The following is a 72,089-nucleotide window of genomic DNA, read 5'->3' on the forward strand; positions in this document are numbered from 1 at the left end:
GCTTTTCAAATTGTATTCGTTGCCACTACAGACGCTATTGCTGCATTCTCATGAGATAAACAACGAACACAAGATAACAGTTATAGGCTTTATGAAGATAATCCATTGGAAGTGGTTTCTCTTCCCTTTGTTTTCTTTTTCCCGATTTATCTTAAAATAATAATCCAAAATACTCAAACATTTCCATTGTATTGTTAAGGGTTAGGTGTGCTACATCACATGTAACAATTATTGTTTTAGTGTTTGTTTTTATTATAACGACGTAACATACCGTCCTGACACAAAGAACCCGAGTAGCCTTGCACACAAGCACACGCAAACTGCGCTACGCCCTCCAAACAGGTGCCCTCGTTCAAACATGGCTGTGAAGCACAGTCATCAATATCTGTTTAAAGGAAAATAAAAGATAACGCCCTAAATGAAGTCACTATTACCAGTCTAAAAAGCTGTTGATTGCACGTTCAACGTAACATTTGTATAGTTTATTCTATAGTCAGATAATTTTAATGATACAATTAATTGAATAGTGGTATTATGATTGCTCTTTTGTATGGTCAACCATTTATCTAAGCATGTTAATATTCAGAAACTTTCGTTCAAAATATTAAGGAAATCTGAATACAGATTTTACCTAATTCATTTACTTTGTATTGACTATTAAGCGCTTCGTTAGATCTTCCTATCAGATCGGTGCGGTGCTAAATTGCTTCTCCGCAGAGTAAAGTACTGCAATTTCGTTGGCAATTTTGTCATTCCGCATGTAGCTCAAGGTGTGTGAACGTCAATGAGACTTGGTACTATAAGCAGGACTTTTGAAGAACCAACAATTTCTATCCTTGTAAAGACTGGCTTTGATGGCAAGGTATGGCAACTAACAAACAAACGAACTGAGTTGTCTCAGAACCTTACTATAGTCGAGAGATAAGACAGAGGACGTTTTTTTTAACTAACTTATACATTTATGTTCTTGCAGAGTTATCTTATGACAGTAAGTATACAACTAAGTAAAGCAGAATAAGAAGGAGATGAAGAAGAAGAAGGAGAAGAAGAAGAAGAATAAATAAACAAGAAGAACAATATCAAATGGTATGTATCTGTTTGTTTCTAGATACTTTATTGCAAATATGATAAGTTTATTAGTTTTTTCCATTATAAATATTGGTTTATATTAAAAACATCTGGTATAAAATGTTCCTCCGTAAAAAGCCATCAACGTATCATTACACCGAATCAAGTTGAATGGTATGTACGTTTTACTTAAGCAAAAAAATATATTAAATAAGATTTTTGTTCTGTGCATTTTCCACCCACATTGTATTGTGGAAAGCTCTACAGGTTGACTGAAATAGTACATGTGCTAGTGATACTACTAAAAGGTTTTTTTAATACCTGTCTGACAATTCAGGCCGGTGTACCCAGCAACACAGTTGCATGTGTAGAAGTCAATACCATCACTGCAGCTTCCACCGTGTCCACAAGGTGAGCTTGCGCATTCATCAATGTCTGAAGAAAAAACACTGCCGGATTACACAACATTAAAATCATATGTTAGATTTTAACATGAAATAACAAACATTGATAAAAATGTTTGTAGATTAGTTCAAACGAATTTTAATGCAATTTACATTGATGGTAGGACTATTTAATCAATCGCTACATATATATTTTTATTTCAATTCTGAGTCAATTATGATTCACTGAAATTTAATCAAGACATATTCCACACATGTACAGCACTTAATTTTTTTAACAATATAAAAAAGAAAAAAAGGATAGAAACTAACTTATAGCACATGTGACACCTGTATAACCGCTTGCGCACGTGTACTTGAACTAGCTGATGAGATCGACACACGTCCCTCCGTTTAAACAAGGATTAGAAGCACATTCGTCTATGTTTGGCGAAAAACGTGAATTTTTTTAACTATGAATTAAGACTTATTCGGTATAAAGGTTCGGAAAATTTGGCATGTGACAGAGCGAAAAAACTTAGTTATAATCATTCGCAACAACGCATGATGTAATTTCGTATTATTTGTTTGGCTTCCGGTAGGCATGCGCAAAAGTCAATCAAGAGAAATGATACGGCTGTATTCCTAGAAATGCGTACTTATTTTCCTTTTCAAAACGCCCCGCATATAAACGGAATCTAAAACTAACAGTTGAGCATGGTTTCACTGAAGTAAATGTGTAAGTTCAAGGAAGGTTGAACCCAACTGTTTCAGTAGAGCTGTCGTAATATCATTATTTTGGGATTTTTGAGATCTTGCAAGTGTCGTTTGTATTTAGATGGTTCGTCAGTAACATTCAATCCGATTTTTTTTGTTTGCATTATCGCATTTGAAAAAAAACTGCATAACAATTATTTATATAGCAGTTTTACTGTTACCTTTGTCTTCCATAGTAAAACTATTCATATTTTAGAGTTTTAAGACTTAATTTAGTTTTCAGTAGTTCGTGATCTTTTGTATTATCAGTGCGAGGAAAAGGGTACGGTATTTGCCTCTGTAGCGTTGATATCGATAAGTATTACAGATCTGTATACTGGGACTGAAGCGAATGTGACAAGGTTCGTAAAAAAACGATGAACAAGAAATTAACTTATGTTTTAAAACGAACGGATTGAAGTCTCAACTGTTCTGCAATACCGTTGTTATCAGCTTAATTGTAAACAGTCAGCGTTTTAAAAGACAATGGCGTATTATATTGACATCTGGACAATGGCGTATTATAAAAATTATTGCATATAAAAATGGTGCAAGGTAAATAGTAGTATGATATTGCATCCAATTAAATCAAATTGTATGGTCATTGGAACATCATTGAAAACGAAACGAGCATCTGACTTGCATCTGTTAATAAACGGAACTTCGTTAGAAAATGTTAATGCCGAAAATCTTCTTTTACATTGATAATAATCTCAAGTGGCATTCACAGACAGAATTCGTCTGTAAAAAGGTAAACTCAAATATTTTGCTATTAAAAAACAGTTTTCTATTATCTGAGTGATGAAATGAAATATATGTTCTATAATTCATATATACTTCCGTTATTTGATTCCGTTGTCATACTTGGGGCAAAGGCAATGGTTCAAATGTCAATAAAATTAACATTCAACAAAGGAGACTAGCAAGAATAATATTAATATCTTATGGACTGTTGCACGAGTTAAAATGGTTTACTTTAACAGATAAATGTAACTATCATAATGCCGTACTGGTATTTAAAACCATACATGTTATGGTACCAACATACATGTCCGATCTTTTAACATTTTCAAATGATGTATACTATACTCTTTATTCAGTTTCAAAAAAGGACCTTATTTGCAATATGTTGCCTAGAACAAATGATCTCAAGGATTCCTTTCATATAACAGTATGCAAGTATGGAATGAAATACCTATAGAAGTAAATGTCAATAAATTGGCAACGTTCAAATATAAATATAACATTTTCCTTTTGATCAACCTTCTAGTTAAGACTTGAACTCCGACTGAATGTATTTAAACAATCTGTTTATACGTTATATTCATTATTATATTTCTCACTTATTGTAAAATAAATCGGGTGTTTGTCGGTAAGGGCTTGATATTTGGGTGTTTACAACGGTTTATGTTCCATAACTGCTTCATATGATCATTTATTTTTATCCTTCTTGCTATTTGAATGAAAGTATACATGTGTGAATTGTATACATGTGTTTGCCATGATTAACATGTTTAATTATGCATTAATGATTTATATGACTTGTTGTTTATTGTATTTGATGATACTTGAATAATAGTATGTATACATGAGTGAATTGTGTAAAGATGTCTTAATGTTTTGTTTTAGAAGGCCATATTGAAAATATGATGTTTTAGTTGATTCTGTAATTATGTCATAATGTGTAACCTTCTTAAAATAAATACCTCAAATGCAGGAGGAGGAATACGCCTATATGAAAATTCGCCACATGGTCGGGCGATGATGTTTCAAAAGCCTTAGGGAAAGTGTTTGCATTTCGTAATTCCGCTCAGCCGCATCACATACATTGTATTTTCACCCCGCCACTTGGCGTGTTTTGGTTTTGTCTCATTTTGCGTCGAAAATTTAAAAATCGGAAACGTATTGGACGTGAAAAGTTTCAAGGGGAAATCTTCAACACCTTATTTAACACTGAGATATTATATAATTTAAATAACTTAAACAGTAAGTTTATGTTCCAGTTCATTTTCTTTTAATTTTATGTTTAGTTCTATATAATGGTTTTCTGTCCTGAGTGTAGTTTTCAATGGTTATGTAGAGACTTTTCAACGCAAAGAGATACTGAATACGACAAGGCGTTGATGATGCCTAATTGCGGAAGATGCTTTGTTGAAAACGCAAAAGTCAAATTGTCTTAGTTTATAAATCGTATATCCTTTGTTTAAATAAGATTATCTGATTTTCAATTTTTGGGCAAATGGAACAGAATGACTTTGGATTGGACCTTAAAGTTATAACGGAAAAACAAAATTCATTAAAAAGAGCAATGTGCAAAGCATGTAATAATTGAGGAGGAACATACTTGAATGTGCTTAATTCTGGGTAACATCCGAAGAAGTTCAACATTCTGACCATGAGTACAATACATCTTAAAAGTAATTGCATAGGCCCTCTTCGCGTGCAAAACATCGAATACCTAATCGCTGAGAGAAATATTACACCTGGTGCGTGTTTAAAGAATATTCAATGGCTAAAATGTGAAAATGTGACTTCTGGCATTAAATGCGATGCCGAGAAATATACATTGATTATTCAACACGTTTATTTTTGGCTAATTCAGTCATTTGCGAGAGGACTACTTATCAAAAATAACTTTCATATATTGTCTTGTTCGCCCCAACGCTTTGTCTTTATACAAGGCATTGTGAGAATCTTTAACAAGTACGTTTTGGAAAATGTTTCAGATCACGTTCTAGTTAATGAAACATTTCGCGCACAGTTGACCTGTACATATACACTGAAGAGAAACGTATAATACATGTGAAAACACTACTCCCTTGAATGATTATAAATGTCTCCATTCGAATATATTTATAGATGGTCAATGTTCAAAATCCTTGACTACGAATGCATCCTTTTATATTTTATCATTTTTCCTTTGATTAAAGATGTATCCTGAAATGAAAAACCAACAATTCTGCACGTTATAATAGCCAGAGTTAGTTCACTAACTTATCTCACAGTTAATCCCCTCAAATCCGGCTGTGCAGGCGCAAGTGTATGTTGCCAGCCTGTCTGTACACGCGCCACCATTTTGACACGGCAGGGTATTGCAATCATCTGGATCAGTGTTAAGAAATGTTCAGAAAACAGTATGACCAATTACTTTTAATTGCAATAGTTTTATGTACCGGCAAGTGTCTCAACTTTGTGAATAAAGGACTCAAGTACAGTTTGTTTTTTTTCAAACTTAAAACTGGTGAACAATGGACTAAGTTACAATTTTTCTGTAGCATTGTACGTTCATCATCACATTTAATTATTCGACAATCTCTCTCCGCCTTTTTCACTAGTGACAATTTGCTTTTTAGTGTTTTATTGTTATAAGTTGCATGTCTGTGAAGCGGTGATGTATAAACTTCCTTATGCGTTGGACTAAATAACATTTCAATACAAATGAACTGTTAATACTAATACTTGATAAATAAACAAATATTTTAAAAATAAATATATGCATACTTGTTTGACACGTGATTCCCTTGAAACCAGTAGCGCACGTGCACGTGAACTCGTTGACAAGGTCATTACACGTGCCCCCGTTTATACAAGGGTTAGAAGCACACTCGTTGATTTCTGTAGAAGATTTAGAATCCTCACAACAAAATGGTTAAACTTTTGTTCGAACATTAATCGTGTAGCTGACACTGGTAATAAGTGCATACCGATATTATTTACATAACGCATTTTACCATTTAATTATCTCATTTTATCTGCATTACTCCGACAAATGACCGGGCGTGGCTTGGTCCAATCCGCGTCATTTAAAGTCATTTAAACTTTCTTGTTTTTTTTCTTCTTTACAAAACCTTACTCTATTCATAGTTAGGATTCCTATTATCTTAGTTGTGTCAGGCTCAAGCTATGATAAATAAGGCTTACCAACCTTGGCATGCAAAAAAACTGACAGCCTCATACCCAGCTAGACAGCTACAGATACCTAGGACGCTACATTCACCGTTGATGATGTTATCACACAAGTCTGTGATGGTGTTACACAAGTCACCAAGTTGACCTGAAGAAGAACTCAAATAATGTCGGATGGTTATTTACATAACGATTATATAGACAAGTACACTTAAAACATATACCGGAAATAGTTATAAAGGTTAAAATAAACATATGTCAGCAATTATAACTGGGGGAAACAAAGAAAATACTATGTTACTTAAGAACACTGTATTTCGTGTTCTCAATGATAGAATTGACCATCTGACATTCTTCCCCTGTTTACGGATACTGAAGTAAGTTGACGGGCGAATATCTTTAATCCTTTTTATGATACATTTCTAAGTTTAATGTATTACTACATGTACATGGAATAATTATATAGATTAATGTACTGCATGATTCTGAATAGAGCCACGAACTCTATCTAGTCACTATTATTAACTTTTCAGTGATGGTAGCAGTCACTGCGCATGGACTTGAGAAGGAAGATGTGAGAGTCTAATGAACGAATTTGGTCAAAAGTCGGTAGGTTCTGTTGTAAACTTGTACTTGTGATCGTAAATGTTTCAAATATGTAATGTTTCTAATGTGATTGTACTGTTGCCTGATATCAATATTTCACTAATTCTAGTATTGGTCTCTGGATTACTTGTTTAATGTGATGTTGACTAAATCATTGAGTCATGTATTTCAGGGTTCGCAGCCAATAAGGCGTCAACTATATATTGATTAACGCTAAAAGAGTACCCTATGGATTTCCTATCATTGAGATATTTGAATCTAAATTCGCAGAGACGAGGTACTTTTTAAAACGTACACTCGTAATAAGAATATACAATTTAAATACATATAAGTAAAAATGTTAATTGTGTCATGTTTATATCAATCAATTCATTCATTTTTCAGCGATTGCAAGGGAAGTTATATCAATTGTGTTTGAGGTTGTGGTCTTGATTTGAGAGGGAAAGGCTACACGTCCGGCTTGGAGACCGTCAACAAAACTTATATACGCCCGAGCCAGGAAACAAATTCGTGACGCCTGCACTTACCATACAACCGATTCCCTGCTGTTTTGGGCTGTATTCCGGATACCGAGGAAAGGAAGGACGACTTTTACTTACCGAGCAAACTGAATTTGATTCGATTCAACCGAGTAAATATATAATGGCAGTAATGTAATGACTTTCATTTACAGAAATCGTCATTTTCGATGAAAACATAAAATAATGTTCTCTTGCTTATACTTTGTATCGATTTGGATTTCTGTTTGGTTGAGACGATTAACAACAATTGGTTACTTCAAGATTACTTACTTATGTGGTTTGTAAAGAATAACCAACATTAGTCACTTGAGTAGTCTCCCAGGTTATTTAGTTCTCATACACCATACAATTTGTACAAAGAATGAGATCAATTGTTAATGTAAAACTCCTGATTGTTAAGTGAACATATCGACATTTCAAAACTTGAGTCTATATACTGCATTATATATAATTATTTGTATATTTAAATATACTGAATACATTTTCATAAAAATCCAACAACCTAAATATATTCTTAATTAATTGATACAGTATCCAATTATCAATCATAATTCTGTGAGGATTCATTGTTAATCAGTACTTACCTGCAATACAAGAGGGTGCTACACCAGACCATCCTTTGGGCTTCACTACAGAACAAGTTCTTCTTGTCACACCATCTATTTGGAATCCAGCGTGACAACCATACATAGCAACGGAGTCTTGTATCGTGGATTTGTATGAGACGGCACCATTATTCGGTTCGCTTAGCACCCCGCAATCTAAAAATAAGCAGAAAATAAGGGGTCAATTTCACGTTCAATCTACGACGGAAAAATGAACCACGGAATATTAAAAACTGTATTACGACTTGTGCGTCGTTTTTGAAATTGGTACTGTTTAATAAAATAGCTATTAAAATTTAATCAAAGTACACTATATGTATATTCATTGGCAAATGTATAATTTAAAGAAACAAGTAACTAAATAGGGCGGAAACATATCAAAAGATGACAACGATGCCTTTTCTTCTTATTATTTTAGGGGAAATTGAAATGTTTGCAATCGCAGACGTCCTACCCAATGCACATCTTACTCGGACTGAAACTATATTGTTTGCAACTGCAGATCACAATGACCAAGATAAATGTGTTCTCATGTTCGCTTCAATTGGCATGAAGTATTTTAAATGCAATGCCATTACATGGTGCTTTAAACGGACGAAGCTAAGAATACAAAAAACGGTTCCAATACTCCTTATAATAAGCACTTTTTTGTAATTCATATCCCAATAAAAATAAATTGTTTTGTCGAGCGTGTGAAAAATTTGAAGTAAAACACTCCACATAACAAACCGTAGTCGCATCCATCATCATTAGCATTCGTCGTGAATCCCTGTGAAGTGACGCACACGCATTTCTGAGTTATGATTGTGTCGCACACCGAATAGGCCAAGGTCGCGCACTCTGAAGAATCCGTACAGTCTGTTGAAAGCAGGAACAACAGTTTATGACATCATTTGTACGATTTACTTTACATTACTCCGTTAAGTGTGGGAGGCAACACAAGACTTCTGATGCCCCTATCGCGTCACTTACCGCGTTTGGTAGGAGTTTCACATATTCCAGAAAAATGCGATTAGTTCAACAAAGTTTTAATATAATCATTGACAAAAATAATGTGCGTGAGGCTCTTTAAAATGAAATTGCAATGGACTTAATCGGTAAGGCATTTCTGAGGTTAAGGATTCGAATGAATTGAGTATAATCCCTTCAGGGGTAAAAACGAGTGTGGTCAAGATTTGTTGGTTGATGATCTTAGTTTATTTAAAAGTACAGTTAACATTGACACACAAAAAAAAACTACGAAATTATCTACTGATAACCAAACCAATCATTGATAATGTCATTTGCATTTTATGAAGTCATCAAGAAATTTGAGCTATTGTGCAAATTTCAAGGCTAAGAAGGATATATTTAACAGACACGCACACACGCATACACACGCAAACGCGAACCCACGTACGCACGTGCACACACGCACGCACGCACCGCCCACGAGAACGCAAGCAAACACACATACACACGCACACGCATACACTCACACACACACACGCACACACACACACACACTTACCTGTTTGTCCGATTTGTGCCTTAGCCATATAAATGGACAAGAACATTATCGATATCAGTAAAACCATCCTTTTTATATATCATTTATACATTGATTTGAAATACCTTCAATTATTGTATTTGTTCACGACGAATGGTCACAAAAATGTTTTTTGTAAGTTTGGGCTTATATCCAGCTCTTCTGCAAACACATTGAATAGAAAAACTACCCAAAAGTACGAAAGCCCCAGCTCTTTAAATTTAAATTGAGAAGATAGTTGATCTGGGCATGTTCAAAACAAAGCGTCATCATAAACCGTAGTGCGAAAATTTTTATACTGCAATTTCACGAAGGCAAGATCTATCTTTTTGAACTGAAACGGTCGACAAACAATAAATAATTAACATTTTGGATAACATTGTGATATGAGATCTCATTTAACAAAGGCTTTTGTTACATTTATATTCCGCATATACAAGATCCTATCCGCAACATGCCATGGCTCATATTACATTACAATAGATAAACAAACCAGCCAATGTTACAAATAAATATATATCACATGCTAGTTATAGATTTATATTTATAATCCAACAGTTTGTACATTTCCTATAATCAAGTCATGTAGTTTAATGTGTTGTATGCATATGTAGTTTCCTGTGGTTTAACTAGTATGTTTAAGCCTAGTAGTGTATGTAGACTGTTTTTGATTAAGTAATCAATTCATTTCCACTCTTAGACTGGTTCTGTTAAAAAGCCATAACATTTCGTGCGTCTGCACTCCTACTATCTGAACAATTGCTTGAAAATTAGCTGAATTGCTTAGTTTGCATGCATATTGTTATAGTATGGTTTGTCATTTGTCCGAAATGCATGTCCGAAATTCATGTAACTCGTAAATCAATATACCTGTTTGAAGTAAGTAGTTGGAATTTCCACTGCTGAATCACATTAATATAATCCTAAGTAATTATATAAAATGTCTAGCAAATGCTTTCTCCATTTTGAGAGTCGAACGCTGTGCACTTGTCAAACTTGTCCGCCATTTGCATTTTGTAGGTTACAGCGTAGTTAATTATTCATATCAGTAAATCTAGTCATTTCTAACATTTTAATGTGATGTTATATTGTATTTATGTATGATTTATTGTATTGTGTTAAATTCATATTAATATGATGTTTGTTATTTAAGGTATCATCCTAGATCTCTAATGCTGGGGAGGACTATTCCACTATTATTCTTGCGGAATGCAAGTGTAATACTGGGCTCACTTATCTTATGAGCATCACTGTTTTACTTCAAAGAAGTTAATGCTGCATTGTATTGTTAAAGAGTATATGTTCATTTCTCTACTTCAAGACCTTATATTCACCTTTTAAGTGAATATTATTTATGTTTCATACAAAATATGAGCCGCATTACTCAGCCAGCTTGCTGGTGAAAATACCCAATTTTGATTGGTTGCCAGCAACGCCAGCACCAGAAACCCCTATATAAGGCGATGCATTTTTTGCAATGGAGTCAGTTGTCAGAAGTCACTCGTCTGCAGTCAGTCCTTAGAGTAACCTACACTTAACTAAACCAGCCATGAAAAGGTTCTTTGCTGGTTATTTCTACATTATATAAAAAAATCTAACTACATGTAATACCTTAATTAACTTCATATATACCTACAAAAATACTACTAGCATACTTTAGAATACAAAACTGACTACTGGTTCCATTGCTGACTCATGTAATAAGTAATTGACTAGAGAACGTGAATAAATTAATAGAAATCCTGACAAATCTTGAGTTTCAATCTAGAATGATTAGAAATTTGAACCGCCCGGCTTACATTTTTGGTGTCAGAAGTGCAGATAATCTTATCTGAGCGATACGAGCTTTTCCTAAGAATTATATACAAATATAACAAGTACGAACAAGTTTATTATGCACAAAAATCAACAATAATAACATTTAAATATATAACCCATTATGAAGGAAAAACATTTGCAATAGCAGTAAATAACAATGAGTCCCCAGACCCAGAGGTTTCTTTCAATTCCATTAATGATGACGATGACAATGAATCCCTCCACACTATTTACCAAGTAGATGCTGACCAGTCCAACACCAATTCTGATGACACACGAAACATCAGTGTAATTCATAATCCGCCCATACCATTAAGATCCCATAGTCAACAAAACAGAACAAATAACAACAACCCATTTTATAACTCCAGATCAACGAATCATCCCAGTCCATATAACCATGATGATCGTGACATTTCTCCACCCCCAACCCTGCGTTTGATTACAGGGTACCAGTCCAAACCTCTTTCATAAAACCAGATGCCTATGATGGGTCTGGTATGTCCGACCAGCATATGTCGTACTTCGAGGACTGTGCAGAGTTGTCCCGATGGGATGAAAAAACCAAAGTCCTTGTCCTTGCGTCCAGCCGTAAGGGTACTGCCAGAAGTTTTTATATGTCCTTGACTGAAGATGAAAGAAGAGACTATAGGCTCATCGTTTCTCGGTTTTCAGACCGGTTTGGTGGAAGTAGACACCAAAATCTTTGGCTAGCTTAGTTTGAGGGCCGACGTCGCACACGTGGTGAAAGTATTTCCACTTTTGGATATGACCTACGCCGCTTGGCTCAACTAGCTTACTCGGATCTTGATAGGTTTGCACAAAAACGCCTTGCCATTAACCAGCTGTATAAACACATTCCAGCAGATATGCAGTGCATGTGTATTGATAAGCAATGCAGAACTATTGTTCAAGCTAATCAGCTATCGAACAGTATGAGGCTGCTGTTCTTGGCTCCATGCCACCAGCAAACTTCAGGGCTGTTGATGTTGTATCGCCTCAGTCCTCTGCTACGTTGGATGATACTGTTAAGCAGGTCATGTCGCGCCTTGACAAGCTTGAGAAATCACACAGTATGACCCCTCGCCATTAAAAGGGCAACGCCCAAACGCCACGCTTATGTTTTGGCTGTAAATCCCCCGAACATTTCTGGGCAGAGTGTCCACAGAATGTTACCCGTTTGCCTTCTTTTATGCAACCCCATGAATACAATAGGTCTTTTAAGAGAGGTAGAAGTCCACAACCACCGCCACATCTACCTACAGTTCAACCAAATGCTCCTGTAAATTCCAGGTCAAGGCAGACCCAGGAAAACTAGTAAGCGCTGGCTCTGATGGCAAAGAGTCAGCAAGCTATGAAAGGCCTTCAAATCACAAGATGCTTATGTTCACTCAGCTCGGTCGGGTCATAGCTTAAATAAACTTGACAACGGCTTTTATGCCACTTGCAAGGTTGACTCCCAGTCCATTAACTTCCTTATAGACTGTGGTGCAATCACTTCACTTCTTTCAGACAAAATTTAATATCTTCATGAACTTGACCATAAATATCTGTTTCACCTACAACCTACTACAAAAATTCTCAAAACAGTCAACGGGGAACCTATCACCACCAATGGCAATGTTGATTTAGTTCTTGGAATGGGCCATGAGAAGTTTGATGTTCCATTTTTTGTTTGCGCTATGGTTAGTGATGGCATTTTGGGCCAAGACTTTTTACGCAAACATGTGGATAGCATAAACTATAAGCGCGCATGTCTCCTGATTGATTCAAATGAAGTTCCATTGTGGACTGGAGGAAAAGCAAATCAAATATGTCGGGTAGAGCTACACGAAACTGTTCGCCTTCCACCTAACACCAGAAAAATTGTTTCTGTCAAAATTCCCCAACGAGAAGATCTTGCACAATGTGGTTTCGTAGTGCCTTCAATTGAATTTGATGAACTACGGTAGCACTGAAAAATTCCTCTTCAAAAACACAAACATGGGTACATGTGATTCTTACTATGCAAATACCACAGAAATCAACCACATTGCAGCCGTTAAAGACGTTGAATCATCTTCTTCTCCAGATGAAATTGTCCTACCGGAACACCTCACTGATCTATACTCTCGTAGTTCAGAGCACTTAAATGACACTCAAAAATATGACTTAGCTAAACTCCTTTTCAAATACCAATCCACCCTTTCCAAAAGCGCTGAAGATTTCGGTTACACTGATATTGTGCAGCATTCAATAAATACAAGAGATGTAGAGCCAATACGCCAAATTCAACGTTGCCCTTCACAAAGCGACAAATTGAACGCGATGAAGTTGAGAAAATGTTGAAGCGAGGTGTTATCGAGCCGTCTGCTAGCGCCTGGTCTTCGCCGTTTGTCTTCGTCACAAAGAAGGATGGGACGCCAATGTTCTGCGTTTACTATCGAAAGCTGAACGATGTCACCGTAAAAGATGCTTACCCCCTCCCCAACATCAATGACTGCATCGACGCTTTGTCAGGTGCTAAGTTTAATTTTTTAGCTCCATGTACCTCAACTCTGGATTTTAGAGGTAAGCATGAAGCCTGAAGACAAGGAAAATACTGCTTTTGCAAAAACTATGGGATTGTACCATTTTACGGTTATGAGTTTCGGACTTTCAAATGCTCCTAGTATATTTGAACGGCTGGTTGAAAATGTTTTCCGTGGTCTCCAGTAGGTCGAGTGCTTAGCATCAGCGGTCTGATTCTTCACTTCAGATTATTGTTCAGTCACTTGAACGGTCAAGCACGAGACCCTCTTGGCAAGCCATATCTTCCTAATCAAATACTGTCAAAAGTCTATGGCGAATGTGTGAACGCCTTGTCTTAGAAGATGGCTGTCTAATGCGAACATGGTTTGACACTGAGAAAAAAAATCACAAACAAGTTATTGTACCACAGTAGCGACAAGCAGATCTTTTAAAGTACATGCATGAGATTCCCTCATCAGCACATTTAAGCACAGATAAAATGCTTGAAAAAATACGTCAGACGTTCTATTGGCCTGGTATGTCCAGTGATGTTGAAAAGTATTGTGCACAGTGCCACCAGTGTGGTGCTCAGAAACCTTCAAAGCCGAAGAAGTCTCCACTTCGTTCTGTTCCTGTAATTCAACCTATGGAACGTGTTGCCCTTGATATTATTGGACCGTTGCCACGAACTGGCCAGGGGAACCAATTTGTCCTAGTTATTAAAGACCAGTTCACTCATTGGACCGAGGTTATTCCGCTGCCAGACCAACAATCTCAAAAAGTAGCAAAGGCGTTTGTGAATTACTTTGTGTCTAGATTCGGTGTTCCATTACAAATACACTCAGACAGAGGTACACATTTTGTCTCTAAACTATTTAAAGACATGTGCAATTTATTACAAATTGATCATACCCGTTCGACACCATTACACCCTCAATCAAACGCTTCAGTTGAGCGGTTTAATAGAACCTTTCGTGCTATGTTGAGCATGTATTGCTCAGGAAATCAGAGAAAATGGGATCAGTTTCCCTCTCAAGTAATGATGGCATACATATCCTCCATTCACGCTAGTACAGGGCAAAGCCCAAACAAAATGGTATTTGGACATGAAATTGTTTTACCCCTGCGGGCTTTTGTTGGACTCCTACCATTGGGTGTGATCACACAGGATGCCTTGTCACCCAAGAAGTATGTGCAGGATCTCCGTAATGAGCTGGAAGCCATCCACGAAACAGCACGTGGGTTCCTGGAGAAAAAAAACAGAATATCAAAAGAGACACTATGACATTACAGCCAGAAAGAGATCTTTCAAAAGTGGTGATATTATCTGGGTGCACGACACTTCTCGTCGGCACGGTGTTTGCACCAAGCTTTCTGTAAACTGGAAAGGGCCATTCATTGTTACTAAAAGGCTAGATGATCTTGTTTATCTGGTGAAGGGATCGGAAACAAGCCCTGCAAAATCAATTCATATTGACCGCCTAACAGCATTCAAATGTTCATCCTTGCCAGCATGGCCGGTTACCATGAAAAGCAGTTTCAAATAATTAGTTCACCTAGTTCTTAAGTCCATGTGGAATAGTTATAGCCCACAAATATTCCTACCCATATACATCCATATACACATAATTACAGAGAACAGTCTGCACTATCAAGAATTTAATGTAAATATTGTTAAGCTGGATATTTTCATTGCGATATAGTTGTAGTTAGGTTAAACTTTAAATTCTTCATTTTGGAGTTAAAAGCGTGCACGTACTTGTTTTGGAGCGCTCCACCTCGGCAATGAGGGAGGATTGATCACCCACCCGCGATTTGTCGTTTAAGTTGTACCGTTGAAGCCCACTTGTGTTGTGACATAGTCCACAGTGCAGCAGTCTAAAATATTGCAATGTTATTATTCACCAAAACTCAGCAGTGTAACTATATTTATGTTATAATCACATATTGTTCATGTATGTTATAAGACACAAAATTTATTTGCAGGATATAAAGCCTGTCATCAATGCCTGTCATGCCCGGCCATTTACACCAATAGACGGGACTTTGTCCACCATATTATAAAGGAACACCAGTTTTGCCAACTTGTTTTGTGTACAAAACAAGAGAAATCCTACCGTTATACACAGGATCTTCATCGCCATGTCAGATCCCAGCAACCCACCATCTACATGACACTTCCTCCTAGAGCCCTTTCTACAACTGTTTCTTCTTTTCACGATGCCCGCAGCCTTTCATCAACATCCATGAAAATGTTTCAGATTTCAACTCTCCCGAGACCCAATTTGCGATGGACTGTATGGCACGTTGGTGCACAGGCCGTACCCCAGGGGTGACCCACTGGATAGAGGGTTGGAAGTAAAGCAAACCTACGGCTACCACCAAGTACAACCTCAAACGCCCAGCCCCTGACTTTACACTTAATTCGGTATAACTTTCTAGTGACGACGCTAGAATTAACCTTTCGTCCACAGATGACCTTTGCAAGGTCCGAATACTGCACAAATCCCGCTCCGACCCAAAAGTGATTTCTCGGCTCGCCATCCTCTCTGCAACCCTCCTTCAGATATTTATCTCCCCTCCTCCCGCGCAATTCCATCCCTGCTCCGACCCAGAGGAGATGAGAGAAAAGATAGGAACATTTTTGGACATACACCCCTGCCATCTGTCTGGCGTCTGGAGGCATCCATACCAGTTCAAGCGACTCCCACTGCCCCCTACAGTACCAGACTTCCGCGCCCAAAGGATTAATTTTCAATCAACGGCATCCATCGACCCATGCCCACTATCCACCATCTCTTCCACTACGTCATCTACATCTAGCAAACATCCTCCCTGCCTCAAACAGCCGCAAGTTCCATCAACCAGTCTCCCGCCACTGATCCATCCATATTGGAGAGCACTCTTCTAAAGAAGTCTAGATCGCCATCTCATAAGCATGTGCCATGTTCACCAGTTCCCTCATTTAATGACCTGAGGACACCTTCCCCACTGTCCATTGGGTCTCCTTCCAGACAAGATGATGAAGTTACCCATCTTTCATCATTAAACCTTCCAACAACAACAACAACAACTGCATCATCATCATCCGTATTGTCTAACCCAGTAGTAGAAGCAACAGCATGCGCTTTATCATCACCAACAACAACAGCATATGTCCCATCTACTATAGGATTCAGACCCATCTCAACACCCCTTCCAATGCCGCCAATAACCCCAGAGCCGCTCGTCAAAGTCCCATCCAGCATCTCATCAGCCCATCCAATTCAAGAATCTTCAAGCTTAACCAGGCAATGTGATGGAATACCGCAAATCGCCAAAAACCTACTCCTAATTATACACCATTACTACCTCCCGGCAGACGCGAATGCAGTCACGTCCCAGAAGAAAGTGTCATGCTAACTCCCTCCATTCATTGGCCTCCAAAAGGCTGGTAAGACTATAGTCCTGAAGAAAAGGCAGTGGCCATTGAGTATGCTGCAGCATCAATAGAAATGAAAGACGGGATTCACCCAATTAGCCGTCAAGTGCTTTTATATACATACAATCATCTTGTTCTCCCCGGAACTAACCTCCTTGCCGGGGACACTTCAACGAAAATGATGTATTATAACCTTGACACAGTCAGAAAGATTGCCCTAGGCATGAGCCCTTTCCCTTCAGCATTCCAGCGGAAAATCTTAACATCACTTTCACCCCCATCTCCAGTCGACATATCTGCCTTCTCTGCTATACTCCTCCCACTCAGGAGTTCTTCAACGTAGATGTTTCCTGATATTTGCCCCTTGGACCGATGTCCCTCTTCGCCTCCACGAATCCGTTCGCCTCCCCGAATCCGATGTCCCTCTATTCGCGTTCCCGAATCCCGATGGAACCCTCTTCCCTTTTGATTGGCCTCGCCACCGCTCCCCATGGACCTGAAAGAAAACCTTTTACTATAAGACTTTTAATAAGTGAATAATAGTAATAATAACATTGTTTAAAAACTATTAAAGTACCCAGGAAACTAAAAGGACTATTTGAACCTATTTAAGGTGTAAGAGTAAGTTATTTTCAAGAACTAGAATACTAATCAGTTCTAATTGTATTTTTAAATTGTATTATAATATTGAGTTTGCATAATATATGTATAATGAGCTAACAAATACTAAGGATGTGTGTAATTCTCCTCTTTTTATTAGGTGCTTTTTGGACTTTCGGAAAATCAAAGCACTGAATGTCTTTAAAAGATGTGTACCTGAAACAGATAAAAAGGTGCTAGTATGATAACCTGCATTGTATGAATGTGCATTGTTATTTGTTGTTAAAAATTAATTCATACTTGTTCATATTGAATGCACCCCTTTTTATAACTTCGGGAGAAGTTTAATCTTTTAAGGAGGGGGAAGTGTAATTGTATGGTGTGTCATTTGTCCGAAATGCATGTCCGAAATTGATGTAACTTGTAAATCAATATACCTATTTGAAGTAAGTAGTTGGAATTTCCACTGCTGAATCACATTTTTATAATCCTTAGTAATTTTATAAAATGTCTAGCTAATGCTTCCTCCATAACTCTACCAGATTAATTTGTATTCTTGAGTGCCGGCATTGAGTCGAACGCTGTGCAATTGTCAAGCTTGTCCGCCATTTGCTTTTTGTAGGTTACAGCGTAGTAAATTATTTATATCAGTAAATCTAGTCATTTCTAACATTTTAATGTGATGTTATATTGTATTTATGTATGATTTATTATGTTGTGTTAAATTCATATTAATATGTTGTTTGTTATTTAAGTTATCACCCCAGATCTCTAATGCTGGGGAGCACTATTTCACTATTGTTTTTGCGGAATGCTGCCGTGCGTCCAGTTACCGCAAACGTGAGCCGATAACAGCTCGCATCGCTAACTAGTGTATTGACTGCCTTGTTCGCCGCTAACAATTTTAATTTTGCGGACTGAGACAGCGTCCTTAGCATCCTGATAGAAAAAATAACTGACGATAGTATACTTTAGCATGTAGAGAGGAATATTACTGTCGCAACACAGTCAATGTCCGATTTTTCATGTAAGTTGATAGTTATGTTACGTGTGTACGTATGTTTGATGCGCATTTTCATGTTTTAGTATGAAAAATATACCCCATCCATCTTTTTGTAAATAATATTTTACCTATAAAAGTCCTATCGCCTGATTACGTAAAGATTCAAAAGAAATGCAATTGAATGTTTTTTAAATCTGAGATTATTTTTCAGTTAAATTCGACATTCATTTAATAATACATTTTATTGTAACGCTATACTGTAGTTTTGCTGAATTTGATTCCTCCAAAGATAATCCCCCTGAAATATATCTTTTTCCTCAGGTGTAATTAAAATTCTCTTAACCACAGATACTTCCTTGATGCTGACGTGTAGCAATCCTGCTCCGGTTCGAGTTGAAGGTTATGTTCCAGACGTAGTGTCAATGTATTCTGATGTGGAATTTCAGTCCCGCTTTCGAATGCATCGGTCAACTTTTGTGGTAAAAAAATAAAATGTAGAGACTTTACTTTTAAAAACGTTTTTTTCATATGTTTTCAATATGCCAGTATGTCACTGGATGTGATCAAAACAGTAGAGAACTGGTATTCCAAATCGCTTACAAATGTCACACATTTACAACTTTGGATTTGGTTGTCCGGTTAGCGCAGTGGTTTTGTAAACTTGCTTCTCACCAAGGCGACCCAAGGTTCATTTCCCGGCCTGGGTGCATGTGAGTTTGGTTAGTGGTCACCAAGCCGGGCAAATGGGTTTTCTCCGGGTACTTAGGTTTTCCCCACGACACAAGACTACACTCTCGCGTAACATCATGCCAATGAAAGTGAATGATATAAGTTGCAATAGCATGTTTCACAATCTTTGAAAAATTGAACTTACTTTGGACCTTTTCAATCAATGAAGATGCTAAATGCAATCTGTGCTTGGATACCTATACATGTGTGTATAACATACAGACACTAACTTCATTGTGTTTTAATTATGGTTAACACAGGAATTCCTGTGACTGTTATATTTTGAATAATGGTATTTTGTACAAAACCCATTTGTCTGTCTTTCCTAAAGTCCAACTCCACCAGCATCAGAATGGGAATCAAACATTAACATACATTTCGTTGTAGAATTGGGTGCATGTTATTAAAGCATATATCTGTATCTGTTTCTATTGACCTACATGTAAGTGTTTAATATACATATATATTTTCTGTACTTTATCAATATTTTAGGAGCTGTGTAAAATTGTTGCCCATATATGGCCAGGGAAAGATCCATTTCATTGGAGACGAGAATGCTGGCAACACTTTGGATGTTGGGCAATATGGAGTGTTATCGGAGCGTAGCAGACAGATTTGGCATAAGTAAAGGTATCTATTGAAACAGTTTTTGTACTTTAACATGGCATGTTATGTTTAACTGACTGACACATAATTTAAGTCCAATACAATTCCACAGCATATTTTTAAAGAAGCACTCTTACTTCCAAATAAGACTTACCATAATAAATAATACCCGATACTGTTCCAATTTTCAAAAAATGTAGAAATAATGTCAAAAACAAGGGTTCTTATGAAGGATACCGAGTTTGATTTGAATGAAATGAGCATGCAACATGATGTTTTTACCTTATGATACTAGACAGTATATTAGGGCTTTAAAATACATGTTCATGGTTACAACCTCTTTTATCCGAGTAATAAATTTTTCCATGAAAGCATTATTTAATAACAATTGAAGATTTATTAGTCAAATTTGATGTTTGTTATACATGTGTATGTTATGATTTTGTTGAAAAGTGTCACAAAAATCATTAAATGTTAATTTAATTTACTGGTACTATTTATTTAATTCACATTATCTTTCCATATATGGAAGTAACAATCATATTTTTTTACAAACTTGCAAACTTGCAATGTATACGTAATACTTTCAGTCATCTTTCACCGCCAAAAGATAGCTTTTTACATTCAATAAAAAGATTTGCAAATAACACATGTTATATAAAATTAGTTAGTCTATTGAACTTTATGTTTAAGGCACTCTCCATCTGACTGTGATGAGTTCTTCTAAGGCCCTTTGTCAACAGAAGAGCAAGTTTATTAATTTTCCCAGCACGAGAAGGGAGATGGATCAGGTCGCAGAGGGGTTCAGTGCAAGGTGTGGGGTTCCTGGAATTGTTGGAGCTGTAGATGGAACACACGTTCCAGTTCCTGGTCCACGATCACAGCACAGGGCTTCTTTCATAAATAGGAAGGGTTATCCTAGCATTCAGATGCAGGTTGTTTGCGACAGTAAACTCCGGCTGCTGGATACATACACCCGTTGGCCTGGCTCTGTGCATGATGGAAGGGTTTTCCGGAACAGCCCATTACAGGATGTATGCCAGCAGCTCCCTGCACCTAACCACTTGATTGGGGACTCAGCATATCCTCTATCCCGGTATATGCTAGAGACAATGGCCATCTTAATGCTCAACAGAAGAAGTTCAACAAGGCCCACTCGTCAACTAGTGTTGATGCTAAGCGTGCTATAGGGCTTTTTGAAAAGCAAGTTAAGGCTATTGAAAAATCTTGATGTGCTTCTGGCTGATCAAATACCAGAAGTTATAACGGCTTGCTGTGTCCTACATAACTTCATTTTGGACAGGGAGGGCGATGATGTTGTGGAAGATGTAGAATGTGATTCTTCAAGCGTAGAGGAGGAGGGATGTAGCGATTCACTAAATGCAGCGGGAAAGGAAAAGCGCAGGAACATTGCTAATATGTTGTAATATCTCTAGCTTAATATGTTTTCAATTCAGTGACACAAACATTATCTTATTTAAATGGATTAACGGAGCTTTTTCCAACATTATCCATGGAATTTGTGTATGTATATTCATTTCGAACCCATGCCTTCTGTTTGATTCGTATTACTCTAACAGCTGTAATTGAAAAATAAGTTGTAGTAATAAAGGTCAATATATGTTATAGCAGGAATATTTGACTTCATGATCGGTAGCCACATTCAGCAGTACATTTTAATTCAAATGTCCACAATTTAAAGGCATGAGTTGATTATGTTTTATGAACCTAACAATAATGTTATGAGATCTAAATAGGCTCAGGTTGATTAGTGCATTTTTTAAAACTTTTATTTTAAGTTCGTTCAACTAATGAGGCAGGGAAAATATTACATGTCGAAAATATTACTCTCATTATGTAACAATTGTATATGAAAACTACAGAAATAAGCTAAATAGCCAAAAGTTAACACATAAATAAACATAAAGTTTGTTCTAACAAACTTAATATTTAACCACAGTAAAATCATGGCCACTAAGACCAAGTGTAGATGTCTGAACTATCCACTCATGTTTTTTTAAATCCTTTATATGGACCTTCATTCTTGTTTCTAATACAAGATGGGTTACAATGAAAAAACAATAACAATAGTTACAATTTTAGAAATTTGTTTTATGTTACTTTCAATCATTTACTTATTAATAACTTGTGATTGATTGATCATGCCAAATAACCTTACTTGCTACATTTTAACATTTAGACCAAACCAGAGATCTTTAATTGTTAGAACACATTTAAGAATAACGGTAATAACCAAAGAGTCATCGTACAACCATTATCATCGAGCTCCTTTATGTAACAGGTGGACACAAGTTCAACAGCAGACATATTCAGTATTTAACAGTAACTATCAGCAATTAACACAAACATGCGAACAGTTCTTGCCTAAGGACACAAACTGAACTTATGTCTAAACTCAACCTCAGCATCAACCCATTTTACTTCAAAACGTCTTAAGAAAATATAAAAAATGCATGTATCAATAATTTGCCAGCCTTTTTAAAATCAATAAGAAAATATGTATTTAAAAATATTCATTAGCATTATAAATGAACTTGGTTCACGTACAGATACTGATCATAGGTAGTAACTATTTTAAAAGCATTGTATAATGCATTAATTATTTTAAAAGCATTGTATATCATAAGAGTTGACGTGGCTTTAGGATTTTGAGAATGGTTTCAGTTTATTTAACATAAAAGTTGAATTAGAGAATGACTGAATTATTTAAAATGATACTGGCGCATCAATGTTTTGTAAAAGAGAACATTTACAAAGAAAACATTTACAAAAATTTCTCAAGCATGAGACAAGATGGTAACAACACAATTTTCATAACTGTTAATATTTGTATTACATTTATAAAGCCAGAGCTGTCGTAAGACAGCGGGCTAGACTCTCCACTCACATTGAGATGTGAATACAATAATAATATATGTGCTTGTCATAAGCAATCAACAAAATCTCATAAAAGGTCACTATTAAATCTTAATGAATACTAAGTTGGCTTGCAATATGTTGACCGTTACTTAAGTTATTCAATACCAACCATTATTCTACAGATATAACCTTTGTCGTTGATCTCGATCCAAGGGGCCTCAGATGCAATCCCATGAAAAGTCTCATTAAACTCTTCCTATATACCAAGTTTGGTCACTACATGTGCAATCTAGCTAAATTTAATAGATGCATAAGGTCACGTTGACGCTGCCTTCATACCAGCCCGCCCAACCAATGATGCAAGACATTTTAACAGAAAAAGGGCCAAAGATGGTATTAAGGCTTAAAATGGCCCTTAATCTTCAACCTGCCATAAACTTGAACATAAGTTCCCAAGTCAATCAGGGGCCATAACTATTATTAAGTGCGATGGTCCTGAACAACTGTGTGAAGTTAACAAATAAATTGAATGAAGGGTATAGAAGTTATAAGTATCCCAGTCTGCCCTAAAACTTTCACTTCAGTTCCATAGTCAATCAGGGGCCACAACTTGTATAAAGGATAATATGGAGTTATCTTACCTCAATTTGTAATTGCCCTGAACATGTTTGTGAAGAGAATTGAATAAAGGGTACTAGACTTTAAGGGAAAATCCCAACTTTATATAACAATATCATCTAATTCAAACGACAGAGGGCAATATTATGACTTAAATGCATGATCGAGTTAGTTTACTTGCTTATTTCAGTTTGTATGATGGTTGGGAAGCATTGTTTACAGTTTCAATGCAATACATTAGGTAGTTTAAGCAAATGATAGAAATGGTAGTTGCAACAAAATAACCAGGTGAATAGTGTAGTATAGCTCTCCATATTCTTCAAACAATTGATTTTACTTTTATTACTTATTCTTCGTTAAATGATTTACAAGGGTTTTTAAAATGTCATTTCGTTCTTGTGCAATTTTTATAAGGGAGTTGTTGGCTGCTTCTAACCTGTCCATCTTTTCTGCTCAGCCCCAAAAGCCTGAAACCGTTCAGGTGGCTCCTCTTGAACACGTCGGCGTTTATTCGGCTGAGGTGTTTGGTCACCAGGAGTTGATTGCTCATTGTGTTCTTCAATTTGCGGCGTTATTGGTGTAGCTATAAATAGCTGCCTTTTTGGGGGACACCGTTCTGAATGAAACCATGTTCATATAAAGTTTTAATACACTTCTTTCGATGTTATGAATGAATAAGTTTTCATTAAAGCAATAATAATTCAAGGAGGATGCTACTTAAAATCCTATCACACTATTTGATCATATATGAAACATGTTCCGGGTGAATAAATTATTACATTCAAATAAGGTGTATGCTGAATATTATAAATAATATCAAATTAAAATAACTGAAAGACATTTCATAAGAACAACACAATTCAATTAACATAGGCCAAAAACAATAGCTGAGTGTCAGTACTTTGCACTCAGGTAAGGTAAAAGATATACCGTTATAAAAGTTCTATATCATCAGATTAGTCACATGTTTATCTTTGTTTTTTAAATAATTAAAAAAACTAAGTGAAAACTTAAGAATTAACATGTGTGTCAAAGGTATTTATAGTACAGTTTGAAAAAATGAATACACCTTGAGCAGTCAATGCTGATGCCACAACGTTGACGGGCCTAACAGTAGGATATCCAGCCATCACCTCTTCCATGGCCTCAAAGAACTGCCAACTTCGTCTCCCCCGCCCACTCTTGGCATTACTGTCAGTAATCACCTTATGTCTAAAATGTCTTAACAAAATTAAGAATAGAAATAAAGATTTAGAATGTGTTTTTAATGGAACATATATCAATGGTGTTATAAATATACATTAGCATATGCATTACTGCCATAGTATTTTTATGTCAGTATCAATCTATTCATTACAATTCAGTCAATCAAAGTGCAGGAAAACACACAGTTAAAAAGAAAGATATGTTTATTGTACACAAAATGTGTAATGTTTACAGCATACACAATAATCTAATTGAATAGTTGCGAAGTAGTGTTATAAATGAACAGAACTACATTAATGTATCTAGCATATGTTTATAAAAAATAAAAATTACCCGACGGACAATAAGTTTTTGATGTGAAAGTGAAGGTTTTTCTCAAGCATCACAATACATGGATAAATGCACAAAAACAAGATACATTTAACATATACAAAAAAATGTAGACATTGTTACCTATACTTCAGGGAATGAAATTTCTCGTTGCACTGGACGCCATCAACAGTGTGCCCCCTGTCTTTTATTTTTTGAGAAATGCTTTGCCAGACGTCCTTTTGTTGGAAGCAGGAAGACGCAAACCTATCTTTATTTTCGCCGTATAAAGCAATAAGTAATAGCACTGCTTCATTTGTCCAATTAAAACCTGAACAATGAAATCATCATGCAAGGTAAACTATTACTTTAAAATGTACTCCATTTGTTACATGCATATATTCGTCTTAAATAACATCCACAGCTGCTTTATGACATATTGGATAACCCTGTTGCATCAGACCTGCAGTTTATATGATAACAAATCTATTGAAAGTCCATGTTTCAAGTACACTGACCTATTTATGTCATACTGCTAAAGCAATAAGTTAAACAGTAAGTGATAACAAAGAAAAAACAACACACAAATTTAAATTTACTTGTTTCAAGATAACAGAAAATGTTATAATTTTATAAAAGTTGTGTTTTTGCTCTAGAATCTTAGCAAAATCATATTTTTAAAATGTAATTTTCGACAGTTCTACAAATTCTATAGAAAACACTTAATATATGGACAAGGAAAAGTAATACCTCCAGTACAATTCATGCTGTTGATCGGCTGACCATGGATTCCCAGCTCATCAACCATTTGGCTTTCTTAAAAATATCATATCTTACAATGAAATGCATTTCAACATAAAATAGTGGAAAGAACAGCATTATGATATATATGCAAGAAGAATTCAAAGATCTGGAGTTGAAAGGCTTTAAGCTATCAACTTTATTGAGCTTCAAATATTGGTGTTATTTGCTTAGGCAGTAGACAAAATAATGAACACAATATAAGTAAATAACACATCCATGTTTTATGAATGTGTGTATTTTTAGTTTTACTTCTCAGGTAACAAAACCCCAAATGTCCATATGTAATGGTACAGGTGAAACCAAGCACAAATAAGTATACACATTTTACTGTTAAATATTATTTACAGGCAAATTAGCAAAACAAACAACTTAAGATAATTACCTTCATCTACAACATCATCTACAACCTTATTGTTGCCATCAACGTCACCAATGACTTAAAGTGACACTATGGATTAATCTCTTCTTGTTAAAATCAAATATACTGAGAATGATAAGCAATTAACTAACTGGCTTAAAAGTAAACCAAAAATAAATAATAAAATCTTATAAAAGTACTACTATTTTTCTCTAAAGCAAAGGAGTTCGAATCCTGGCTTGAGCACATATCATTTGATTGGAGGTCGGAACTCACAAACATGGCCTAGTTCATTTCAACCGGGTTCTAAGCCTGACACGACATAAAATACCACATTATCATGTTAAATGTTGGCATTTAAATAATAGTACTTAATGCAATGTCCTAATAACTTGTTTTCAAGAGCTGGAAAATTTGAGGTTTTGGTATAAAAGTTATCTGTTTAAAATAGGCATTTTAGAATAACAATCATTTGAATGTAGTTTGCTTCATGTATATGCTTCATTCTAATAATGTGTTTAGTAATTCTATGCATTAAATCACTCACCATAGGCTTCCTTGTAACTGTCTGAAACCCTTTTTGCAGCCTCTTGATATATAAAAGAATATAAAATGAAGACTATATGCATGCTAAGAAAAAAATAATACAATAGTAAAATGAGGTATATTTATAATATTATCACTGCTATTATAAGTAAGACATGAGCACATGTATGTTTACAATTTCTCTGAAGAACTATATTGCTATATTCTATATACACATAGGCAAGTGGAATACATACGGTATAAATTAAGTAGTTATTAGTAGTCAATTTACCCCCCCCCCCTCCCCATGTCTGGGAAATGGGCCGTATTTTTACCTTCCACGTGGCTCAACAGTACTGCGTGAATGCGGTGATTTTATCTGCACATTAAATATAGCGGGATTGGGCCTTATCTTGGGCCCCTGGGGAGCAGGGGCATTTGGCGGGGATTTTACCTTCAGTTCGTCCCCGCAAAGCAAGGATTTTAGCCAGACCGAAATTAAAAGTCCCCGCTATACCCCGGACCTAGGGTGGGGGTGGGGTGTGGTAACAATTGAATGGTGAATTATCAAATATTATTTTGATTTTAATTAGGTTAATGTTAATCCTCACCTTGGTCATAAACTATACATCGGTATGCCTCAGCATCAACCTGAATGACATCTGTTGAGCCATCATCTAACACAACCCGCAGTTTCATCCAGCCACCAGCAAAAAAAGGTTTTCTGAAAAAAATAAACAGCAAAATGTCAAATAGCTTCCGGACAATCACAATATTTTAGAAAACATAACAATTTAAAAACATACCGTTTCTTTATATGTAAATATTTTGAATTTTACGATGCTTTATTTCAAGACGCCATAAGAAACTAATTAATGAAATTTAACTTTCAAAACAATAAATCATTTTCCATAGCTTCACTTTAAAATTGACAAATGAATATCATGATGAAAAAGTACTATAAAGAAAAACATGACTAATATCCCAAATGTCGCATTTAATGAAATAAACAAACTCGGAATAACGTTTGATGGCATTATATACTATTGTGTGAAGTTTACTAACAGAAATCGATATGTTTACTTACACAGCGGCCATTCTGTTTTCCTTCGCATACATTCCCCGATTGTAGGTAGCGACCGTTTGCGAACGTACACGGCTACCGGTGTGTTCAATACAACTTCTTGCAACCGTTTGCGAATGTTAGCGACTGTTTGCGGTAACTGAACGCACGGCTGGTGTAATGGCGCGAGACCACAGTTATTTTTACTATATGTTTCATATAGACACTAAACTGGCTTTTGACTTTATACACATCCCAATTGAAAAACAAGGACATGGCATCTCTAGAACAATTCAAGACACAAAATATAATCACAAGAAAACACCATGTTGACCATTGACCCGACTGTCAAAATTGAGTTCAAATACAGAACCCTTCCGCCAAGGAGTCAATCGGCTATAAACAACTAATTTTCAGACTTCCACAAGCTATGATTTTTCCAATATTTACACTGAAAACTATCAATTTCTGCAATAGAGTGTCAAATTCATCAATTCAATTCAAAACAATACATTTTTTGCTTCTTTTTCATTCAATTTTAATAAAATATTGATACTTGAACACAAGCACTCTTTTTTCTGTATTAACATCCGGATCTTGGTCAACGGGGGGCAGATAGCTGTGGTCTTGAGCCTAATGATGGGCTCACTTATCTTATGAGCATCACTGTTTTACTTCAAAGAAGTTAATGCTACATTGTATTGTTAAAGAGTATATGTTCATTTCTCTACTTCAAGACCGTGAATATTATATTTATGTTTCATACAAAATATGAGCCGCAATACTCAGCCAGCGATGCTGGTGAAAATACCAAATTTTGATTAGTTGCCAGCAACGCCAGCACCAGCAACCACTATATAAGGCGATGCATTTTTGCGATGGAGTCAGTTGTCAGAAGTCACTCGTCTGTAGTCAGTCCTCAGAGTAACCTACACTTAACTAAACCAGCCATGAAAAAGAGCGTAACTGGTAATTTCTACATTATTTAAAATTCTAACTACATTTAATACCTGAATTAACTACATACATACCTACAAAAATACTACTAGCACACTTAAACAATTATCATAGAATACAAAACTGACTATGTTTTCCAATCAATTCCATGAAGTTCATTAAATGAGGCTGAGGAAAAATTTACTCAAAGGTTTTCCGGTGAATCTACTCCATGGAACAAACGATTCGCGTTATTTTGGGTTGCTGTTTGTCAAAGTGACTTCTGCTGTTATGCGTTTATGCTCCGAATGCGGATTGGGCAATTAAAAGACTTCTAGCAAAACTTTTGTTGTCATTTAAAACCCGAGGTCACCTGATATGATGTGTGTTATGATAAACACCTTCGGTAACCGCATCTATTCCACAACCATTCATTTCAGTGTAATTTTCAAACCCATCGCAAAGATTTAGTTTCATAATTGTCGACCTGATTTTTAATGTAGATATAGCTTATAGTTATAATGTTCAAATTCCATAATCATTTTTTGGGCCGAGACACTTAAAAATATTATGTGCACCATTTATTATCAATATGCTACATGATCCTACAATCGAGCAAATACAGAGCGACTTAAGACAAAATAGAGATGAGGCAATGGATCCATTCGAAATTAACAAATATCTATCATTAACTATCACATTTTTACAACTGTTTCACGACAGTGTTAACAATTACATGACGATATTTTATGTTATCATTTAATATCAACTCTGGTATGAATGGATCTTTTGTTAGTTCTTGTTCATTCGTATTTGGAGAAAAAGATTTCTCGACTTGAACAATACAATGGGGAATTCTTACTGCTTGAAAGCTGCACTCTCACAGATTGAACATTTTGACAACTTTTATTTTTAGTCTTGGAACGAGCCAAATTTTGCGAAAATCAATGTAACCAGATATATAAGACTGCTGGCAAAAATTAGGTCGCAGATTTTTATACTTAAGTTCAAAAATTGATGTTTTATGCAATTTTTCTTAAACCGTGAGTAACGGTTTAAGTCAAAAACATTGATTTTCGAACGGAAATATGAAAATCTACGATCTGATTTTGTCAGCAATCTTATATCATTGGTTTGCAGATATATACGCAAATGTTTGCTCTTTCCAAGACAAAAAATAAAAAAGTTGTAAATATGTTGAAAATCTGTGAGAGTGCAGCTTTAAGTACCATTTGAAAGAAAACAAACTTTTAACATATGTGTTTTAAAGAATGGAAATCACAAGTAACAATTTGTAATATATTTAATGTAAACAAGAATAATGAATTTACAACACCAATATTAAATACATCAATAATTTAGATCAAGTGACGAATGATATTTACTAATTGTATTTACATTTATCGACATTTTAACTGCATAAAAGAACCCAACTCTATAACAAATGAAGCATATTACAACATGATGGAGCAACTCATTTGGTTCTTTTCATTACATGTTTATTTGTTGTAAGACCCAGTCGTTTTATGTTTTACCCTTCAGTATACTTTATGGTTTTGATGACGCAAATCGATATCAAAGTCAGTTTCAGGATTCAAAGACAGCTTATATCGGCAGGTTCGACATGTACGTCGTCGATAAATTGAAAAAAACTTTAGATGACGTTTCGACGAAGTCAGTCGATATCAGATACAGGATTCATTGACATCCTATGTCGACAAGTTGGACACGGGCGACGTCGCTGCATAGGAAGACTTGTAGATGATTTTGGTCGATATAAGTGCACGAGACACCTGAAGTCAAAAGTAGCTTTAATGTACCATGTACATAAATGTTTCTATGTATGTATGATAAGCTCTTAGGTTTTGACACACAAACAAAAATATAATGTATTTCAAACCAAACTACATGATAGAAATAGCAACGTCAGCTCGAAACGTCTAATTCGTTTGGTTCATACCGACTACTAGTATATTCCCAGGTAACCATACTATTACCAGATCAACCCTGCAAGAAGGGTTGTTTAACCAAATACAAACTGACACAAATTCTCACCTTTCGTGAATGATGTGGTAACATGGCAGTGGACGTACTTTCTCATCTTTTTCACCGATAATTTCTGCACACACGCCACAGTAGAGTTGTCGAACATGAAAACCGTGGACACAAGAGACCTCTGGCGAGTCGAGATACAAATAGAGATCACAAAGTCGTCTATGGCAGGTTAACATATCTAGCTGAAAGAAATCATGATAAACATGTAGAAATCACCAAGTCATTTATAAAATGTTAATATATCTCGCTTAAAATAACACGATTTACATTAATGGTCTATGGCAGATCACTTTTTCTAGCTAAATTTACACGTGAGATATATGTAGAGATAAAATAGTCATACATGCAAGCTTATATATCTACCTGAAATTAATATTAAATAGTACATGACATACAGAATAAAACGGCAGATTGACATGTATATAACTGAAATAGCACATGCTAAACATGTATTATTCTGCATGAATCATGTATAATAAACATGTTACAGGAAGTCGTCTATGACTGATTACTACAACAAGGCACACAAACGTTTTTTTAGCTTCAAAAAGTCTTATTTGCAGTTCAAGTATGTAGAAAATCAGGGTTATTAGTACTGCGTTTTGATATGGGAGGTTGTATTCGACTCGTGTGGATTGTTGCAGATTCAGATCTCACGAGGCGCATACCATTTTATTATATACTTTACTGGTGAAATTTAATACATATGCATTGATGATAAGTATCATTTAAATGACGCACTTTTTTGTTTCATGAGGTCATTTTAACATCGCAAAATGTTACATCTATGATGTGACGTCAGCAGAGTGGAGTACGGCCGTATAGCACAGGAGTGGAAAACGGACTACCGCAATAAGTATTGCCTGTGGATTTATGATGTGTATACAATAAACGTTAATATGTCCAGCTCAGATTAAACATGAGCTTCGTGGTAAAAATAAGTCGTACAGTTTTATGACGTGTTAAGACGTCTGGCGCTTAAAAACGATAAAATCTAGGCTTGTTGGTGAACATGACGTTATTTTTATAGCTTTTATTTTCACTTCAAAAGTCTTAATATTTTGGCTCTCGTATTGCTAATTAACAAACATGTAGCGTTCCATATATCCTTGGTTGAAATTGTTTTAAATGGCATAACCAAACTTTTTTAAAACCACTTCTCCGGACTTATGCTAAATATAGATCATCTTCAACAATAATAACAATACTTATTAGTATTTTAATGACATTTTTCTCTAAACTTTATCTCAGAAAGTGGCAATCGTATTTTTGCTTTCTATTGTTCAGGAAAATGTTTGAATGCTACAGTAAAATTTCCATGTTTAACTTAAATCAATAGACCTGTACCTTTGATTCTAGTTCTTTGGATAATGTCAGCACCTTTTCGTTGATTTCAACGGCCTGCACTATGTTGGAAGGATTTAATATTTTTGTGGTAACAATAATACAATTAAATGTATAAGTGTGATATTCATATAAAACGTATCATGACATATTATTAAATATCAAAGGAATTGATTATTTATGATTATGATAAATAAAATTAATTTTGATTAGAATCAATTTCAGTTGTAAGATCGAGACTTAGATATGCCAGTTCGCTATTCACTGTAGGATTCCCATTTAGATCAGGTATTACATGGACTTCTGACAATAATTTAGTTTCTAAGTTCTATCCAGTGGCGAATCTACCGGGGGGTACATAGGGCCCGTGCCCCCCACCCCAGCGGGTCGGCAAGTAATGTTTTTTGGGGGGCACATCTTTATTGATTTAACTGTACAAATAAGTTGTTTTGTAACAATTTAAATTTTATATATTAAGCATTTGAGCAAATAAACAACCTGATTATCGAGTATACGAAACGAAAAGGTCTTTTGAAAAATGACATCGGGGCCCAAACATTCGATAAAAAAAATCGGCGCCGCATTTCACACAGACAGCTGATCAAAAGTAGACAAATATGGCTGTAGTTATAAGCGTTAGTTTACTGTTTTCAGAATATATCATATACCAGAAATATAAGTTGTTTTAAACTGTTAACATGTGCACATTATATGTTCGTCATTGCATTTAATAATGTCATTGTGCGCCAACAAGATATGTGTGTGCATGACGTGCATTTAACATTTTTTTAAGTTTAAATTCAAAACGTTGCCGCTTTGAAACTTTCCATTTCGGCCTTTATTATCGTCTAGTTCTCGGAATCATGCTAGAGCCTTTGTAAATTAATACATAATAGTTTATTCGAAACCCTTTTTGGAATTTGTTGTCAAGTTGTTTTTTACTTTAGTTAACTTAAATTTATAACAATGACATCCGTACTTACAGTATCGTTGAGTGCAATCAATATACTGTAGCGTATGTTTACATAGCACTAATTTAAAAGCATTAATACAGGTGGACGAGTGGTTAACGACATAGCCTGTTAAACCGTCGACCCTGGTTCGATTCCCCAAAATGGCTAGATATCTTTGTTGTTTTTTTGAAAGGTTTATCTCAGTAAATGATATCTTTTTAATTCAATTGATCTGTCAAACTAATGACAGTGAAGACAAATGTTAATTCCATGTCATTATATGATCAAAATAATGCATTCATGAAAAGTTTGATATGTTTATAATTAGTTGTGCCCCCCCCCCCATTTAGATAGTCCTGGATCCGCCACCGCTATCACCCACTATTCTTCTACTACCTGTTCCAGATCCTGATCACCAAATGCATAAAGCGCCATACCGGAAAGAACGTCAAGCTGGCATTTCCGGTCACCGGTTTCCACGGCAATAGCATATGCAGACTGGTAGCGAGGATAGGCACTCTGAAGAAAGTTATTAAAATTAGAATATATTGTTCTCATGGAGCCTATAAAACACAGTACAGTATACAGTATGAACTTTCCTACAACCCCTACAGTTATTGATCAATGTTGTTCTTTTTTTCTGGAATCTTGGAAAGAACTTTATTTGTTTAAAGTGACACTCTGGTTAAAAATCAATACATACACATGCACATTTGTATAACAAACATAAATTTCGAGTCATAAACCTTTAACTACTCCCTTAATAATGCATTTTTGGAAAAATATTTACTGCGATCTACTAGGGTAGTAATACTGTCTTTTCAGCACCTTTCAAATTTAAATCGGTAACCTTAATAGAAACCATTGATTTCGACAAATATTCTTCCTTTTTGGTTAAAAAAACAATTGTATTAATTGTGGTAAATCTAATTTGTGAGTAAGAGTGCATCTTTAAATGATATTATAGAGATTTTTGGGATCCCGACAGCAACTATATTTCCTGACAAATGTGCTTTCTGGAATCATGGAAACTCATAAATTTACTGATAGATGAGCTTTTCACTTATTACCAGTTTTAGATAATTCTAAAACAAAGTAATTGTACGTGTGCCACAGTTTTTGTACATTTGAAACAACCCTCGAATGTCGTGTATCGAATCCGTACAAAATGGTTTGCATGTCAATTTCCTTTGAGCATTTGAAGTAATAATTTTATTTATACTTCATGTGAACTGCTACAACCGGGAATTAATTACCCAAGATGTTGCAATTTCATTTATGTTTGTCTAAAGTATTACGAGGATCTCTTATCTTAGAACGCTTTGTACTATACCTATTAAACTTTTCTCGAAACTACTCTTCATTTGTAACAAGAAACAGATGTTTCATATTGTTTATCGGAGCACAATTGTATGTTTTCAACTTTCAAACTTTTCTAACCCAGAATATCTTGAACTGCTTATATATTGATCTACTCAAACAACTGATTCCAAAGTTTGAAAGTCATGTTATCTCTGTAATATTATCTCTCCTTTATATCAAAAATACTAAATGTAGTGTTAAAGCCATGAATTCGACGTCGGCGTTGTACGAAGTTGGTTTGCAAAAACAAAATATTAAGGGCGATTGCTTATGTCATTCATTCTGTACATATTTTTGAGCGACAATCGTTGAATTAAGTAAAATCATACCAATAATTATACAGGAAAAGTATGTAAAGTGTTTCACTCGGAGCAAGCGTTTCTTTCGGTTAATACATTTTATGAACAAATACTGAATATATTATTGTTATGTTTTGTATGTTATGTTCAATAATAGTAAGAAATTAATGCATTATTTATCTACTGGCCTGGTAGTTTTGTCGATCTCTATGGAGATCTGGCTTGGACCAACCTGTCCCCGTGGGCAAGGGCTTGGTCCATAGCCTTCTGAAATAACTCAAGAGCGTAAACTATATCATATAAACTAATTTTAAACTTTTCCATCGACTTTGCATGGCGACAGTTTTTCCAAACGGAAATATGTTCAAATTAAATAATAAATTTATCAAACATATGGCATGGACGATGAATACCATTATGGATTCAAAAATATTTTGTTTAAATTTTCCAAGCATACAACATTCAGATTTCATATCAGTTAGTTACTTGTTTTGTGTTCAGATGAAGTAGTTCGGATGCATTTCCCAAACATTTCATTCACTTTACATTTCTTGTTATATTCCTATAAAATGTGAGAATGATAAACATAAGACATTAGGCAAGCCAAATCCGTTCGTCCTAATTAGAGGTACTAGCTGGAATACGTAAAAACATGTTGTTACAATTCTTAGAAATAAGGCCTTGGTTACGATAAGAAAATTGAAAAAGTATGTGAAGTCTCTAAATAAGAAATTACAAACAGAGTGCCTAAACCTCGGGAGGGCGGTGGTTTTAATACATAGTAGCTTGAAATATGTTCGTCAAAACGTATTTCTCTCAACAACCGTTTTGAATAAATTATTAAATATTATTTATTTCAGAATCTTTCAACTTTACCTGAAGTTTATATCTGTATTTCATATCACATAAATACGCGACTTAATCAAGCTTGGGCCAGAATTATTTAGATGTTGTTTTCTTTCTTTTTCATCGTACTCTTTAACCTCTGGGTGCTTTTATATTTCCACGCAAACAAGAACCCATCAGCCATTAGAGAAAAAATCGGAAAGGTACAAAAACATCATCCTAAGCCTTGTAACATCATTATCTTAACCACTTCTATAAATCCTGTATCGATAAATGGCACTATTTTCATGTAGAGGCATCCGAAAACCGATCAGCTCTTTGCGTTAAATGGCAATATTTTCATGAAGAGGCATCCGAAAACCGATCAGCTCTTATCTATTCTGATCATCAAGGAATAGATAATTGGAATATCAATCATTGCAATAATTGTTTATTTTGATGGTTCAGTCTAACCAATGTAAACATTGACTGATTTTCTCAACTGACAGTGATTTGGAAAATTTCGATATCAATGCTCATTACTTATTATCTTAATGGTAAAAAGTATTTTTATATCGTTAACGTTTATCTGTATGAAGTACTTAACATAATAAAAAGAGCCGTTGTATGATTTACAATGACATAGATAAATAAGTGTTTCCCGATCCCGATATCAATGCTCATTACGTGTTATCTTAATGGTAAAAAGTATTTTTATATCTTAAACGTTTATCTGTATGAAGTACTTAACATAATAAAAAGAGCCGTTGTATGATTTACAATGACATAGATAAATAATTGTTTCTAGTCTGTTTATCGTTACCCCCATACCTCACACATTTCCAACGCCTCTCCCAGTCTTCCTAGACGGCTGCATACAACCGCCAACTCTACCGATACACGACGTTGGTACTTAGCGCAGGGATGATCTTTCGTAAACTGACGCGATATTTCTGACGCCAGTACGTAATTTTGCAGAGACGTCACATTGTCTTCCAACATTTGACCAAGTCCCATGTACACGCGGCATTCTAAGACGGCGTCAACAAGAAACCTTTGAGACGTGAGATGATATGTCGTAATGTTTTAAACAGTTTTTGACGTCACTTAATCCGAAGTAATTGTTTCCTAAACACAAATGCGTGTATCCGGCGAGCGGTGATATTTCAGATGAATTTCCTGTATTGAACCAACTGTTACACAATGATATCGACGTACGGTATTCTCCTAACCGTTCATACGCTCTCGCCATGCTAAACGTCGCTTCCGCTTGTAATATACGGGACTGCAACTGTTCACTGACCATGGACTGCTTTTTGGCACAAAACAGGACGTCATGATATCGTCCCAACTCCATGTAAACTAAGTACATATAATTCAAAACTGCGAAGACGTCTTCGTTTTTCGACAAACGTTTATAAGCGTCTTCGAATTCTATGAGGGCGTTGATATAATCTTGGTGGTTGTATACAGGAACTCCGCGATCGGCGTGACGTCTTGCGATTCTTTGACCCATTTTTCATTACGTTTTCTCATAAATAAAACACATTCATTATAATTGCCGTCACGGGTAATTCTTGAAATAAATTATTTAATCAGTGTTTTTACTTCTGTCCTCAACGAGCAATATGTGTTTAGCTATTTGCAAATTATATCTACGTTGGGTCCTTCCCATGAAAGCTAAACAATGACAAATATATCCAACCAAGAGAAATTATTTTCCGGTACCTTTTTAATAATAAAAATAACATAAAGTATACGTTTCATCTCCATGTTTATTTCCGGTCACGCGATGTACGAGCTTTAACTTCAATTTTCAGTACTCGTCCAGAATCAACGTAACAAGCTCCACGCATCGTTCACTCCCCCTTTCAGGACTCGACAAGATACCATGTAACAAGGTCCACACAGCTTTAACTTCCATTTTCAGTACTCGTCCAGATACCACGTAACAAACTCCATGCATCGTTCCCTCCCCCTTTCAGTACTCATGCAGATACCAAGTAACAAACACCACGCATCGTTCACTCCTCCTTTCAGTACTCGTCCAGATACCACGTAACAAGCACCACGAAGCGTTTACTCCTCCTTTAAGTATTCGAGAAGATACCACGTAACAAGCTCCACGCAGCATTAATTTCTCCTTTCTGTACTCGTCCAGATACCACGCAACAAGCACCACGCATCGTTCACTCCTCCTTTTAGTACTGGAGAAGATACCATGTAACAAGGTCCACGCAGCGTTAACTCCACCTTTCAGTACTCGACAAGATACCACGTAATAACCTCAACGCAGCGTTCACTCCTCTTTCAGTACTTGACCAGATACCACTTAACAAGGTCGACGCATCGTTCCTTCCTTCTTTCAGTACTCGTCCAGATACCACGTAACAAGCACCAGCAGCGTTCACTCCCCTTTCAGTACTCGACCAGGCACCACGAAAAAGCTCCATGCAGCGTTCACACCTCTTCCAGTACTCGTCCAGATACCACGTAACAAGCTCCACGCAGCGTTCACTTCACTTTCAGTATTCGTCCAGATACCACGTAACAAGCTCCACGCAGCGTTCACTCCTGTTCCAGTACTCGTCCAGATACCACGTAACAAGCTCCACGCAGCGTTCACTCCACTTTCAGTATTCGTCCAGATACCACGTAACAATCACCATGCAGCATTCAATCCCCCTTTCAGTTCTCGAACAGATACCACGAAACAAGCCCCACACCATGTTCTATCCTCCTTTCCCCGGATTCCTTTGTAAGTAAACTAATTTAAAATATTATAAACAAATCTTTTTCCCAGGTAAATCATGAGTTCACCACTATTTGAAACTTTTCTTACAAAAGCCATCACGGAGAACAGCGTCGGATTCACCTTTATCACTTAGCATATGTGAAAGCTATCTTTTTCTGGAAGGGGACTTCTATTAATATCCGGACCTCTTTCCGGACCCATCCCAGGAACCGCCGCTGCATGCGCCCGATGATTAAACATGTATTGAAATCCAGGAAATGAATTTATTCCAGTATGATTCATTATGTTGTTGAATAACTTTTTAAATAATATAATCAAGAACCCTAAAGACATTGCTGATTGTGTAGTTTTGGGGATTTTTTGACACACGAACACAGTTATATTTCCGAAAAGATGCAAATGTTGTTATTTGCCAAAATCTGATGAAATCTATTTTCGCAAAATTTGGTTATTACCTTATTTACCAAACACATGTCGCACAGGATGTTTTACCCCGAAAAACAGTTCATCAAAACTAAATAGAATATGATTTTGAAAACTTATTTTACCCTTTCCCACTCACTTTTGCAATGACCCTTAATACGTCGGAATATTATGTATCAGATTATGCAATTCATCAAGCTCATCTGTTCTTTACAACTCCATTATACTGCAATGTATAACCAAAATCGACAGTATATTCGATACTGTGCGAAAAGAAGTAACTACAATTGGTAAAATACAGAATTGTCCGTTTAATATCAGTGAAAATATCAATGTGATACAAAATTAATTGTTGATATTTTACACGCACAACGTAATATTTAACCAAAACGCATAAATATATTAATATTCCTTGTAAGTCCATATAGGAGCATTGTTTAAACTATAACATAGTCAATTTTGTAAGCCACTACAGGAATCCAGAATATATGACATCCAGTCACAATTTTATTGTTATAATCTTTACTAACGAACGGCCTATCCAAAACATTGTCATGGGAGTATGGATAAAGTAATACAGTAATAGGATTACCTGTGACCCTAAAACAATAATATTACGCCCAACAACACAACCCACAACAGCTTTTGTTTTTAGATTATGTTAATAAATTTTAAATTTAAGTAAATGAATATCTTAACTATTGTCATTTTAAACGATTTGCCATACAAGCAAAGCAACTATGTATTTTTTCAATTGTTTCAACTGACATTACTGATGCAACTATGCTATGTTTTATTTCATCGGCGTTCAATTGACATGGAAGGTTATTTAACAACTAAGTAACTTTAAAGGTTTACAACAATCTCCTCCTATTTCGGACCAAAGGAATAATAATTATATAAGTTTGGTTTAGATTCGCCAACATTATTAACTATTGAATTTGTTTTTCCACACACACACACACACACACACTCACCCACACACACACACACACACACACACACACACACACACACACATATTCTATATTCTGTATACATTTTCAAAGTTGTTGTGATCTGAAAACTAACCAATTCGGATAATTTTAAGCGTATAAGAATACTCGTTTTCACCATTTATTTGGAGGGTATGTACGTATGTAAAAATAGCATAACTTTCTTGAAAAGAACATTATTACCAGTATAATGATAACTGAGTTAATAAGAATACATAAGTTGTGAATGCAAATGAAAACCATATACCATGTATCCACATTGAACAGATTAAACGACAGCTTCGTATGCGGACGCGGACATGTAAGGCTTATATATTCATGCATTTCCAACAAGGTCAAAGGAAATTTATATGTCAGTAATATATATCTCGAGCTGATATTGATAATTTATGCAATCTGATAAAAGTTACCAATTACTTATAAAACTTTACATTAATAACTTTGATGAAACAAAACATGTGGACTGGTCTTAAAGATTTAAATAAAATCTTCAAAATCCTTGTAACTTTTCTTTAGCTTTTTGCATAAATATTGATTTGCTTTACTTTGTGTTCAATTGCAATGTTTGCCAAAGTCCAAATCACATCGATATTTTTCAATTTTTAAGATAAGTTTAAACAATAATAAGGTTTCAGACATAAAAAGGCTTGTGCTGAATTGCAGGAGTTTACATTTCTTAAATAATGGTTCGTGTTGTACAATGGTACAATGATACGTTAATTTTTCAAGTTTCAGTTTTGTAATAAGCATTAGAACAGCTACAAATACTATTATATTTTTATAGCATAAGATGAAATTTGGTCTGTTTTATCGCATTGCATGATAAGTGTACAAAGTGATGTTATTCAAAATCAGTTATTGACCTAACATGTCATTTAAATTTATTTTGAGTTTATGAAAGATCTAGCTTTTCTTTCAACCTAGGACCATAACAACTTAAAGAAACTACACAAAATAAAACAAACACAAAACACAGTGAATGTACAACATTCGTTCACTATCAATAAAAGTTGTCGATTTCATTAAAGCTTCCTTTTGAGTGAATATGAAGTAACGGCACTGCTTTCTTCGGTCGTCAGGAAGGTTGGTTCCAGGTTCGCCGCTAGTACCCTAGTGGGCTCAACGTATTGCTCTCCCTCTTTTGCATACGTAGCTCTCTCAGTTTCGGTTCTTTAGCGGGTGGGGCGCGATCTTGTTAGAAATGGATGATTACGATACTGATTACAGAAATCTTAAATCAATGACATACAAGCTTTACAAATTAAATACGTGACGAGACCTGTTTTAATAATGTAAATGTACAATTTTACCTTTCTTCCAACTTCCGACTGTATTGCTCGGTTTCAGTTTGTACATAGCCACCGCTCCTATACAAGCACCTAGCATGAATGCACATACCACACCAATACCGATTGCGATTGCCATTTCTGTTGAAACAAATGCTGTGTGTTCTGAAAAATACAAAAATACGAAGAGTATTGACATGTACGTATTTTACTTCATTATAATACCTTTTCGCAGTAGAATCGCGAAAATATAATAAAATTAATTAAATATAATTTAATTTAAAGTTAGAGGAAAAGTCATGGTTGACATATAGAAAATTTGAACACACAATGAAAATAAATGATCAGGGTTTGTTTTGCAGGAGCATTTTGAATGGAAATTGTACCTTTTCCTTAAATTCAACAATTTCTTTAACTGTAAGAATGTAGTACGCTTAAATTAATATATACTGCAATAAAATATGAAAATCAAATTTCTTTCAAAAAATAATTTTAATAATACAACAAAATCGACAAAAAAGCCTAGTAGACGTAATTTCAAAAATGAAACATGTTTCGAAACGGCAATAAACTAGAGAAAATGATAAACAAGTATTACAAATTAAAATTGATTATTTTTAACAAAAAAACACACAATAATTTTGTTATACTATGTAATAGATAAAAATGAGATTTCATTTAAATACCTTAATAAGTAAATGTGTGGGTCTGGCCACAGCAAATAAGAACATCTAAGGCTAACCTTACTTACTGGATCTCGTTTGACAGTATTTTCCGAAGTACCCCTCAGCACAGAGGCAGAAGTACCCATTGGCTGTATTCTCGCAAATGGCGTTGTTTTGACATCTATTGCTGTCACAGTGGTTGGCATCTGCAGATGTTCACAATTAAGTGTTTCTTTTTAAACCGATTCACAACAGTAAGTTAGTTTGTCGATTTGATTATAATTAAATAATTAAATATTGTAAAATAAAACGTTGAATGCAATGATACAATTATTTTTTTATTTATTTTATTTTATTTTATTTTATTATTTTTTTATTATTTTTTTTTTTGGGGGGGGCTCGGCAAAGATTTCCATAAAACCCATCTGCACAAATACATGAGTAAGTTCCCGTAGCATTGATACAGGTGGCGCCGTTCTGGCAGATTTAAAGAGAGACAACAACAAAACTCTCACGTTTACAAAACAATAATCATACTCAACAGTAAATGCCTCGTTCTTTAAAATGGTTACACATACATAAACTGCATAATCCGAAGCATGTTGTCCAGACAAACCGTCATATATAATTCACTTACATGTCTCACAATTCGTCCCCTCATATCAGTCTGCGCATGTGCATGTGTATGCTGCAAGTCCGTCTGTACATGAGCCGCCATTTTGACACGGCTGGGCATGACAATAACCTGTATCTTTAAAAAGTAGCAGTGAAAAAATCAATATTGCCGATTGGAAATCTATCATTCCTTTAAGTGCTTTGATTTTGATTAAAATTGTTGCTGTGTTTTAATTTTGAGAAGGAATTAGAAAATATTTGGTTCAAATCTCGAACGTGTACCGGATAAAAAGTTTTTGCTATAAAAATGGATAATCCCTCTCCGGCTTCGGCACTTGCGGCGCTTTGCTTTTAGGTTAAATATGTTAATAAATCGCATGTTCGTTCCGGTTGGTGTATTTTTTGCTTAGTGAAAAGAATGAATAAGTTGCATGTCTATGTATGGGTTATTGTACAAACATTGCTGTTGATTGAAAAAAGAACTGATATACTAACATTTGATATTTAAATAAACAAATGTTTTAAAACCATACTTGTTTGACACGTGGTCCCCTTGAAACCAGTTGCGCATGTGCACGTGAACTCGTTGATAAGGTCATTGCACGTGCCCCCGTTTATACAAGGGTTCGAAGCACACATATTGAGTTCTGTAGAATAAAAAAAATGATGAGGATAAAAACGTTTATCTATGAGACGTACGAACGTAATTTCGTGTAGCCTATACTGGTTAGAAGAATACACAGATGTGTTTAGCACTGTATTACTTTGACCACATATGGCCAACGAAAGTGCTTGGTTTCCGTTCGCCTAATGTTATTTACAAAATAGTACCCGACTTTTGTAAGGAGTTTAACTCTCTTAAATTTGTAAGGTCTAAGCAAGTTCATATCAGAGCAAAACTTGCCATGGAAAGTCAGCTTATCTTCTATATATATATATGGTTACCCACCTTGGCATTAAAAAATCAAAACAGCATCATATCAAGGCATACAGCTACATTTACTTAGAGAGTCACACTAGCCGTTGATGATGTTATCTCACAAGTCTGTGACGACGTTACATAAGTCACCAAGTTGACCTGAATTTCGTGCATTTATATAACTAAAGTATAAAGGAAGAGTTCATTTGAATGAGATTAGGGAAAGTGACAAATATATACCTAAACTAGCGCGACACGCTATAAAGTATTATTACTTTCTAGCAAAATATTACCATTCTTTTCTGAACAATGTAACATACGTGCTATTGAAGTTTTTCGCAATTAGTGTTTTAACCATAGTTAGTCAATAATATGTGCTCATATTACAGGGCTCACAGTTTAAACAATAAGGCGTGAAATAGATGTATAGATTAAATATCAAAGAATTGCCTCATCTACTGCAAAATCCCTTACTACAACAACAAGATAGGAAACCTGAAACACTAATAAGGAAATAAGTCATGCAAGCATTAATGCCCAGACTTAATTCATGTCGGACATGACCGGGTCGCGTTTGTTACGGATTTGTTTCGTTACTGATGTTGGTGTTCGTACCAACTGGGGAAGCGAAGCTCATATTCATTTTTCAATTTTCATTGAGAGGTACCAGGTTATGTCTCTCAATCCGAAACATGACCAGAAGACAAAACTGTAAGATAACCAGAATGACTTCTTTATTAGAAAAATCACAATAGATAACAATTTGTGATAAATACCTTATACAATAAAATAACAAATTTAATTGAAAGCAACACATGAATATCATGATACAATTTTTAACATAGCGAATAGTAACAAAATTCATTAGTGTGACTAGAATAAATATAAATGTTTTTTTCTACAACATATCAATACTTTTGAGGAATTCCTAGAATTATATTAGTTCAAGAAATATGAAAGCAAACAGAAATTCAAATAAAATACTAAACATATTGATGAAATAATTCTTTTAATCTTATTCAATAAACAACTCAGTACATTTTTCATAAGAAAGACTTAAAACAATTTATGAAAAAAGAATCTAAATAAAATAATGAAATATATTCCTAAAATAATAAATTGTACTCTTACCTGTAAGATAACCAGAATGACTTCTGGAGTGGGCGCGCGAGAGTGGTCATTTTATACTTAACCCGTGTTGGTGTAAATTACTCTCAGAGCGCAGATCTTACAGGTAAGTCATAACCTTCTTTCGTCCTAACCAAAAATGGTTGGACGATAGATGAAATTTGCTTAGTCAGGTTAAGATTTTGTTCAAGATCTTTTCTTGTGGGCAGAGATTATTAACCTGTACTAGATACTATTATTCATTGAAAACGTTGTGTGTTATAAATATATTTACGGCATTATTTATGAATAGATTGAGGAATAGAATACGATATGATATTCTGGTACAGCAGGATGATAATTTTTCAGCAGTCTTACGAATTTGTTACCAAGCTAAGATCTTAGAGAACTGTTAAATACTTATGCTATACTATTGGTTTATAGTTGCTTTTCCCAGAATAACATTCAGTCGTTCACTAAATAATATTTAAGCTTTAATTTAAAAAAACAGTTTATTTATTTCTTTTAAATTAAATATTAATTCTATTTTAAGTAAATTTAATTTAATTTAATTTAATTTATCTAAAAAAAGATTTAATTTAATTTTAATCTTAATTTTAATTTAATGTTAATTCAATTTAATTAATTATAATGAAAGTTTTGAAAAGTAGTTATATTGTTTTGAAACTTTACTTGGTATTACGTTATTGAAAGCGAGTGTGCTACTGCATTAACCGCCCAACCCGTTTAGTCTTATTGCCCATGATTTTGAATAATAAAAAATAGGTATGAACTTATTTTATTTATTTTTTATTTCTTCTTCTTTTTTTTTGGGGGGGGGGGGGTGAGGAGGGGGGTTGAAAGTGAGTAACAAACGGAAACGAAACACAGTCGAATAAATTAACACATTATCACCATGATATAAATAGTCTTAACACCACAATGTCTTAGTGTCAATCTAAATTTAAGATTAATAAAATAGTAATGTTATTCCTACATTTGAATTATATTGATAAAAGACGTAAGCACTGACCGTCTGCACAATGAATTCCGGTGTAGCCAGCGGTACAGTTGCACTTGAACTGATTGACCAAATCCACGCAAGTTCCTCCGTTTACACATGGCAGCGATGAACATTCATCTATTTCTGTAATATGGATATCTTTATATGAATAAATGCGTGTCTTAAAAACAAGAAGAGAGTCATGTTTGTCTGGGATGGGGGCGACTGCTCAAATCAGAATGTATTTGCCAAGGTATAGACATGTAGGACAGAATGTGGTGTAGTTAAACTGACACTCTTATTCCAAATCAATAAATACACATGTATAACAAACATAAGTTTTGAATGATAAACCTTTAACTTTTTTCTCAATAATGCATTTATGGAAAATATTAATTACTATTTACAAGATTGTAGCCGTGAATTTAATAGCAAAAAGCGCCAAAATATCATAAGATTGGCCGTGGTCTAGTATAGTCTCAGGAGGTAGAAATACCGTGTTTAATGCTCATTACCTTAACATTTAACTCGGTATCCTTCATAAGAACCATTGTTTTTGACATTTATTCATCCGTTTTGGAACAATAAAACAATTTTATTAATTGTGGTAAATCTTATTTGGGAGAAAAAGTGCATCTTTAAAGGATAAGATTGAACACCTCCAATACAAACATAAAAAGATCTCTTGTGTATTCGGGTGTTATGCGATATTTCTGTTCTTAAAAAAAGGAGGTTTAATGAGAAACATGTATATTGTTTTTTGTTACAGTTACCCGTGCTGCAGTCAGTTCCCATATAACCCGGGTTGCATGCGCAAGAGAAATCATTAACCAGATCCGTACACACGCCCTGACCGCAAATGGTGTTGTTGCATTCGTCAATGTCTACAACAATTCAATTACTATCAAAATGACATTCAACAATAACTATTGGCAATATTGAAAAAAGTTGCATAGGTATAATAAAGGTTAAACTGTGTAAACATTTGTCTAACTCACCACCTGGAAGATAACTATCGAAATATTATTATATGTGTTTTAAATATTGTTTTAATTATTTAAATACGTGTTTAATGCTAGCTAACCTAAGTTTAAATTAGACTAAATCAATATTAGATTATCTTAAAACATTTAATTATATAAAGTCACAAGGGTGCACATGGTGTTTTCCTTGAGGACAGAAGTGTGCTTTCAAAACAGGACAGCATGTGGCAACGTTCTAGAACACTTCGAGATGTGGGGTAGATCTCACACGGGGCAGTGATTAAAAACAGTCTCAAGTCTGAGTTCAGACTCAAGACTCAATATGGCAAAACTTCATTAATACAAGAATGGCAGTTGTAGGCACTAACATGCATTTTTTCCCGTTATGATCTTTTATTTATTGAAAAAAATAACTAGTTACGTAACTAGTTAACCACATATTTAACTAGTTAATTAAGTGGTTAACTAGTTACGGTAACTAGTTAACTACTTAATTAACTAGTTAGTTATATGGTTATCTGGTGGCAGATGTATGCTACCATAGAATACGGCATGAGCAAAGAACAAGAAATTCAAAACGCAGACGAAATTGATAGTCAAGTGCACTAATATACGGAATTTTTATGAACAGACAATATATACACAACATAATCATTTAAAAACATGAAGTCAATACATACTTTCTTGACAGAACTGTCCCTCGTAGCCCGGCACACAAGTGCATATGTATCAACCGACGCCGTCCGAGCAGATGCCCTGATTCAGGCAATTGTGACCCACGCAGTCGTCCTTGTCTGGTTGATGGATGTACATAAATATTTTTATATAAATATCTCCATATCCTTTGCGATTTGCACTGTCTTATTAATATGGATGTATACTTATTTAAAAGCTCGTAATATAAAGAAAACTTTACTTCAAACCTGTGGCCCAATTACTTTAAAAGCTCGTAATCGCAAGAAATGCTTTGAACCATTGCAATCGGATTTTTAAAACAAAACTTTGTGTTCATAATTGACTGACATGGCGAAAAGATAATACAAAGGACTAACTGTTTTGGCAAAACGTGCCCTCGAACCCTCCTACGCATTCGCATGTGTAGGTACCCGCCGTACTGACACACGTACCACCGTTTGCACAATTTATATTTTACCTTTACTCACAAAAACGCAAAAAGACATGACCAATGCTTACGTATACCATCAATTAAAAAACTCTAACACTTGGTATTAATGGACGTAGTGAAATGATTTCTATATGAAATGGATCCGTTTCAAAGACCGTATTAAATAAATTTATAATCATTAGACATTTTCAGTGATTCCATTCATTATATTGGTCAAATTAGTTTACAATCTTATCAAAACACTCAGATTCTACTCTTATCTGTCGTTAAAACGTTTGCTCCACCACTTTAATGTCTCGAGACAGGGTTTAGTTTTGTCTGATTTCTGAGCTTACCCAGTAGGTTTCATTGTTTTGTTATATATTAACTTAGTTAATGCAGATATATATTCTGCTAATAATTAAAAAACATAAACATAAAATAATGTTCTCTTGCTTATACTTTGTATCGATTTGGATTTCTGTTTGGTTGAGACGATTAACAACAATTGGTTACTTCAAGATTACTTACTTATGTGGTTTGTAAAGAATGACCAACATTAGTCACTTGAGTAGTCTCCCAGGTTCTTTGGTTCTCAAACACCATACAATTTGTACAAAGAATGAGATCAATTGTTAATGTAAAACTCCTGATTGTTAAGTGAACATATCGACATTTCAAAACTTGAGTCTATATACTGCATTATATATAATTATTTGTATATTTAAATATACTGAATACATTTTATTAAAAATTCAACAACCTAAATATATTCTCAATAAATTGATTCAGTATCCAATTATCAATCATAATTCTGTGATGATTCATTATGCATCAGTACTTACCTGCAATACAAGAGGGTGCTACACCAGACCATCCTTTGGGCGTTACTGCAGAACAAGTTCTACTTGTCACACCATCTATTTGGAATCCAGCGAGACAACTATACGTAGCAACGGAGTCTTGTATCGTGGATGTGTATGAAACGGCACCATTGTTCGGTGCGCTTAGCGCCCTGCAATCTAAAAATAAGCAGGAAATAAGGAGTCACTTTCACGTTCAATCTACGACGGAAAAATGTACCACGGAATATTAATAACAGTATTACGACTTGTGCGTCGTTTTTGAAATTGGTACTGTTTAATAAAATAACTTAAACAAAAGGAAAACACGAAAATTAATCAAAGTACACTACATGTATATTCATTGGCAAATGCATAATTTAAGAAATACGTAACTACAAAGGGTGGAAACATATCAAAAGATTATAACGATGCCTTTTCTTATTATTAATTTAGGGGAAATGGATATGTTTGCAATCGCAGACGTCCAACCCCTTGCACATCTTACTCGGACTGAAACTATATTGTTTGCAACTGCAGATCACAATGACCAAGATAAATGTGTTCTCATGTTCGTTTCAATTGGTATGAGGTATTTTAAATACAAAGTCATTACATGGTGCTTTAAACGGACGAAGATAAGAATATAAAAACGGTTCCAATTACTCTATATAATAATCACTTTCTTGTAAGTCATATCCCAATAAAAGATAAACTATTTTGTCGAGCGTCTGAAAAATATGAAGTAAAATACTCCACATAACAAACCGTAGTCGCATCCGTCATTATTAGCATTCGCCGTGAATCCCTGGGAGGTGACGCACACGCATTTCTGAGTTACGATTGTGTCGCACACCGCGGATATAAGGGTCACGCAGTCAGAAGAATCCGTACAGTCTGTTGGATGTAGGAAAAACGGTTTTATGACATCATTTGTGCGCCTTACTTTACATAACTACGTTAAGTGTTAGAGGCAGCACAAGACTTGTGATGCCCCTATCGCGTCACTTACCGCGTTTGGTAGGATCAGCCCAGTCGGAATGATATGTGCAGGTTGCAGATAAGTACTGCTAAAAGTTTCACATATTCCTATCTCCATTTAGGTTTAAACATTTTGAATACATTGATATCTATACTATAATGCATTTGCTTTTCATTTTGATATCTTCTGATCTAAATGATCAAAGCTTATAAAATTGAAATTCGTGACATATATTCCAAAATGTTACGTTTTAAACGGTAAAAAACTTCGTAAGAAAACAAAAAGAGTGAAATATGAACTCATCATCAAAAGTTTAAATAATAGTTTGAGAGATTTATTTATGATTTTTACAAAATTGACAGGAAAATGCTACGTTTTGCCGAAAATAGCAAGTAACGCTATTAAATTGTAATTAGTTCATGATTAAATCTTCAAAGTTATACTCCAATGACTATTCAGCAGTTGTATTATTTTTTCAATACAATAAGTAAACTCATATTAGTTCAACAAAGTTTTGATATAATCATTGACAAAAATAATGTGCGTGAGTCTCTTTAAAATAAAATTGCAGTGGACTAAATCGGTAAGGCATTTCTAAGGTTAAGGATTCAAATTAATTGAGTATGATCCCTTCAGTGGTTAAAACGAGTGTGGTCAAGATGTGATGGTTGATGATCTTAGTTTATTTCAATCTACAATTAACATCTAAATTATCTACTGATAACCAAATCAATCATTGATAATGTCATTTGCATTTCATTAAGTCAACAAGAAATTTGAGCCATAGTGCAATTTTCTAGGCAAAGAAGGATATATTTAACATACACGCACCCACGCTCACGCATACACACGCAAACGCGAACGCACGCACGCGCACGTGCACACACGCACGACCGCACCACCCACGAGAACGCACGCAAACACACACACACACGCACACGCACACGCACACACACGCACACACACACACACACTTACCTGTTTGTCCGATTTGTGCCTTAGCCATATAAATGGACAAGAACATTATCGATATCAGTAAAACCATCCTTTTTATATATCATTTATACATTGATTTGAAATACCTTCAATTATTGTATTTGTTCACGACGAATGGTCACAAAAATGTTTTTTGTAAGTTTGGGCTTATATCCAGCTCTTCTGCAAACACATTGAATAGAAAAACTACCCAAAAGTACGAAAGCCCCAGCTCTTTCTATTTAATTTGAGAAGAATGTTGACCTGGGCATATTCTAAACAAAGGGCCATCATAGAGCGTAGTGCGAACATGTTTATACTGCAATTTAACGGAGTCAAGATCTATCTGTTTGAACTAAAACGGTCGTCAAACAATAAGTAATTAACATTTGGGATAACATTGTGATATGAGATCTCATTTAACAAAGGCTTTTGTTACATTGTTGATCCGTATAGATAAGATCGTAATCGCAACAAGCCATGGCTCATGTAACATCACAATAGATAAATATACAGGTCTATATTACAAATAAATATGTTTTACATCCTAGTTATAGATTTATATTTATAATCAAACAGCTTGAACACTTCCTTATTATCAAACCATGTAGTTTAATGTGTTTTATTTGGTAATCAATTCAGTTTACCCTCTGATACTGTGGAGAGTCATTTGTAATTATTGCTCAAGGTCTATAACTGATTTGGCTTCAGTTTCCTGTGGTGTAACTAGTATATTAAAGCCTAGTAATGTATGTAGATTGTTGTTTTATGTGGTAATCCATTCAGTTTCAATCTGGTTCTTTTGAAAAGTCATTATATTTCATACGTCTGCACTCCTGCTAACAAAACAATAAGTGAAATTTAGCTGAATGGCTTAGTTTGTATGCATATGTAGTTTCCTGTGGTTTAACTAGTATGTTTAAGCCTATTAGTGTATGTAGACTGTTTTTGATTAAGTAATCCATTCATTTTCACTCTCAGACTGGTTCTGTTAAAAAGCCATTATTTTTCGTGCGTCTGCATCCCTGCTAACAAAACACTTCTTGAAATTTAGCTGAATGGCTTTGTTTGTATACATGCGTATACCTCGTTGTAAAATAATCTTACCTTAAAATCATCTTATATCAGTGTTTAATTTTCTTCCAAGGGAATTAAACCTTCGCTTTAAAAAGTAAGGATAGATACAACCCAAACTGAACTTGCATACATTTTGAATATAATTCTAAGACATGCGATTATAAATTTGACCAAATCTGTATCCCCTCATTTAAATGCAATGTCAATGAATTGTATCACACAAACACGAATGCATAATATACCTTTTATACGTTTAATAATTAAAATAACCGATCATTATTGTTTTCAAGATATATTTCTTAACAACCTCGGATGTTCTTTATACATTTAAGTCTGACTATTTCTGGTATTTTCTCAGCAATGGAAGAAATTTAGATTAATATGTAATGCCTGTAACTTTATACTTGTTTCAAAAGTAAGCTACTTCTTTCATTTATAATTGTTTTTTTAACTATGAAGCGTGACATATCACTTAAAATGAATTAAATCCTTTTTGACCCACCTTAATCCTTGCCCTACCATCATATTGCACATAGTTACAAGACCGACTTTATATCGATGCTACCTTGAAATTAAATGATAAATAATAGCATTACGTTGAAATAGAAACATGACCCTCTACGATGCTTTGAGTGTTTGGTATGTGCTTTGTTCTCATGTTTCCATTTTACACCAATATTGGAGCTATAAAACTAACCGTATTGTTATAACGAGTTTTTAATAAGTGATTTGGTCAATTGACTGTGTACTTAAACTAGATCACTCAGAGTATACTTCTTAAATCGAAGCAATGGAAGATATGTACTTCATATTCGCCGCGAAATGTCCTGAAGGATGAAAGCTTGCGTCAGTACGATTGGTAAACAAGAATTGAGACGTCGTCACAATTATTTCCTGCTCGTTGTAATGTAGAACGTTTCCATTCGAGTAAAACATTTCAATTTCAGCAAATTATCAATTGTTACTTTAAACATCCTTTTTTATATTTACATACCAAAAAGCCTTTCAACTTCCCTATTCAATAATGTCGGTGTATGTGTTTTCAACACCGTTTGTGTAAACACTGTATGTTGGAGTGGTTAAAACAATGCTTATCAATTTCATATTGGCATATATTTCATAGTTTAAATGTCCTTACACTTTACAAACCTTTAACATCTTCTTGAATTGTATATTCTATGTTATCCAATCAATTCCATTAAGTTCATTAAATGAGGCTGAGGGAAATTTACTGAAGGGTTCTCCTTAGAATCTATACCGTGGAACAAACAATTCGCGTTATTTTAGGTTGTTGTTTCATCAAAGTGACTTCTGCTGTTATGCGTGTTTACTCCGAATGCGGATTGGGCAATTAAAAGACTTCCAGCGAAACGTTTGATGTCATTTAAAACCCGACTTCACCTGATATCTAGATGTGTTACAGATAACGATCTTCTGTAATAGCATCTCTTTCACATCATTTATCTCAGTAACATTTTCAAACTCATCACAAAGATTTAGTTTTTTAATCATCGTCCTGATGTTCAATGTAGATATAGTTTATAGTTATTATAGTTCAAATACCATAATCATTATTTAAGCCGAGATACTAGGTTTAAAAATAATCTGTGTCCCATTTATTTCCAGTATGCTACTACTCTTGCAACAGAAAACAACAACTTCTGGTGGATGACCGAATATTAGAATTCAAGCAACATCTAATTTGTTCCTCAGGAAGTATTCCGAGGCTTTGCCGACATGTATATAGTCCCGAACCTACAATCGAGCAAATACGGAGCGACTAAAGGCAACATAGAGAGGAAGCATTGGATCCATTCGGAATTTACAAATATCTATCATTAACTATCATTTTTTTACAACTGTTTCACGACAGTATTAACAATTAAATAACATTGATAACATGATTTATGCTATCATAAAATATCAACTCTGGTATGAATGTATCTTTTGTTAGGTCTGGTTAATTCAGCTGTATTTGGAGAAAAAGAATACAATTGGGACACACTATGTTATCATAATTATTCAGAGTTTTATTAAATAGCAGACAGAATTTAATAGTTTTGGGTAATATACAAACTAATACTTACTGCTTTAACTACCATTGGAGACGAAAAAAACTGTTTACATATGTGTTTTTAAGTATGAACATCACCTGTAACAATTTGTAATATATTTAACAAATATAATGAAGTTACAACAGCAATATTAAATACATCAATGATTTATAAGTGACGAATGATATTTACTTATTGTATTTATTAATTTTATTTATCGACATTCGAACTGCATAAAAGAGCCCATCTCTATTACAAATACAAACGAAGCTTATTACAACATGATGGAGCAACTAATTTGTCACTTTTTATTACATGCATTTGTTAAGAGTCCCATTTATAATCGTTTTATGTTTAACCCTTAAGGACACTTGATGGTTTTGATGACGCAAATCGACATCAAAGTCAGTTTCAGGATTCAACTACAGCTTATATCGGCAGGTTCGACATGTACGTCGTCGATAAATTGAAAAAAAATAAACGTTTAGATGACGTTTCGATGAAGTCATTCGATATCAGATACAGGATTCATTGACATCCTATGTCGACAAGTTGGACACGGGCGACGTCGCTGCATAGGAAGACTTGTAGATGATGTTGGTCGATATAAGTGCACGAGACACCTGAAGTCAAAACTAGCTTTAATGTACCACGTATATAAATGTTTCTATGTATGCAGGATAACCTCTTAGATTTTGGCACACAAACACAAATATAATTCATTTCGAACCAAACCAAAACATAATTTGATTTTAAGACAAAAGTCTTTCAAAAGCTACATGCTAGAAATAGCAACGTCAGCTCGAAACGACTAATTCGTTTGATTCATACCGACTACTAGTATATTCCGAGGTAACCATATTATAACCCTGCAAGAAGGGTGGTTTAACCAAATACAAACTGACACCAACACTCACCTTTCGTGAATGATGTGATAACATGGCAGTGGACGTACTTTCTCATCTTTTTCACCGATAATTTCTGCACAGACGCCACAATATAGTTGAAGGTCACGCAAGAGTTGTCGAACATGAAAACCGTGGACACAAGAGACCTCTGGCGAGTCAAGATACAAGTAGAGATCACAAAGCCGTCTATGGCAGGTTAGCATATCCAGCTGTAAGAAAACATGATAAACATGTAGAAATCACCATGTCATTTATGAAAGGTTAACATATCTCGCTTAAAATAACATGATTTACATGCAACGAACAATGGTCTATGGCAGATCACTATTTCCAGCTATTTCTATGTTCTTTATGTAAGCTAACATATCTGAAATTAATATCAAATCATGCATACAATACATACAGAAAACATGCCGATTGACATGTATATAACTGAAATAGTACATGCTATACATGTATTGTTGTGCATGAATTATGTATAATATACATGTTTCATGAAGTCGTCAATGACAGATAACTACAACAAGGCACACAAACGTTTTTTTAGCTTCAAAAAGTCTTATTTGCAGTTCAAGTAAGTCGAAGATCAGGGCACTAGTACTGCGTTTTGATATGTGAGGTTGTATTCGACTAGTGTGGATTATTGCAGATACAGATCTCACGAGGCGCATACCATTTTATTATATACTTTACTGGTTAAAAGAAATATGCCTTATAATAATTGTCATTTAAATGACGCACTTTTTTGTTTCATGAGGTCAATTTAACATCGCACAATGTTATGTCTATGGTGTGACGTCAGCAGGGTGGAGTACAGCCGTATAGCACAGAAGTGAAAACGGACTGCCGTCTTTTGCAATAAGTATTGCCTGAGGATGTATGATGTTTTGATATAATAAGGCCAAATAAAAAATAGGTGCGTTTCAGGTAATGCTGCCAAAAAAAAAATAGGGTAGGTAGGTCGGAGTATTATTTTTTTATTTTTTTTTATTTTTTTATATATATTAATTTCAGTAACTGTTGCCTCAGACTGTAACAAAAATAAAAGTCATCAATTTTCAGGTTAATCAGCAGTTTATAAACATGTTCCTTGCTTCAAAGGAAACATTCTTAATTTGTCTGGTTAAATACTTTGACAATTATGGTTGGATTTCAACTAAGTTATGGTACATCACTCTGCTATTATTATTGAAACTTGTACCACACTTTTTATATAGACTTTATGGAGCAATAATCGTACAGTAATACTCATTGAAACATCAATAGAACAATAAAAGGCAACACATTCAATGATACAGGTAACTATTTAATGTGATGAATTAAAGTTAGAAATGCAATACGTAAGTTACAATCGAAAACATCACTCAGAAACATTAATCCTGCATAACAATATCCATGCTCTCCATGAGATCCTCGTGTGTATAACTGAGAGTTCTGTGACGTCACACAATGTGACTGTTTGATCTGAAGCCGATAGAAGGTGTTTATTTATTTCAATGCATGTATAAAATGGTGTTGAATGGGATTTTAATTATTATAACTTGATGACGGAGTTACACTTATAGGCGTTATAACCATTGATAACTACGGAAAAATTAATAAGTGGTAAAATGCAGACAAGAAGAAAAAAGGCAGGTTTAACATACATGTAGATAAAATGTAAAAATGGTTATTTTCTATGAATTCGGACAGCGAAAAAATTAAGGTGTCCTAACTCTAAGGTGAATTACGGTAAATACAATCAGAAATCCAACTCTAATATTGAATGTCAACTTTGCGTAAACATTTCGTAACAAATAATTTTCGTACCCAAATCACATTTTTTTCAGGGAAAAATTGGTTATGGTCGGCGGGAAAAAAATAGGGTCGGGTAACCTGAAACAGACCTATTTTTTTATTTGGCCTAAACGTTCATATGTCCAGCTAAGATTAACAATGAGCTTCGTGGTAAAAATAGGTCATACAGTTTTACGACGTGTTAAGACGTCTGGCGCTTATAAAACGATAAAATCTAGGCTTGTTGGTGAACATGACGTTATTTTTATAGCTTTTATTTTCACTTCAAAATTCTTAATATTTTGGCTCTCGTATTGCTAATTAACAGACACGTAGCGTTCCATATATCCTTGGTTGAAATTGTTTTAAATGACATCACCAAACTATTTAAAACCACTTCTCAGGATTTATGCTAAACATAGATCATCTTCAACAATAATAACAATACTTATTAGTATTTTAATGACATTTTTCTCTAAACTTTATCTCAGAAAGTGGCAATCGTATTTTTGCTTTCTATTGTTCAGGAAAATGTTTGAATGCTACAGTAAAATTTCCATGTTTAACTTAAATCAATAGACCTGTACCTTTGATTCTAGTTCTTTGGATAATGTCAGCACCTTTTCGTTGATTTCAACGGCCTGGAATATGATAGAAGGATATAATATTTTTGTGGTAACAATAATATAATTAAATGTATAATTGTGGTATCCATATAATACATATCATGACATATTATTAAATATCAAAGGAATTCGTTATTTCTGATGATGATGAATAAAATTGATAATGATATCAATTAAAGTTATAAGATTGCGACTTAGAAATGCCATAGTTTGCTATTTACTTTAGGAGATCCCAGTTAGATCATGTAGTACAATAGTTTAGTTTCTAAACTCTATCCCCCACTATTCTTCTACTACCTGTTCCAGATCCTGAGCACCAAACGCACAAAGCGCCATACCGGAAAGAACGTCCAGCTGGCATTTCCGGTCACCGGTTTCCACGGCAATAGCATATGCAGATTGGTAGCGAGGATAGGCACGCTGAAAAAAGTTATTAAAATTACGATATCTTGTTCTCATGGAGCCAATAAAACACAGTACAGTATACAGATCTTTCCTACAACCCCTACAGTTATTGATCAATGTTGTTCTTTTTTTCTGGAATCTTGGAAAGAACTTTATTTGTTTAAAGTGACACTTTTGTTCAAAATCATTACATACACATGCACATTTATATAACAAACATAAATTTCTAGTAATAAACCTTTAACTACCTGAATAATGCATATATGGAAAATGATTGACTGCGATCTACTGGGGTAGATATACTGTCTTTTCAGCACCTTTCACATTTAAATCGGTAACCTTAAAGCTGCACTCTCACAGATTGAACTTTTTTTTGTCTTGGAAATTTTTGCGACAATCCACGGAAACCAGTTATTTAAGACTGCTGATAATTTTTTTTATCGCAGATTGTTATATTTAAGTTCAAAAAATGATGTTTCATGCATTTTTCTTTACCCGTTTGTTACGGTTTAAGCCAAAAAAAATAATTTTCGAACGGAAATATGAACATCTACGATTTTTTTTTGTCAGCAATCTTATATCATTGGTTTGCAGATATTTATGCCAAAAATTGCTCTTTCTAAGATAAAAAATAAGAAAATGGTATATCTGTGAGAGTGCAGCTTTAATAGAAACCATTGATTTCGACAAATATTCTTCCTTTTTGATTTAATTTTTTTTTTATTATTTGTGGTAAATCTAATTTGTGAGTAAGAGTGCATCTTTAAAAATATAATATTATAGAGATTTTTGGGATCCCGACAGCCACTATATTTCCTGACAAATGTGCTTTCTAGAATCCTGGGAACTCATAAATTTACAGATGAATGAGCTTTTCACTTATTACCAGTATATGATGTTATAAAATGCTTCCAATGTGTCGGTTGTTTATAATAGTCATCTTAAGCTTTTAGATAATTCTAAAACAAAGTACTTTTATGCGTGCCTCATTTTTTGTACATTTTAAACAACCCTCGAATGTCGAATATCGAATGCGTACAAAATGGTTTACATGTTAATTTCCTTTAAGTATTTAAAGCCATAATTTTATTTATACTTCAAGTGAACTGCTACAACCTGGAATTAATTACCCAAGATGTTGCAATTTCATTTAAGTTTGTCTAAAGTATTACGAAGATCTCTCATCTTAGAACGCTTCATAGTATATCTGTTTAACTTTTCTCGAAACTACTCTTCATTTGTAACAAGAAACAGATGTATCCTATTGTTTATCGGAGCACAGTTGTATGTTTTCAACTTTCAAACTTTTCTGACCCCGAATATCTAAGAAGGAGGTATGTTTGAACAAGTAAAATATACATTAGAAGGTCTGACGTGTATAACTTCTTAAAGTTCGTAGCTAGCTGTTTATCTCATTAAATGGCCATTAAACGGCTTTTACTAACCTTTGATGAACCAATACTGAAATAATGAATATCTTCAACTGCTTATATATTGATCTACTCAAACAACTGATTCCAAAGTTTACAAGTCATGTAATCTCTATAATTTTATCTCTGCTTCATATTTAAAATGCTAAATGTACTGTTTAAGCCATGAATTCGACGTCGGCGTTGTCCGAAGTTGGTTTGCAAAAACAAAATATAATGGGCGATTGTTTATGTCATTCATGCTGAACATATTTGTGAGCGACAATCGTTGGATAAATTCAAACTCGTACAATTCTACAGGAAGTATGTAAGGTGTTTCCCTCGGGGGAAGCGTTTCTTTCGGCTAATAAATTTTACGATGAAAATGTTGTTGAAGATATTAGTGTGATGTTGTGTATGTTATGTTCAATAATAGTAAGAAATTAATGCTTTATTTATCTACTGGCCTGGTAGTTGTGTCGATCTCTATGAATATCAGCAAAGTTCAGCAGACATCTGGCTTGGACCAACCTGTCCCCGTGAGCAATGGCTTGCTTCATAGCCTCCTGAAATAACTCAAGAGCGTAAACTATATCATATAAACTAATTTTAAACTTTTCCATCGATTTTGCATGGGGACAGTTTTTCCAAACGGAAAAATGTTCAAATTAAATCATTTTTTATCAAACATATGGCATGGACGCTGATTACAATTATGGATTCAAAAAGATTTTGTTTAAAATTTCCAAGCATACAACATTCAGATTTCATATCAGTTAGTTACTTGTTTTGTGTTCAGATGAAGTAGTTCCGATGCATTTCCCAAACATTTCATTCACTTTACATTTCTTGTTATATTTTTATAAAATGTGAGAATGATCCTTTAACCTAAACATAAGACATTAGGCAAGCCAAATCCGTTCGTCCTAATTAGAGGTACTAGCTGGAATACATAAAAACATGTTGTTACAATTCTTGGAAATAAGGCCTTGGTTACGATAAAAATTGAAAGTGTATGTGAAATCTCTAATTAAGAAATTGAGAAATTAGTGCCTTAACCTCGGGAGGGCGGTAGGTTTGATATATAGTAGCTTGAAATATGTTCGTCACAACGTATTTCTCTCAACAACCGTTTTGAATAAATTATTAAATATATTTTATTTCAGAACCTTTCATCTTAACCTAAAGTTTATAACTGTATTTAATATCACATTAATACGCGACTTAATGATCAAGCTTGGGCCAGAATTATTTAGATGTGTGTTGGTTCTTTTTCATCGTACTCTTTAACCTCTGGGTGCTTTTATCTTTCCACGCTAATTAGAACCCATTAGCCATTAGAGAAAAAAAACTGAAAGGTACATAACATCATCCTAAGCCTTGAAACATCATTATCTTAACCACTTCTATAAATCATGTATCGTTAAATGGCAATATTTTCATGTAGAGGCATCCGAAAACCCATCAGCTCTTTTCTATTCTGATCATCAAGAATTAGATAATAGGAATATCAATCATTGCAATAATTGTTTATTTTGATGGTTCAGTCTAACCAATGTAAACATTGACTGATTTTCTCAACTGACAGTGATTTGGAAAATTTCGATATCAAGGCTCATTACTTATTATCTTAATGGTAAAATGTAATTTTACATCGTAAACGTTTATCTCAACGAAGTTCTTAACATAATAAATAGAGCCGTTGTATGATTTACAATGGCATAGGTTAATAATTGTTTCAAGTCTGTTTATCGTTACCCCCCATACCTCACACATTTCTAACGCCTCTCCCAGTCTTCCTAGCCGGCTGCATATAACCGCAATCTCCACCGATACACGACGTTGATATTTAGCGCAGGGATGATCTTTCGTAAACTGACGCGCTATTTCTGAAGCCCGTACGTAATTTTGCAAAGACGTCACATTGTCTTGCAGAGCCATAAACATTTGACCAAGTCCCATGTAAACGCGGCATTCTAAAACGGCGTCACAAAGAATCCGTGCGACGTGAGACGTTATGTCGTAATGTTTAAAACAGTTTTTGACGTCACTTAATCCGAAGTAATTGTTTCCTAAACAAAGATGCGTGTATCCGGCGAGCGGTGATATATCAGGTGGATTTCCTGTATTGAAACAACGGTTACACAACGCTATCGACGTACGGTATTCCCCTAGACGTTCATACGCTCGCGCCATGTTAAACGTGGCTTCCGCTTGTAACACACAGGACTGCAACTGTTCACTGACCATGGACTGCTTTTTGGCACAAAACAGGACGTCATGATATCGTCCCAACTCCATGTAAACTAAGCACATATAATTCAAAACTGCGAAGACGTCTTCGTTTTTCGACAAACGTTTATAAGCGTTTTCGAACTCTATGAGGGCGTTGATATAATCTTGGTGGTTGTATAAAGTAACTCCACGATCGGCGTGACGTCTTGCGATTCTTTGACCCATTTTTCATCACATTTTCTCATAAATTAAACACATTCATTATAATTGTCGTCACCTTTCTTTTAATATTTTTATCTTTCATTTTCATTTCCAACTAAATAAGATGTGGGAAGAAATATTAGTAAAGTATTGGTGCTAAACCATCAAGCATTCCAGATTCAGTATGATAATCACGTTCCTCGTATATTTGACTACCACCATCTATTGTTCAAGAGATTCAAAAATCAGTGTTATTACTCCTATCCTCAACGAGCAATGTATGTTTAGCTATTTGCAAATTATATTCACTCTGTGTTGGATCCTTCCTGTGAAAGCTAAACAATGAATTTATACCTTTTCTTTTCAATAAATTAAGATAACCGCCTCTTTTTATTATTCCGTATTATTTTTAATTCCCAAGAAAATCAGTGAACAGATTTATCTCCAACCAAGAGCAAAATTTTCAGCACCGTTCTTAACAAAATGAACACATAGTAAACGTTCAATCTCTCTTCCCGCGCACACATCCAATCACGCGATGCAAGAGTTAGTCTGCTTAACATCATTAGAACGGACAAGCCGATAAAACTGGAAATTTACGCGGAGTCCGTGCCATATTTTAACACAAAAATTGCTTCAAAAAATGTATCGTTCGAGCAAACAACTTGCGCCTACCTGGGGTGTAACATATGGTCTCGAATATTATGATAATATTCACAGATATGCGTTTGAGATTATTTGTTAAAATAATATTAAAGTATGAGTTTGTAAATAGGCTTCTTTTTCATACATTCAATGTTTTGTACATATGCTGATACGAAATAGTTTTAAAACTTTTATGTATTATGGTGGTTCAAAAATACATATTTACGGTCGCATAGAAGTGAAATACTGCTATTTTTATCTCACTAAAATGACTTACATAACTCGTTTAAACGACTAAGTAATTCCTACTTAGTGCATCGTTTAAACCAATTTAAGTGACAGTCTTATTCAAAATCAATACATACACTTGTAAAACAAACACAAATTTTAAGTGATAAACCTTTAACAACTTCCTAAAAAATGCATTTATGGAAAATATTAATTACTGATAACAAGATTGTAACAATGTATAGCTGAATAAGCAACTCGCGCCTACCTGGGGCATTAAATGAAACTATTAAATGATTGGCGAATGCTAGAAGATTTACTTCGCTCTACTATCGTTTCATAAGGTAGAAATACCGTGTCTTCTGCACCTTTGTTTCAATTAAACTCGATATCCTTCATAAAATCTATTGATTTCGACATTAATTCATCCCATTCTGTATATCTAAACAATTGAATTAATTGTGGTTAATCTGATTTGGGAGTAAGAGTGCACCTTTAAGTATCTCGTTAAACTCGACTTAGTAACTCGTTAAAACGACTAATTATCTCGTTTTAGAGACTTACGTTTGATGTTAAAATGGCTTCCGTGTCTTATTAAAACGATAAATTGACCAATTAGAATCACGCTATGACATAAAGCGACATTGTAAATACAGTCGAAACTCGTTGGCTCGATTACTCATGGCTCGATATCCTCGTTAGCTCGAACCAGATTAAAGGGACCGAATTTTTTACACTTTGTTTATATAAAATTCGATCGGATGGCTCGATATCTTGAGGGTCGATATTTTCCACGCTCGATGTATTTCAGTTACTTACATATTTATCATTAACCAAGAGTGAAGATATTTTTTGCACCTAAATCAAAATATAATTAACTCAGAGTATACGTCCCATCTCCATTTTCCCGCGCATCTATTTTCCTATCACGCGGTGCACGTGTACATCATTTGAACGGAAACCCCATAGGTACCCGAACGAATTTACGCGGAATTCCCGCCATATATTAACTAAATCATTGACTACGAAAAATTCATCGCTCGAGCAAAACCTATATTTGCTCGAACATTATAATAAAATGAGTAAAAATCCGACTGAACTTTTTTGATTAGAAAATAAATTGAGGTTCTTTTTACACATGCAATGTTTAGTACATGTGTTTTATAAGTGTATGTTTCATTTAAATATCGTAATATATTTAACCGATCGAATTAGTACCACAACATGTACATCAGAAATGGCTTAGCTACGAATAAAAACAACTTTTGGTGTTCCCGGGGTGACTTTGTTTCGTTCTTATACTAAAACAAACATTTTCTTGCTATATATATATTTCTTAATGATCTCTTTGCCAATGGCATATTTGGGCCTTTTAAGTATACGACGCTGAGTGCCCTGAGGGCATATTTTGGGGCTTATTTAGGGTCGCTTAAGTTTAAATATCATTAAACGCTCACAATTACCAAGGAAACCGTTATTATGTTGAAATTGTTTATCGTCTGCTATGTCAGTTACACTCGTGCCGATTTGCACCACGACGCATGTAGCTTTATTCTGTTTCGAGCGTCTTTAATTATTTCTATTTTATGTCTTGCTTTTAGTACTGTTGATACTGTGACGAAAACATTAGTTGTGTGTAACCTCTGTAGTTTGTTGCTTCCCTTTGATTTGGTAACGCCAAACAGTTTATACACAGAGATAATTTAGAATGACTCGTAGATAATACAGATGTTTGTATTAGTCTCTTTGGTTAAAATAAAAAAGCAGAAATATGAATAAAAAGCTTTTAAACAGCAATTAATCGGTGTTTCAGTTAAATCATACTTTTTATTAATTGATTTCCTAAATATTCTAGACGCGTATTAGAAGGACAGTTCTAATGCACATTGGTACAATTATCTTTATAAAATAAAGAGAATAAGTCAGTTTATAAACCGGAAGTCAGAACGTAATATCCCTAAGATAGTATTCAATAGATACCACGGCCCCCCAGGTCCGGGGAATAGCGGGGACTTTGACTTTCGGTCCAGCAAACCCCGGGTAAAATCACCGCCCTGCGGGGAAAAACTGATGGTCAAATCCCCGCGTAATGCACCCGCACCCCAGGGAGCCTAAGTAAGGCAAATTCCCCGCTATATTTTGCGCGAAGACTAAACCACCGCATTCACCTGGCACTGCGCAACCACCCGGCCCATTTCCCCGGCTATCCCCGGTATACCCCCGGACCTGGGGGGTGTGTGGTTACAATTGACTGGTACATTAACCACTTAATTTGCGCAATAATTATCTAGCTACCTTTTTAATATTCGCGAAACTTTTCGATAAGACAAATAACATCATACTAAAAACTGTCTTGAAAGTGCCCAGAACTGCCACCTGTTACCTCTTTTAGATGTACAGTATGAACTGTTTGTTTTTTGTTTTCAATAACAATTATTTAGGTATTCATTTTAGTGATCAGAGGAAAAGGAGGTCTATAGGAAATTTTATATATAATAGAAATAGTTTTATATGGACCGCTTAGAAACCATTCAATAGCAATAGCTAGATAGTTGGATTATGAAATTAAAAACCACTCAGAAAGGAGCCACTCGAATGAACGTCTCCATCAATTTATTTGTAGTTTATCAATCTAGTTAATATCAAATTATTAAAATTAGAAGAGTCATCGTTACATGTTTGATGACATAAATGGGGATGGATTTAGAAGTAGTATTTTTACTACTACTACTACTACTACTACTACTACTACTACTACCTACTACTACTACTACTACTACTACTACTACTACTACTACTACTACTACTACTACTACTGCTACTGCTACTGCTACTGCTACTACGACTACGACTACTACTACTACTCCTACTTCTACTACTACTACTGCGACTTCTTTGAAATAGAAAACCATTATAGGCCGCTAAGCCACTAGGCCGCTAACTTCACGCCGTTGGACCGCGAGGCCGCTGAAGTGCTCGATCGACTTTTTAAAAAAAAAAAATGTTTATTATAGCTTAAGAGTGATAATTTGGGCATAATTATATATAAAAAAATAGAAGGACAGGCATGTTTACATGCTTTGATAGAGCTTTCTGCTTGTTCGACGTTCTGAGAAAAAAATGTTGATAATCGCCTCAGAGTGATAGTGTGTGCATAAAAACAGTTAATATATCATTGTTTTAGAAGAAAAGGCATGTATACATGCTTGGAAATAGGATACCATTTTGAGGCCGCTAGGCCGCTAGGCCGCTAGGCCGCCAGGCCGCTAACTTCACGCCGCTTGGCCGCTAGGTAGCTGAACTGCTTTATCGACTATTTAAAAAAAAGATAATTGCTTAAGAGTGATCATTTCAGCATTAAAACAGTAAATATATCATTGTTTAAGAAGAAAAGGCATGCATATATACCTTGAAATAGGAAAACATTTTAGGCCGCTAGGCCGCCAGGCCGCTTACTTCGCGCCGCTATGCCGCTGAAGTGCTTGATTGACTTTTTTGACAAAAAATTGAAAAACGCTTCAGAGTGATTATTTGTGCTTAAAAACAATAAATATATCATTTTTAGAAGAAAATGGATGTTTACATGCTTTGAAATAGCTGACTGCTTAATATTCTTTTTTGAAAAAATGTTGATAATTGCATTGGAGTGATAACTTGTGAATACAAACAGTTAATATATCCTTGTTTTAGAAGAAAGGGCATGTATACATGCTTTGAAATAGGAAACCATTTTAGACCGCTAGGCCGCCAGGCCGCTAACTTCAAGCCGCTACGCCGCTAGGCCGCTAGGCCGTTGAACTGCTCGATCGACTTTTTTGAAAAAATGTTTATAATCGCTTCAGATTGATAATTTGTGCATTGAAACAGTTAATTTATCATTGTTTTAGTAGAAAATGCTCTGAATAGAAAACAATTTAAGGCCACTATGTTAATGTATGAATAAAAAACACTTTGATTTATCATAAAAAAACTCTTTGATTTATCATAAAAAAACTCTTTGATTTATCATTGTTTTCCAAAAAAACGCATTAGCAATTGCTTTGAAATAGAGAAAAAAATAGGCCGCTAGGCCGCTAAGTTGCCAATTTCACGCCTCTTGACCGCTAGGCCGCCAACTTCACGCCGCTAGGCCGCTAACTTCACGCCGCTAGGCCGCTAGGCCGCTAACTTCACGTACATCCAATAACATACAAATAAGTTAAACAATTCATGTCATGCTATGGCTGTTCTATTTCTATTACTGTTCTCACACCTCTGATAATATTGGGGTTATTGACGTCATGATGTGTATCATGACCTCCATATTCATACTGCATATCACACTGATCAATATGTTACTTAAAGAAGACATATATTCAAAACAAATCCATTGTACAATAATCAATAGCGTTATATCATAAAACACGTATTTGCGAGGATCACCCCATGTATTCTTGGTGAACAAGATATGCATCAGTAACAAAAACATGACGGTAAAACAAAAATACGGTGTGCATAAACGACCTTTGTTCTTAATTCAATTTGACTCATTCTGGCTTATTGTTTTTGTAGTTCACAGTATAACTTATATCAACTTAAGGTTGTAAGAATAGAATTAAAACAAAACACTATCTGTTTTTAATTAGATAATTGATTTTAAAATTACTTGTTTAAAGGAAAAATAAGTGTAAGTGTATTATCCATTTGTATGGTTTGTTTTGTTTTGAAGGGTGATACCAATATAATTTCAATATTGGTTAATATAGCAAAAATGTAACTAATATTTTTACCTATATTTGATCATATTTGCCCTTTTGTGTGGGTAAAACATTTACAATAAACCTAGATCATCATGTACATTCTATAACGTAAACAACCAATTTAAAATAAAGAACAGGCAGCAATCGGCAATAACAAAACTGCAAAATAATACATTGAAGAACAAAATAAATTGTCAATGTAACTTTACAAAGTATTGAAACTATTTTTTCGTCGAGTCGGGCGAAAAATGATAAACACCCGGTAAGCTCTCAGCGCGCGTCTCTTGAGATGTTTATTAATGTTTAAATGCATTATACACAACGCAAAAGCTCTTTTTTGACATACACATACTATCTTATACAAGTCACCGACAAAATCAGTATGTTGTCGTTCGCTCTTAGATAACACGCCTGCTGTTTAACAATGTGGTAACTATTTTTTTCATAATATTCATCAATTGTCTGAAGATATCCTATCGATTTATCCCTACTACGACTAAAACATTTCCATAATGCTTGTTCTACATTTTGAAAATTAACAATGGAAGTAAACCTTAAATCGAATGACGTAAATTAGCAAAACAAAATGTTGTATTTAATGTAATAAGCACTAACAATGGAGAAGAGAGACCCTTTGGATGCTCAAAGTACTTCCACTTTGTAAACCTCGGTTTTATTGAAACTCTTCATTAGTCGTAAGGATGATTGCACAGAAGGAATGGCGAATAAACGACAAAAAAGTAATTCATTTTAGTTAGCGGCAATGTAAATCAATCAAATATTAACATGTTATAATTTCATTAAAATGCGCATACTGCAATATATACGAATTAAGTTTTAAATTATAATCAATTTATGATCCATTAAGACAATACTTCAAGCGGTCTAGCTTACATCAAATAATATCCGCTTTCAGCACGGATCTCGTATCAGCCTATACATCAGCAGACCTTTGTGTTGAGTTGGCATCTGAATGGTGATGATCTATACTAAATTACTTAAACAATACCATCGGTCAAAAGTCAGTTATTCAACCACTTTGTAAAACTTATTCGTTAAAGCTGCTACCAAATGTGTATGCTTCTGATTTAGGAAATTTGATTTAAACATGTTCAGGTTATTTTTGTTTTTGTTTTATTTATTTCTTGACCGGTAAAATTACTCTTCTAAGCATTTGTAAGAAGTCAAAATGATTGAAATGCTTAATTTAAATTCGTTCTTACATTACTTGGTTAATTTACATATATAAATATATCGTAAGATGATAGATAGGCAAAATAACAGCTATCGTAATAAATAATTCGTTTTAACTTTTCATTTGAAAGTTTTATCATGGACTACATAATATTACAAGTTGCATGTCTGACCAAACACAGTTTAAAATTCAATTTAAAAACAACACTTAAAACACAACAACAAGAACAGCATGAATGACACATTAATTTCATTAAATATTACGAAATTGTCTGCCTGTTCAATGCAATACTGCGAAACTAAGAAACTCATTTAATTCGCAAATGAGTTTTTCATTAACAGAACGGTATTGGGATATTGATAAATCAACCTAGTCGGATACTAATGTATTGTGACAGTGTACCTTTAATACTTCAGTATTGTTTAAAGAGTTTAAAGAGCAGTTGTCTCAAAGCAATACGAAGGGCAGATTTGGTAGGCTTATGGAGTGAGAGAAATGTTTCAATCAAGTGTGTATGCGTTTCTGTTGTGGATTGTACTGTTGCTGTTTGTTAAAGACAGCCATGCAGCAGTATTAGACGGTAATTCAATTATAATTTTATATGTAAAGCTGTGTATGTTGAAAAACAGTGTAGGCATAAAAACTTGTTTCAATAACACACTCTTTTTCATTGATGCATACATCAATGATAACATCGCAATTTAAAGAGGAAGCGAGAATAAATAAACCAAGTTAAGCTATAACTAAATAAGTGTTAGATGAATTATACAATTAATTATTAAATTCTTACGTTAAATGTTATCATGAGTTCATATCTCAGTGATTTCCTTTGACTATCGTTCTTTTCAAACACGCTGAGTATTTATTTGCACTGCGTTCGGTAAAGCTGTTTGCAGCTAACTTAAGCGATTTTGTTCCCTGCGTGTAGTGTTCACGCTGCGATTCAACTGGAATTCAAAACAGTTAGTTTGCTTACGTCAGTTAACGTGAGCGACTGTAAACTTTAATTAAACATAGAGGTGATATGTACCACATTTATTTAAAAGTTTCTTCCTTCACATACAGTTTGTAGTGTAGACGCCGCCGTTTGTGATGGCACCCCAAACACTGAATGTGACGGAACGAATTGTGTTTGTTCGGCCGGCTATATTGCGACTGATGATAATCTTCAGTGTGCTTACGGTATGTCTTTTACAGTATTTTACAAAATTATTTTGCAATTCAAAAGATTCAAATGTATATTCGGATAAACATAAACTTTCTTAATATATATATATATCAATATTATCAGTGCCTATTTTATTCAAAATTTGAATTTGACACCAAACGTTTGTTTTGTTACTTAAAGAAAATAATTTGCCTTCCTTGAAACTTTATTTGATAAAGAAGATCATATTTAAGTTCTAATAAGGCATCCACATGTTAGTAATTATCATATGTGTAAAACTGTTTTTACTTATATTTGACACAGACTTTGATAGACTTTGATAGATATATTATGCAATTTCCTGACCATATTTCTAAAGTGATATCGTTTAATTTAAACACAATTTGATAACATGACCTCTGTTCAATTTGGATTACGTTTTGTTTTCAAACAAATACTCAACGGGGTTTATTTTTCAGCGTTTCACCACTTGACTAGTTTCTGCAGATTTTCATATAAATATTTGAAAGGAAGTTTTAAAATGATAACACAGGACACACCATTGTTTTCCTAAATGCCGCTGGCGTCATTTTATTTCTGAATTCTCGCATGATGTGCTGTATGTGTTTCATAGCCGAATAGTTTTCGTGCAGTAAATTTAAAGTGTTTATACTATTATTTGCTTGGATTGAACGTTTGAGCCATGTTTGATAATGATTTTGATTGTCGTTTGATATAACAGGTATCTTATCTTCTAAATTTCAACTATGATGACAATGCCAAACGATGGTATTGCTGTTCCCAGTAGGTTAAACAACAGCAACACGTATGGTTGACGAATGTTTAAACAGGCCAGTGGAATTGAATATGTTTATCTGTCTTCTTATTTTGATTCGTTATTAAGTTTGGTATTCAGGTTTGGTTAATGATACTTTTCAGATTGTGGAGTTGTAGCATCACCAAATAATGGTGCTGTTGTCATCAGTGGCGATAAACTGACCGCAACATTTACTTGTGATGCCGGATTCAAGATAAATGGGGCTGGAACAAGGACTTGTGTGGATAATACGGGATGGGATGGAGCAGACCCAACGTGCGACGCAGGTAAGATCACAGGAGTTCACGCAAGGTTTGTATATAAATATGGAGTCAATTGTTGGCGACATTTTTGTGTCGGATCCGTGTTCTTATAGCAACACACTTGACTTTCACTCCTGTAGTCGCAGGTTCGATTCTCCACCGCACTACTTAACAAAATACTAATCGTCTTCCAGGAGGGACTTGTTATTGGGGTGTCAGTGCTTGACATTCTGTCTCTTCACTTTGCTCTTAAAACGTAATATGATTAATAATTTCGTTGGAACACTCGCCAAAGTGCCGAGTGCGAGCATAAATAAACTTACACACCCACAATGCGACTTATGTAAAACAATTATTATATGTTATACAAAATCATATTGGCTCGATTGTGACGAAAGCTGATAGCCTATAGAATCGTGCTCAAGTCCGTTTCCTGCGTAGAAACCAGTACTGGTGTCCATTTTGAGAGGCCATGTGAACATACCCCTGGTGAGATTGGCACCCACTAAATGGATTTGGATGTACTATATATATATATATTTATATGAAGAAACTTTAAAAAAAACGTTGTCTTTTTAACAAACATACTGTATCAACGAGCTGGTTAACTTAAAATGCAAAATCCCCAGTTTAACCAGCAATCAATCGGCGTGAATACATAACCGTGTCTAAAAGATAAACATGGCAAGCAAAGGTGCTTCACTTTGTTTTAACATTTACTCATTTTACTTCCAAGGTGTTCTTGGAGACGACTGTTCAACGAACGCAAACCTGTGTATAAATATTGCAAACAGTCAATGCAGTGGAACATGCCAGTGTGATGCTGGGTATGCGGTCGACGGAGCCGTCTGTACGGGTAAGTTAATTCATGTCTCAGAAAATGGACATATTTTGGCTATTTTGTTTTTGAAAGTTTGCAAATATTGCGTTTTTTATTGATTGTATTCAGTCAGTCTTCGTAGATTGTATTCAGTCAGTCTTCGTATAACCCATTGTGCGGTCGCTTTTTCATAGTACAAACAGATGTTTAAACTTACACTATTATAACTAGCAAGTAAAATAATATTTTTCTCCATTATTAAATATATTTTATTTTAATTGTTATATGAAATTTTCATCTAAACCGATTGTAACGTGTGTGTGTGTTTGTGTTGTTTTTGTCATTTAGCTTAAGTATTTAATTTTGGACCACAAATTACTTCGATTTTGATTTCATATTTCAAATTATATAAACATATCTTGGAAAAAAACTGAATGAATATTTGATAATGAATGAATTGTGATTCCATACCAGACGTGGATGAATGCAATTCCACCCCTTGCCTAAATAGTGCTGTTTGTGCCAATCTGTTGAATGGATACACGTGCACGTGCGCTGATGGATTTGAGGGGACCAACTGTGAAATCAGTAAGCACTCTTACCTATACCTCAATTGAGCTAACACTTATTATCTGTGGAAGTATATTCAAATCGGAGTTATGAGAGCAGAACAGAACAGAATTTTATTACACGTAAACTATACAGTTTTCTGTGTTTCATATACATATTTAATAAATTACAACTACTATTATACAATGTAGTGTGAAATATTAAATCAATATTATAATTAATCTATTTTTAAGGATGAACTGGAATAGAAAACACGAATCAATCAAACTATAATATAATACAATACAATAACCAATAGTTTGCTTTTTATATACTAGTATATGTGGGAACAAATTATATCAATTGATCAATTTCTAACAATAAAACAGACTCACATAGTATATATCAACATAAATAGTAACCCATGGTTACAGATGTTAACAAAGCATACTACTGCTTGAGATAAATATGTGTATCAAGGCTTATAATTATTGATTTATTAATAAAGTAGAACGCACCTTAAATGCTTCCGAGTTATCAATCTTATCGAAGCATTCCACGACATTATGTTGAAACATATTTGTGAGAGGTGTTAAATAAACTAGCGTGCGATATTTGAACTTTACCGTCTTAAAAAGATCCATTGTCACATCGGTATAAGATACCAATATTGTATAAAAGCAACACACTTCATTTCCGAAACGTATTGCAGTCTTCACTTGGTCTTAATTGATGCTGCGGATGATGAAATCCAATCAAGGTG

The 72,089-nt window shown here is 34.7% G+C and overlaps 3 protein-coding genes, 1 long non-coding RNA gene and 1 pseudogene across 9 annotated transcripts in view; 2 read left to right on the plus strand and 3 right to left on the minus strand.

Annotated features, from left to right (window-relative positions):
• The window catches only part of LOC128237180 (fibropellin-1-like), an 11,000-nt gene extending 1,539 nt beyond the window's left edge, over positions 1-9,461 (minus strand). Inside the window, exons 1-8 of one of the 2 annotated variants that reach the window (XM_052952478.1) lie at positions 9,356-9,461; positions 8,575-8,703; positions 7,825-8,001; positions 6,133-6,261; positions 5,709-5,822; positions 5,202-5,309; positions 1,390-1,503; positions 272-385 (exon numbers count right to left, since the gene is read on the minus strand). In XM_052952478.1, coding sequence (XP_052808438.1) covers positions 272-385; positions 1,390-1,503; positions 5,202-5,309; positions 5,709-5,822; positions 6,133-6,261; positions 7,825-8,001; positions 8,575-8,703; positions 9,356-9,422 — 952 coding nt within the window. In that variant the 5' untranslated portion in view covers positions 9,423-9,461. The remainder of the gene's footprint in view (positions 1-271; positions 386-1,389; positions 1,504-5,201; positions 5,310-5,708; positions 5,823-6,132; positions 6,262-7,824; positions 8,002-8,574; positions 8,704-9,355) is intronic. The other variant, XM_052952479.1, reaches the window with a different exon arrangement.
• A 9,630-nt stretch (positions 9,462-19,091) lies between these two features.
• Positions 19,092-21,467, plus strand: LOC128237878 (putative nuclease HARBI1; annotated as a pseudogene).
• Positions 21,468-40,391: 18,924 nt separating this feature from the next.
• LOC128237182 (uncharacterized) lies at positions 40,392-41,910 on the minus strand. The gene is made up of 3 exons (XR_008261517.1): positions 41,788-41,910; positions 41,061-41,201; positions 40,392-40,941 (listed from the first exon to the last, which is right to left on the minus strand). It is a non-coding gene; the product is annotated as an uncharacterized LOC128237182 (long non-coding RNA).
• A 14,709-nt stretch (positions 41,911-56,619) lies between these two features.
• LOC128237879 (43 kDa receptor-associated protein of the synapse-like) lies at positions 56,620-60,449 on the minus strand. Its single transcript, XM_052953457.1, has 4 exons — positions 60,255-60,449; positions 58,955-59,053; positions 56,971-57,093; positions 56,620-56,688 (listed from the first exon to the last, which is right to left on the minus strand). Exons 1-4 carry the CDS (start codon positions 60,447-60,449, stop codon positions 56,620-56,622), a joined length of 486 nt encoding a protein of 161 aa, XP_052809417.1.
• A 7,703-nt stretch (positions 60,450-68,152) lies between these two features.
• LOC128237183 (fibropellin-1-like) overlaps positions 68,153-72,089 on the plus strand; it is a 35,166-nt gene continuing 31,229 nt past the window's right edge. For all 5 annotated transcript variants that reach the window (XM_052952480.1, XM_052952481.1, XM_052952482.1 and 2 more), the window contains exons 1-5: positions 68,153-68,310; positions 68,796-68,912; positions 69,817-69,981; positions 70,694-70,813; positions 71,252-71,365. In XM_052952480.1, coding sequence (XP_052808440.1) covers positions 68,226-68,310; positions 68,796-68,912; positions 69,817-69,981; positions 70,694-70,813; positions 71,252-71,365 — 601 coding nt within the window. In that variant the 5' untranslated portion in view covers positions 68,153-68,225. The remainder of the gene's footprint in view (positions 68,311-68,795; positions 68,913-69,816; positions 69,982-70,693; positions 70,814-71,251; positions 71,366-72,089) is intronic.

Source organism: Mya arenaria, chromosome 6 (assembly GCF_026914265.1).
Source record: "Mya arenaria isolate MELC-2E11 chromosome 6, ASM2691426v1".
NCBI classification, from domain to species: Eukaryota; Metazoa; Mollusca; class Bivalvia; order Myida; family Myidae; genus Mya; species Mya arenaria.

Bases quoted from the DNA above. Each gene is read 5' to 3' on its own strand.
- LOC128237879 (XM_052953457.1), bottom strand. From the start codon at position 60,449: ATGGGACTTGGTCAAATGTTTATGGCTCTGCAAGACAATGTGACGTCT. The intron at 59,054-60,254 runs GTATGGGGGGTA...GAGTTATTTCAG, and splicing joins AGGCGTTAGAAATGTGTGAG to GAGGCTATGAAGCAAGCCAT. The intron at 57,094-58,954 runs GCCAGTAGATAA...AACTTTTTTCAG, and splicing joins GAGATCGACACAACTACCAG to CGTGCCTATCCTCGCTACCA.